The sequence below is a fragment of the Vigna umbellata genome, chromosome 7 (genome assembly GCF_029865625.1).
Source record: "Vigna umbellata cultivar VRB3 chromosome 7, Vumbellata_1.0, whole genome shotgun sequence".
In the NCBI taxonomy this organism is placed as follows: domain Eukaryota; kingdom Viridiplantae; phylum Streptophyta; class Magnoliopsida; order Fabales; family Fabaceae; genus Vigna; species Vigna umbellata.
The window spans coordinates 29,255,374-29,322,565 of NC_142171.1; the positions used below are offsets into that span (position 1 = coordinate 29,255,374).

A 67,192-nucleotide genomic window follows, 5' to 3' on the forward strand; every position below is an offset into this window, starting at 1 on the left:
TATTTCGTCACACTTGTTTTAAAGTCTTACTAAATGAAAAATTTATCTGAAACTATTCACATAATAGGTTATCTGAAACCAATTTATAAATTCACATGGAGAAATTTGAATGTATGTACAATAAATAAGGCATTGAAATATTTTTAAATCTGTAACAACCATTGCATAAAGTTGACCAAGACCTGGCAGATTTTATAACTTTATTTGGGGACTCATCAATTTAGTCTATTTGCCAATGCAGATAATTTTATTAAACAGAAAATAGTAAGACATTAAAAATGAAAAACTAAAAATAAATGTTATACACAATACAAATGATAGAATCAGATCTTAGAAAATATTCAGACATTACAAATGATAAATTAAAATTCTCAATATATTTTTATGCACGGTACAAAATAAAAGATTCTATAAAGATTATTTAGTTATTATCCTTATAGTTGTTATTTATTGATGATTATTTATGATATAAGAGAATTATGAAGCAAAGGGATGCCAATGAGAAACACCAGCTTCAAGAGGGGTTATGTGGATATTGTAATGAAGTTACTATGGTAGCTTACAAGGAAGTAATTATGAGTGGTGAAAACGGTAAGATAGTGTTCATACACAAAGTTGATTGGACTGATGTTATGGTTGTGAAAAAAGAAACGGTAATATGTAGTTTCTTGATCAAAGGGTTGTGTATGTCTCATTAAAATAAATTGGCAAAATTTTATGCTCGATAGCTTATAATATATATAACAATATATTTCTTTTGTTTCATTTTCTTTTATATCAATTACTGTTTCAATTTGATCGATCAAAGTAACATGTTATAAGAATATGAGAAGAAGAGAGTAAAAAGAAAGTTAATTGAGTCAATGAGCTAACCCGTTTAACTCACCAACCCATGGTAGGTCGGATTGGGTTTGAATTTTTCGGCTCTCGCTAATAAATGAGCCGGATTGAGTTGACTCACTAAGTGACCAACCCGTGGTGGGTCGGGTCAAGTCAGACCGCGTTACCCTAGCTCTACTTTTATATAATATGATATCCGAAATCAATTTATAACTTCATATGGAGGAATTCGAATGTATATAGACGGCATTACAGTACAATAAATAAGGAAATGAAATATTTTTAAATCTGTAACAACCATTGGATGAACTTGACCAAGACCTGGCAGATATTTTTTTTTATTTGGGACTCTTCAATTTATAGTCTATTTGCCAAAATAGACAATTATATAAAAAAGAGTTTTTTTCCCACTACTATGGGGAACAAATACAATCCCTATACACAATACAAAATCAGATCTAACAAATATATAGCAAGGGTATTTTTTTGTTGAAATTTAATCTCTTTATCAATATATATATATTTCGAAGATAACTATAATGCTATATCTATCTGTGGGTATGGAAAACTGTGTTATTTTTCAATTTCTTATTTGTCCTTTCTACATATGTTTTGTTTTCTATATGAATTGAAGCACGCATAAGTTTTTCTAGAAAAAACATTGGGTTGACTATGTAAACACATTTTAGATATATAATAGTATTTTTGACAATGTAAACACATTTTAGATATATGTTTAAATAGTGTTTTTTCTATAAAGATTAGTTATGATGTTTAATATGTGAGTAACACAAAGAGGCAGCAGTTTTTGTATGTTGATTTTTTATTTATTTAACTTAGGTGTTCTTTATGCAATAGAGGAAAAATATGTCTTTGAATAAATATATATATATATATATATATATATATATATATATATATATAGAGAGAGAGAGAGATAAGTTTTTTATCATCAAATATTAGTTTTTAGAAGAGGGAATCAAATCCATAATTTTGCTCATTACATTATATGCTCCAAGTCACGGAGGAGGGTGTCTGCAAAAGACACTCCGACCCTCAAGTCAGTGACCTCGTAATCTTGTAATCAAGATTAATTATCAGAGTTCAAAGTTCAGTTCAAAATTACCTGTTATAAATTATAATAAGCTTACCGTTAGGTTTGACTCATTAATCACCCATAAATGAGATTATTAATTGTCAATAAATGACAATTATTTTTTATCTCTCTCACTCCGACATTTTTTTTATCATCCTTATACTAGTCTCAAATGAAAAAAAAAAAAATCAGAAACACTTAATCTACCTTTTTCACTTGTCCAATTTGTTTATGTGAATTGTGAAGTTAAAGATTTTATTTACCATTACATTCTTTTGACTTAATTTTTAATTGGCTAAACTTGGTTTGATTTTGATCTTGGTTATTGATGATGGTATGCAAGTAGAGGGGGTTTGTAACACAACAAAATTCTAAAATTTAAAAACGAAATTTAATAATATTCAGAAGGAAAAATATATAATATAGCTCTCCAATAAAAATCAACATCAACAATTGTTTTGTTATTAAACTGGAAAACAAATGAAAAATAGAGCAAGAGCAACAAATTGCGGTGTCGCGGGAGGTGAGCAATGGTTGGGTTTTTTTTTTCTTTTTTCTTTTAGTTTTGAGAATGAAAATTATTAAAATACCCCTAACCTTATAACTTAGAATCTATGATGTATTAAGTATTTTTGTCTACTAAAACCCGGTACACATTGCTAAAATGTACCAACTGAAAAACATTAGAACTTTCAGTTTAGTCTATTTGCCAAAGTAGATAATTATTTATATAAAAAAGCGTTTTTTTTTTCAACTACTATGGAGAAGCCTTATACATAATACAAAATCATATCTAACAAACATATACACTAGTGCAGCGAAGGGCTTTTACCGCGGTTCATTTTCACTATACGTCGCGGTTCTTGAACCGCGGCATATTCAGCCGCGGTAGTAAGTCAGACACTTTATACCGCGGTTCGAACCGCGGTATATAGGCTGCGGAATATGCCGCGGTTGTCTAGGGAACCGCTGCCTAAACCCTAAAAAAAATTTAAAAAAAAAATTAAAAAATGCACTATATGCCGCGGTTGAACCGCGGCATATAGGCCGACGAATATGCCGCGGTTAGTGTCAAAACCGCGGCCATATGTCTCGTTTGTAAAAAAAAATGAAGCACTATATGCCGCGGTTGTGGTTAGAACCGCGGCATATTCCCCTGCAGTTTTTTAAAATTGCAGGTCTGTTTTTGTGATATCCATTACCACAAAAAAGACCTGCATATAAAAACATTTACAGAAATTCAATTTCAACATAACAAACACATGTTCAAATGTATTTCAACATCAAATAAAGTAGAGAGTCTAAGAAAATTCTATCTAATCAAATGCATTGTTTAAATCTAAATCTAAGAGCTATTGTATAATCTAACTATATACTTCGCAGCAGCGTTCCTAATGAATAGTAGTGACTTCTCAGGAACTGGTGTAGTAGTCTTGAATCTCTGCAAAAGACAATTCATTTTAATTAGTGTATATGAATTCAACATTTGTTAAAAAATCAAAATTTGTTAAAGTTAAATATTACCGTTTCCCAGCTTCTTGTGATGTGAGAACGAACAATATGGGTCATCCAATACATTACATAGTATCCACACTCATATGACCCATTTTGTCTGTTACACTACAATATATCATCACAGTTGATAATAGTTAGTGAATAACATTTGTTATAAAACAATTATAACAAAGTCAGACTTTAGCATATGTCAAACCTTGAGAGAAATCCAAGCAATCTTTCTACTCTTAGCAATTGATCTCCCGTCCATCATCATACTTGCTGGAATAGAACTGTATATAAAAAAATGTTTTAGCATTCAGTTATATAACAAAGAAAGTCCAAACATTGAGGTTCTTACCAATCAATTGCTTGTCTGAGTTGTGTGGGAGGAGGCCTGTGCAATGAGCAGAACCACAAAGCATAGTTGTCTTGCACAGACATAACAAGAAGTTGCCAATGGCGCCTGAAATTCATAATAACGTAACTATTAAATATTAAAATCACATATGGAACATTATTATGTTAACAAAGTTCACTTACCCGGATATATAAGGCAAAAAGTATATTTTCTTGCCCCTTCCAAAACTTCTTATCAGACTCATGTTGATATGGTCAAAATCATTTGATTCATGAATTTCTTGGGGATCAATGAATCCATAATCATCAGAACGCCCCAACTTATTAGCGACCCCAAACATATACCTGAAATCAAAAATTAACTTTGATATAAGGATACTTGATATATAAATCAATTTTATATATAAATAATTGGTCATAGACTTACATCGTCCATAGTTGAATAATTGAAATATTCAACTCTTGTGTTCCCGACGCAAGCTCACGGACATCTTGGCTATTAAGGTATATTGGGACCTCAGAGCCATGCCCAAATACATTAGCATCATACTGAACCTCCAAAGGCTTATCATCAAGGATGTCAGCAAGTAGATGCAATGAAGAAAGAGGGTCATCCTCAGATAGAGGAATCTTCTGTTGTTCCTGCGTCTGTTGTTACATGAAAAGATAAGATAAGTTTTGACATCAAAAACCTTTAAAATTGAGAAGTGTAAAGAAGAATTTCATACCGAGGGGTCAGAAACTGGTTTAACCAAAAATTTAGGCCAAGTGATAAACGACTTATATGCTTGTTCCACAGTGAAAATCTCTTCCGTGGACAGTGGAACCGAGGCATCTGGCATGATCATTTCATCCACTGAGACCTTCACCTCATCCTCTAATAGTTGCATACCATGACATACAGTCGCTGACCTAAACTCTGTTCCACGAGCTACCAGCACCATCTCATCTTCTTCTAAAATGTATAGCAGACATGGACTACCATCGTCCATGTCATCCTCTGGGATGGCTGATGCGGAACAACTTCCTTTGCCGCTTCTCCCTGTCAGAGTAAATGTTAGATTATACAAGAGATAGAAATAATTGCACATAAATGTTTATTAAGTTTACCTGTGGGAGGGGGAGGGACCACATGTTCCTCTATAGGAGACTGCATCGGGCGCATGCTCTGAAACTGCTCCTGGTAGAGCATCTGGAATTCAGCCCTCACCTCGGCCCTGATCTCCTGCATAAGGTCTTGTCGGACCTTTTTTGTGATCTCTTCTGTCATCCTTTGTGTATCGCTGTACGAATATGAAGGCTGACGAGAAGAGCTCCCAAAATAATCCGTAATGCCTACTCCAGGACCTGCAGCACGTACACGTCCAGGGTGCTCAGGTCGTCCAATTGCAGCAGCAAGAATATCCTGGCGACCCTCTGGAGTGAATTGGCCTTGGGAGCTCTGCTCAACCAAGGCGTCCTGTAACATTACAAAACACCATTATTCTTTAAATAGTTTAATGTAGTATGTATAATGACAATATTTATTATTTTAGGAACAGTGATAACTTACAATTTTTTCAGAAATCTCTCGTGCAGTGTCGGAAGAGTAGGTGCCCGATGGTCGCATACGGGCCAACTTCCATTTCTCATGTCTAGACGGTGGAGAAGGAGGCTGAGGAGGGCTACCACTCTGAGATGGTGGTATAGCATCTGCCTTTTGCTTGAGGATTTTCTCCTCAAGCTTCCTATACCCACCACGAGATAATAGGTGGGGGTTTTTGTTCTTAGCACTTGTTCCTTGTGCTTTGCTTCTAATTGCCTGTCACATACACATTAATTAATGAGTTCATATGATATATATTTGTTAATGAGGAATTGAATAATATGAACTACACTAACCTGCCATTCCTCTGACATCCGACTCTCTTTAAAAACCCGCCAAGTCTCCTCATCAATGGACTTATATGCATTACATGGAGTTTTATGTTTAAGGTGTCCAAAGATGTACCTTGATGTCAACTTGCTTTTAAAGTTTCTGAAATTTTCTGCAACAGTTGACAAACACTTATTTCTAAGTGTTGGGACATTTGGAATGTCAAATGTCATCTGAAAAAAACATAATAAAGTTGTATTAGTACAAAATTATCAATATAAACAAATTATAATTCAAATGCTATTAACTAACTTACCAATATATCTTGCCAAATAATGTTCCGATCACCCTCGGACACATGATCAAAAGATGGAATGAGAATGCTAATCTTATCACGTGCCACTACTCCAAGGTATGATCGGAAGTCATCTGCATAGGGGCCAGTTGCCACACCCGTGGTGACATTCACATTCACCGGAGTTCTTTCACCACTATTTTTCCTGATTAATAGTTGTTTCATCCTAGTGGGTCCTCTAGTGGATCTGGGTGGGGGAGCCTCATCCCCTGAAGAATGTGGATGATCAGCCATATATCTGTCAAAATAAATAACAACATTAAATTTTCTTTCAAGACTTATGTAATATCATATAAATTAACAAAACATGTAATAGTATCCAAATTGAAAATTCATACATAAAGATATGGATTCATCATATGTATATTCCCTCATCATGATCTGACCGAATTGCATGTACATCATCGTCAACTACAGATTGGTCATCCAACTTTGTTGTAGTTTGAAATGAATGGTTGTCAGCAATATCAATATTAATTAGATTGTCTTCGTTAACTTCAATTTGTTTTTTGCCTTGAAGAGCAACATACCAATGGTCAGACGAAGGATCTTTGACATAAAAAACTTGAGATGGTTGATGTACCATGATAAACGGTTCGTCTCGATAACCCACCTTGCGAAAATCAACCAGTGTCATACCCGAGTCATCTATTTTCACACCACTCTTATTGTCAAACCACTTACACTTGAACAATGGAACGGAAAACTTGGTGTAATCAACCTCCCATATCTCTTCTATTATACCATAATATCTCATTGATCCAAGTACAGGAGATTGATCTTTTGATGTGGAAAATTGAAGTGACTCAGCTTCTAAACTGACTCCACTATTTTGTACTGTGCTTTTATCATCCAAAGTCTTCGTATAGAATGTGCAATTATTGACTTCATAACCTGTACAACACACGACATCAAACTTCAAACCATTTGCAAGCCACAATAAAGTTTCAGAAGAATGTGGCTCTTTGTCAATTTCAGATTTGAACCAAGACATAAATGTTTTGTTATGCTCCATCAATTGCCATTTCTCTGATTGTCTTGGATTTTTATTCTTAACAATGGCTTTGTGTGCTTCCAAAAAAGGGATCACCTCATCTGTGTTGTTCAATATATAAAGATGCGCTTGCAACAATTCTTCGCGATCTTTTGTCACCACATTGACACCTCGGATGCTTTTACTTGTAGAAAATTTATTCAACCATGCTGTGCGAGGAACTCCTATTGGATTCGTTGATGTCATGTAATCTGAACAAAACTCGATACTTTCTTCAGCAATATACCTTTCAATCATCGAACCTTCAGGATGATATGGATTTTTAACGTACCCTTTCAAAATCTTCATATAACGCTCAATAGGATACATCCATCTTAAGTATACCGGTCCGCACAACTTGATTTCTCTAACCAAATGAACAAGTAAATGTACCATGATGTCAAAAAAAGATGGAGGGAAAAACATCTCTAGTTGACACAAGATGATAACAATCTCGCCTTGAAGTTCATCTAACTTTGTAGGATGGATGGCTTTACTACATATTGACGAGAAAAATGAACACAACCTGTTTATGGTGTGCCTAACATTTTTGGGCAAAATTCCACGAATAGCCACCGGTAACAACTGTTGCATTAAGACGTGACAATCGTGAGACTTCATGCCAACAAGCTTTAAGTCCTGCATTGACACTAAACTCTTCATATTTGAAGAGTATCCTTGTGGTACTTTGATACTCTTTAAACATACACAAAAACTTATCTTCTCTTGTCTAGACATTGTGTAACATGCAGGGGGCAAATAAGTACGTTTACCAATCTCCTTCGGTGCCAACTCTTCTCGGATATTCATGTCAACCAAATCCAAACGAGCATTCACTCCATCTTTTGTCTTTCCCTGAATGTTGAGTAATGTACCAATCAAGCTATCACACACATTCTTTTCTACATGCATCACATCTATGCAATGTCGAACATCTAACTTTGACCAATATGGAAGATCAAAGAATATTGATTTCTTCTTCCAAGGGGTCGTTACAGATGACTTCTTCGATGTTTTCCCAAATACATGATGTATTTTATTAACTTTTTGAAGAACTTCAAGGCCAGTAAGTGGATTTGGTGCTTCGTCCCTCTCTTGATCTCCATTGAATGCTTTTTTTAACCTTCGATATGGATGATTACGTTTTAGAAATCTCCGATGACGCAGATACACCGTCTTTCTTCCATGTTTCAATTGATGAGCTGCAGTGTTTTCTTCACATATAGGACACGCTTTATGACCCTTGACACTGTATCCTGACAAATTACCATAAGCAGGAAAGTCATTAATGGTGCAAAATAACATTGCACGCATCATAAAAGTCTCTGAAGCGAATGCATCAAATATTTCAACCCCGTCAACCCACAAAACCTTCAAGTCTTCAACTAGTGGGCTTAGATAAACATCTATGTCATTTCCAGGCTGCTTTGGACCAGATATCATCATAGATAACATCATGTACTTCCTCTTCATGCACAATGCAGGAGATAAGTTGTAAATTATCAATATAACTGGCCAACAACTGTGATTGGTACTCAGATTACCAAATGGGTTCATTCCATCAGTGGCTAAACCAAGCCTAAGATTTCTACACTCTTTACCAAATTCGGGGAATTGTCGATCAATATTTTTCCATTGCTTTGAATCAGCTGGATGACGAAGCAGCCCGTCAATTTTTCTCTCATCTGCATGCCATCTAAGATTTTTAGCATCTTTGGGATTCGCAAACAAACGCTTAAGTCTGGGCACTATTGGAAGGTACCAAACTACTTTCAAAGCAGATCCATTTTTTTCTATCTGACCATTATCTTCACTATTGTTTTTTGACTTGTATCGTGATAAGCCACATTTTGGACACTTTGTCAAAAATTCAAACTCTTTCCTATACAAAATGCAGTCATTGGGACAAGCATGTATCCTTTTATACTCCATACCCATTGGACAAAGAATTTTCTTCGCATCATAATTACGAGTGGGCAGTGTATTTCCATCTGGCAACATTTCATTCAACAACGTCAACAGTTCTGTAAAACTCTTATCAGTCCATCCATTGCTCGCCTTCAAATTCATGAGCCTTAACACCGCTGACAAACGTGTGAACTTAGTTGAACCGACATACAAAGGTGTTTCTGCATCAGTCGACATCGTCTCATACACATGAGCTTTGGCAAAATTTTCTGCTCCAACATCGCGGATCATGTCCTCCAATTTGTCTTCATCCGGTCGATCTTCTTCCATGGTGGAATCAGTAACATTTACACTTTGAGAGTCAGTGGGAAAATCCATTTCTTCGCCGTGCCAGATCCATGTTGTATAGCATCTTAGAAAACCATCACATATAAGATGTTCTCTAATTTGAGTTGCGTTCAACTTTCTCCCATTCAAACAGTTCACACAAGGACATCTAAACTTCACTTCATCATCAGTTCTCCCCTCATTACGTTGCGCAAATTGTATAAATTCCTCTACACCTCTCTCGTACTCAGCACTAATACGTGGTAAATTAATCCAATTTCGATCCATATTCCTAAATATTACATAAATAATATTTTAAGGTTTATAAATAATACAAGAACTACAACACACATTACCAAAACTATAGCAAAAACCATACATACATTACCAAAACTATAACAATTTCATGCATATCAAAATTAAAGCAAAAATTATACCAAAACTATAGAAACTTCATACATTACCAAAACTATAGCATTATGCAAAAATTAATGAAGAAATCACGTTAAAAATGCAAATGGACATAAATACCTGGAAGAGGAACGGCGGCGGAGAGGGTGAAAAACGCAACACAACGGCGGCGGAGAGGGTGAAAAACGCCAGGAAATCACGATTTTGAACGGCTAAAACTCGTTTTTATCGTCAAAAACGAATAATGACCGAACAATTTTGAGTTTAAACGGTTAAAAACGCAAAATCTGAGATGAAGGGTGGTTCGGAGGAAGAAGAAACGCGAAAACAGAGAGAACGCGCGAGGAAGACGATGCACTGTTCCAAGTTTTGTTTTTTAACTCTGAACGGGGGAATCTACCGCGGTTCACTACTTAACCGCGGTATAAAAGGGTTATATGCCGCGGTTTAACCCCCAACCGCGGCATATACTAATTTAAAAAATTATCAGAAATGGCATTTTTGAAATTATTTTCAAACTATATGCCGCGGTTCAGCGGGCAACCGCGGCATAAACCTCGAAATATTTCAAATAAACATTAAATTAATTTCATATAGGAGAATATGCCGCGGTTCCCCAGAGAACCGCGGCATATACCCCTGAAACGTGTTCAACACAACTGTCTCCCCAACTGCCTTTCACAGAATTCGAAAAGTTACAGGGGGTATATGCCGCGGTTCTCTGGGGAACCGCGGCATATACCCCCTGTAACTTCTGAAATTCTCTGACTGGCAGAGAAGTTGAGACGTTACAGGGGTATATGCCGCGGTTCCCCAGAGAACCGCGGCATATACCCCCTGTAACTTTTCGAATTCTCTGACCCAGTCAGCACCTGCAATAAATTGGCAGGGTATATGCCGCGGTTGTGCAGAGAACCGCGGCATATACTCTGTTATTTAATTTTTTATTCATACGTGGCGTCAAAGGCAATGGTTGACTGGGGTATATGCCGCGGTTCCCAGTAGAACCGCGGCATATAGGTTCGTTTTATTTACAAAACTGCCACCGCGCACCATTATGCTGCGGTTTTCGTTGAACCGTGGCATAATGTGCGCTGTAAAAACCCGATTTTTTACTAGTGATAATAAACGAAGGGTATATATATTTTTTTGTTATTAGAGAAGAGAGTTAAATCCATAATTTTTCTTATTTGCTCTTTCAAAAATTCTTTGAAATTAATGTTATATTTTCCAAATATTTAGATAAAGTTAAATTTTCAATCTCTCCCGCCTTTCTTACTAATTTTTATCACTAAATAACCTTATAGCTTCCATATTTTTATATCGAAGTACATTATATCATCAACTCATAAACATAAAATATGCACAATATTTTTCAATATTAGATCCCATAGTATATTATAAGATCTATACATTTAAACTAATTTGAAATCAAAATATTCCGATCCTATCCTATCGTGATCATCATGACATATCACTTTCAAGCATTCATCAAAACTGGTGCATAACACGCTGTTTCTTTCTCCACAGCCCGAATAGGTTTCAAAGAGAAGATTACCCTGCATTCATCAAAATGTTTGAAATTGTACATTTATTCAAACATTCACAATAACATTCAGAGAGACAAATATATCTATATACATTGTAATGAAAAAGACACACTCTATTGAATAAATGTACAAAATGTTTAAAATCTTATACATTTATTCAAACATTCACAATAATATTCACAATAGACAAATATACATTGTAATGAAAAAGACACACTCTTACAAATTGTTTGAAATCTTGTATATTTATTCAAACATTTACAATAACATTCACAAGATTTCAGACATGTTGTACATTTATTGTAGAATATATTTCATTATAATGTATACGGATATATTTGTCTCGTGTGAACCTTATTGTGCATTGTTTTATATATTCTTTCTGTTTTGAAGTGTAATCTTTCCATTGTTTCTGGTGGAAAAGTGCAGGGTAATTTCCTCTTTGAAACCTATTCGGGCTATGGAGAAGGAAATAGCGTGTTATGAACCACTTTTGATGAATGCTTGAAGGTGAAATATCATGATCAGAAAGGATAAAATAGGAATATTTTGATTTCAAATTATTTTAAATGTATAGATCTTATTATCTACTATGGGGACCTAATATTGAAAATATTGTACATATTTTATGTATATGAGTTGGAGCATATAATGTAATGAGAAAAATTATGGATTTGATTCCCTCTTCTAAAAACTAATATTTGATGATAAAAAACTTCAATCTCTCTCTCTCTCTCTCTCTCTCTCTCTCTCTCTCTATATATATATATATATATATATATATATATATATATATTTATATTATATATATATTTATTTATTTATTTATTTATTCAAAGACATATTTTTCCTCTATTGCATAAAGAACACCTAAGTTAAATAAATAAAAAATCAACATACAAAAACTGCTGCCTCTTTGTGTTACTCACATATTAAACATCATAACTAATCTTTATAGAAAAAAACACTATTTAAACATATATCTAAAATGTGTTTACATTGTCAAAAATACTATTATATATCTAAAATGTGTTTCCATAGTCAACCCAATGTTTTTTCTAGAAAAACTTATGCGTGCTTCAATTCATATAGAAAACAAAACATATGTAGAAAGGACAAATAAGAAATTGAAAAATAACACACACAGTTTTCCATACCCACAAATAGATATAGCATTCTAGTTATCTTCGAAATATATATACCAGTCTAGACTTTGATAAAGAGATTAAATTTCAACAAAAAAATACCCTTGCTATATATTTGTTAGATCTGATTTTGTATTGTGTATAGGGATTGTATTTGTTCCCCCATAGTAGTGGAAAAAAAAACTCTTTTTTATATAATTGTCTATTTTGGCAAATAGACTATAAATTGAAGAGTCCCAAATAAAAAAAAATATCTGCGAGGTCTTGGTCAAGTTCATCCAATGGTTGTTACAGATTTAAAAATATTTCATTTCCTTATTTATTGTACTGTAATGCCGTCTATATACATTCGAATTCCTCCATATGAAGTTATAAATTGATTTCGGATATCATATTATATAAAAGTAGAGCTATCAAAACGGGTAACGCGGTCGGACCTGACCCGACCCACCACAGGTTGGTCACTTAGTGAGTCAACTCAATCCGATTCATTTATTAATGAACCGAAAAATTCAAAGCCGACCCGACCTACCACGGGTTGGTGGGTTAAACGGGTTAGTTCATTGACTAACTTAATTAACTTTCTTTTTACCCTCTTCTTCTCAGATTCTTATAACATTAACAAAAATATATAGCACAAGATAAAACTGTCATGCTTGTAGATAGGTCTAAAAACAAAATAAAACAAATGATATATTCATCAATTATCCAATCTATAATATTATCCACCTATTAAATTAGAGTCTTGAATGGATAAATTCATAGTAGTATACTCTCTTCAAGAGCATCTTCTTCTTTATCTCCATCTATAATATTATCCAATCTATAATCTTAGGGCTTTATTTATAGAGGGGAACTTTTGGAAAGACAGCAGTGCGCGAAAGGCTGTATTGTTAAATAAAGGTGGTGCATTTTGAATAATTAATTTAATTAATTTGATTTCAATAATAAATATAGGATTTGAATAATTAATTTAATTTAATTGAAAAAAATAGGTGGGTTGGTGAGCCAACCCAACCCACCACGGGTTCAACCCCTGTGAGTCGGGTTCTTAGTGAGCCCTAATTGAATTCTATATAAGAATTTTCTTCTCCAAGCTTTAGTTAATTCCCTTAGAAGATTCAGAGAACCCTAATCACGGTCTTTTTTCCAATTTTGGGTTCTCTTCCTTCACGGCCAAACCCAGTTTTGGGTTCTTCTCTTTCTTGTTCATTCTTTCTCTTGGACAAAACTCAATCCTGAGGCTCTTCGTCTCACACAAGAAACGGATTAGGGGAGCACAAACACCCACCTTCGTCTTCTCCTTTCTTTCTTTTCATTCAGAAACTTCTCCTTTCCCATATCATTTTTGGCCTTGCTTCGTTTCGCAAGCTGGAGGCTCTGTTTTCTCCTATCTCTTCCTTGGGTTCTACAAAAAAATCCCAAACCATTGCTCACCTCCCACGACACCGCAATTTGTTGCTCTTGTTCTATTTGTTCATTTGTTTTCCAGTTTAATAACAAAACAATTGATGACGATGATGTTGATGTTGTTGGTCAACTTTATGCAATGGTTGTTACATATTAAAAATATTTCAATGCCTTATTTATTGTACATACATTCAAATTTCTCCATGTGAATTTATAAATTGGTTTGAGATAACCTATTATGTGAATAGTTTCAGATAAATTTTTCATTTAGTAAGACTTTAAAACAAGTGTGACGAAATATTTTAAAATGTGCAACAACCATGGGATGAACTTGACCAAATTCTAAACCTTATTTAGTATCTCTTCAAAGGCCATTCAAGGTTGCATAAGACACTTAAATATGAAAAAACTAATATACGGAATAAGTGTTGTGCATGTTTAAAGTGAAATATTATTATCTTATTTTTTTTTAATACTATAGACAACAAAATAGACTAAATAAAAATAAGTCGTGCAGAAACAACAACCTGACCTTCTGAAAATAATGTATACGCGATGAGTACACACGGCACATAGATCGATTTAAGGAACAAAAAATTAAATTTGAGAGAACATGGTGACCAAGATAATATTGTTTATTACATACAGAAGTCAGAAGCAAAAGTTTTGTTGTGAAAAACGAAATATGATGTTATAACTAAGCTTGCTATCGTAGATATGAAGCAGGTGGCATAAGATCACAGACAGACAGCATAACAACCACCGTGTGAACGAAATGAAAAATGCTTTGTGAAATTTATGAGAGAAGTTGATGATTGAATATTTGATCATTGAGATAATCTTCTTTACTGTATAGTTGTAGGAGTGAACAGAATTTGATTTGATCTTTAAGTAATGACGTATATGCTGAGAGAAGGATAATGACGAATGAAGAAAAAATTATGAGTGACAAAACTGGCGAACTGAGACGGTGCATCCGATAATAATTATTAATTCTCTAATTGGCTCTATAAATAGCGTCAAGTGTAGGATATCCTTCATCCCATCCCTCAAACAAATCAAAGCAATTCAAGAAAACAAAGAGAACTAAGAACTCAGAATGTCTCTGAAACATATTTTTCGTGAATACATTATCGGTTCAAAGGATGTCCCACCCATTGAAGGTTTCCCAGTGGAAATCATCAACAAAAGAATCCCACAATTCCACTTCATTTTGGCCTTTGCCTCAGATGATTACGTTGAGGATGGAAGCGGAAAGAAACAAGGGAAGGGAAATTTCCGTGCAAATTGGAACGTGACAAAGTTCAGCGCTAGAAGTATCAAAGAACTAAAGGCAGATTACGAGGGTGTGAAGGTGGTAATAAGCCTTGGAGGTCGTGGCACCGATTTTCCATTCAATCCTAAAGACAAAGAAATATGGATTGATAATGCCAAGAAATCACTGAACGAGATAATATCAGTGCTCTACAAGTTTCATCATGAAACTGTGATCGATGGCATTGACATCAACTATGAGCACATCGAATCCAGTGAAGATGACTTTGCTTACTGCATAGGCAAAGTCATAGATTACCTCCAAACCACAATCAGTGGACTCGTGGTCTCCATTGCACCCTCAGAACCTGTCCTTTCCCACTACAAGCAGTTGTTCAAGGCTAATCCAAACCGTATTCACTGGGTCAACTACCAGTACTACGATCAGAAAGTCCCCAGCACACGCGAATTTGTCAACCTCCACAAAACCCTAATAGACACCTTCGGTGTTGACAAGCTCTTGGCAGGTTTCAGCACTGATCCAAACGACAATGGTAACATATCCCTTGAGATCTTCGTTGAGGGTGTCCTACAACTCATCGCATCTGGTTCACTTGCTGGAATTTTTGTTTCAGATGCTCAGTCCTCCCGCTTGATTGAGCCTCCCCTCTATGTTGAGAAAAAGGCACAAGAGATCCTCACTCGATCCGATTAGGTCTTCTCATCACCATACTATCACACTGTGCTCTTTGCTTTCCTTGTATTATATCTCATGGGGTCATTCTCACACGCTATGATTACTCATACATAGTCCATGTCCTACTAAATAAGACCCTTATTACCTTCTTCTGTGCTTTTTGTTTTTGTGTGCCTTCTGTATTCACTCCTTCTAAATAAAATTTCCGTCTCTCTCTTATCATAGTCTTGGTTTTCTGCTACATTACTACTTACCTTTGCCCTTCTTTCATGACTGTTTGCTCTTCCGTGATCCAATTATATCTTTTTTATATTATTCAGGATAAAAAAAAAAGAAGGAAACCAGAACAATTTCTATCTTGAGGGTTTGATAAGGTAGTTAAGAGTGTTTTGAACATTTACAACAACCTGAGCAAAGGATTTTGTTGTCCTAAAAGGAGTATATGAGAAACATCTAAAAATAATATATCTCAAAAATGGAACAAAGAGGAGTTTAGATATCTTTAGAATACAAAACACTTTTTTTTATCCACGAATGTTAGTTATCAATAGTTTCTTATTGGATGAATTGAACCTAAATATTACAAATCTAAGTTAAAGTTAAAAGATAAAATAAACAAAAATGTTAAGAGAGTGTAATCAACTTTAATATGAAAATATAGAAGTTACCAAATGAAAAATATTGTTGAAGGTGTATAAAGGGGATACCATATTGAAACGAACCTAACTTCAAAAATGAACAAGTTGGAGTGCATAAAGGAGACTGAAAGAGTGTCGAGTACATAATTCAGGTAAAACCACGAATGTTAGTTATCAATAGAAAGAAAGGGAGGGATTCAAAACATTTAATGTAGAGGACGAGACCGAGGAGGTATAGAAAGAAATCCTAGGATAAGAAGTCAAGGATAAAAGAAGAGAAAGAACAATAACCCACAAAATTAAGAAAACTTAAGAAAATAGAAACATGTATAATTATTCTATGTAAATAGAAAGAAATAATTAAATAATGTAGAATTTTCAATCCGAAAATGTATTAAAAGTATTATATAATATAAAAATAGAAAAGGTATAAAGAAAATATAAGTGATAAAAAAACATGTGCATCTATCCATCACGATCTGTAGAGATGAAAGTTGAATGAAATTTATGAGATTCCCTTCCACACTTATTACTCTTTATTTTCTTTCATCAACCTCTGAATTTTAGTACTCTGAATGTTAAATGCAGAATTAGATTTAATAGAGAGCTTCTTAAATGTGATCTGCATTTTATCTAAGCTATATCTTTTTCTTCTTCTTTTTTCCTAAAACAAACTCTTATATAACTACGCTTTTAACCTGTGCAGATGCAGATATCATGCACTTTGTGTATAAAAAAGGTACTGAAAAATTTATTGTTTGCTTATTTATGATGTAGGAATAACACAGTGTTGCAAATTCACATTGTTTTTGAACTAAAACTAAACAATATGATGCAATTTCCAACGATTGAGAAATGAGTTGAAGCTGGTAATTCGTACAGGTAATTCGAAATGTAGTTGAGTCCTTCGTCAATGTCCTTAGATATTTAAGCATCTCAACTCCAACTTTCGTTTGTTGAGAAAAATTATTAATTCCCAACTATAATAATAAATGATCTTAAAATTCTACCACGTACTTCTTCAGCTACCATCATTAAAGTGTGTTCTAGATTGCATGGCCTAGTGTACTTTGTTTGGCCAAAGATTCAACAACCTTAAATGTGAGATTCAAAAGTGTAATATATCAATTACGAAAATAATAATGACAACTAATAATAGATCTTACAGCGAGGAAAACAAGAAATAAACAATTAGAAAGAGGGAAGAAAATAATGGAAAAAGAGAACAAACAAACCAAATGTTATGATGGAAGTGATTGTTGGTAGTGTCTAATTTTGACCTAAAAAAATCATCGAAGAGAATGTGAATCGGGAAGAAGAGAAAGAGAGATATTGACATAGATTTGTTGGAATTAGTCGGATAATTGGAAAACAAAATCGGTTCTTGTTTTCCTTTATCCGTAACTTTAAAATACTTACATTTTATGGATTAAACAATATATAGAAAGTGAAAAACATAGTAATTGTATAAGTTTTAAAAATAAATATAGGCTTTAAAGTCTTAAAAAAAATTATTTCATCATTATATGAAACTAAATATTATGCGTTTGTCTGTCAATGCAAGTATATAAATCAATGTTAATTAATAGGTTGGACTTGCATTGAAACCAAATCTAATAATTAATTAATAACTTTTAAATTGACTTTTTATTAAAATAGTTTAGTATTTGTTAAACCATGTTTTTAATTACTTTAAAATTTATTATTTGTTTAATTATTTTTAAAAAGTTAACCTTTTTTCTCGTTAAAGTTTGTTTAATTGACTCTAATAATAACGCGTTTTTTAATTTATTCAATGTTATCATTTGGAAATTAATTTAATGTTTTTTCAATGTATATAGTAATTTTAACAAATTTATATTATTTAAATAATTATAGATAATATTTTTAAAAAATTTATTTATATTAGCTAATGCAGGTTTTAATGCTCACGGGTTTTATGAAAGGGAAATAAAAAAAATGGATTTTATTTACATTAAGTATAAGTGAATAAAATATGTAAGAATAATGGGTATAAATATTATTTGTTTGTAACGGGGGTCGTGCATTATTTGTATGTAAATATCAACATTAGTTATTAGTAGTTTGTTAGTAAAGAATTAAACTCACAACTTCTTTTATTGTTCTTTTTAAATTCTTTAAACTAATTTTATAATTTTTAAGTGTCAGTGATTAAGTTGAATCAATCAAATCTCACCTTTCTTTTTATTTTGTATTACTAAACTAACCTTAACTTCACTGGAGAATTAGCCACTTAGATATATTGGATGAGCAGGAGATTAGATAAAGTAAGTAAGAAGGAACAACAAGATTTACTTGCAAAACTGAAAAAAAAAAAGTAAGTTTTAGACATTGAAGTCTCAAATAAGTAATATTAATATTAGCCAAGCTTATACATTACTAAATTTAAAATTAATTTTAAATTAAAATTGACATTAATGCATTTTATTTAAAATTAGCTTTTAATTAAATAGACCTTAATTTTATTTATTTTAACTAATTTACTAATGTTGAATAAACTGAAATTAATAAAGTATTTTTATTTATTAAAAAAGTTAAAAAATAGTTAATATTGTTTTAGAATTGACTAAATCTATTTTATCAGTGTCTAACATTAAGTATATGCTACTAGGTTATCAACTTAACCAACTTACACAAACACAAATTAAATTTCAGATTAATTTTACATTTGTTAAACATTTTACACCATAGAGTTGATTTAGTTGATTCTAATAACATCGCCTTTTTGTCGGTATTATTGTTTTGAAAACTAATTTACAAATTTTTCAAATTATATAATAATTTATAATAAATTTATATCATTAAATACTTACAGACAAAGTTTTTTAAATTTTTGTTTATATTAGCTGGATGCAGGTCATAGGTTTTACGATATGTAAATACAGTTTTTTGAATTTTATTTGTTTAAGTGAGGTGGAAACCTCGTTTTATAATCTAATTTGTGAAGTTGAGGTAGAGTTAAATCCACTTTTTAATATATTTATATTAAATATGTGAATAAAATATGTCTTTAATTTTTATTTATGGTTAATTAGTACATGTAGGTGATTTTTTTTTTTTCTTTTTTCTGTGATAGCTTATGTTTATATCACCGTTTCCATATTGTTCCTAAACCTACTTTTCACCCTATAATAAACAAACAAACATTCTCCTTGTAACCCACTCTGAACGCAAATGTACATTAAGCTCTCCCAACAACATTGGTTTAGCTTATTTACAATACTGTGATTAATGAAAACATGTTTTCCTATTTTTGATTTCTACATAAAAGAGCAACTAACGGAGAATGAAAACAAAAACGTGTAGCAGTAGAACAGTTTAGGAAACAGAATATATGAAACAAGTTTGCTTATTTCTTTATTTTTAAATATCGGAAAATTGTTTTCAGAAATAGTAAAAACATCCACAACCTTAATCTTAATAACAATCTCGTTCCCTTTCGAATTTCCTTATTTATATTAGTCTTATATACCCTCACTGTTTTCCGTGTTCTCCTCCTATATGTCACTGTTTTTCTCTATGCTTGTTCTTCACGGGCATAGGACCTTCATTGATTTTCTTTCCTCAAGTTTACATTTCCTTTTACTTTGAGTTTGCCATGCTCTATGTTCTTATTAGAGCTTAAAAGTGGCTTCTCATTTTTCCAATGGCATGTACAAAACTCATCAAGTTGGTTTATCTCAAGTTCAACACTAGAAAACTTCACGGAAATGCCAACAGAATGACCTCAAATTGGAGAGATGTGATGAAGAGAGAGTTAAAAAGTGGAAAGCAAGAAGAAAGTCACCACCGAGTTTGCATATACCGTGTCCCATCTTGCTTGCGTCGGATCAAACCCAAAGCCTATGAACCCAAAAACATCTCCATCGGTCCCTATCACCATGGAGAACCCCACTTGAGAGACATGGAGGACCTGAAGACAAGATTCTATCGCCGCCTCTTCAACAATCATGCCAATGAAGCCAAACTAGACGAGGCTTTTAAGTTCCTTGATAAGGAAGAACTCCAAGTTCGAGGATTTTACAACGAACACATCAAATTCAGCAGAGATGAGTTCCTACAAATGGTGCTAGTTGATGGCTCTTTCATTGTTCAGCTCTTGAGGGAACTTTCAGCGTGTGAATTCCGAAAAGTCCCTCCATCTCTCAGCCCATGGATGTTGCCCATCATTCGTTGCGAGATGATAATGCTTGAAAACCAGCTTCCCATGTTTGTTTTGAGCAAGTTGTTCGAGTTAACTAGTGCTGATTCTGCTCCTTCGGGACCAAATATTACTCTCAAAGATGTCGCTCTTCGATTCTTTTATCCTTTGCTTCAGGTGGATTCGAATTATATACCGGATAGTAAGAAAGCTGGTGAGTTAAGCGAGCTTCACTTCCTCGATCTTCTTAGGTCAAGCATTATGCCAAATAATATACTAGAAAGTGGGAAAGCTGATGTCGGAAGAAAATCTAAACCTCACATGATTCATTCTGTAACGGAGCTGATAGAGGCTGGTGTGCAGATCAAAGCAGATGAGAGTAAAAATTTGCTTGACATAAGCTTTGGGAAAAAAATGGGTTTTTTAAAAAGAAAACTCACTATTCCCCCTTTGTACATCAATGACCACACATGCACTGTGTTTCGTAACATGCTTGCTTTTGAGAACTGTCACCAGGATTGTGACCGCATGGTGACAGCCTACTTGTTTTTCTTCAATGGACTCGTCAACTCTGCTGGTGATGTCTCTTTTCTTCGTTACAAAGGAGTGCTTCACCATTCTCTTGGCAACGACAACACCGTCTCTAAACTGATCAACAACATCACCAAAGAAATTGTTCTTGACAAACATAAGTGGTACTTGTACAAAGTGGTCAATGAAGCTAATGAGTACTCTGCTACATGCTATGCAAGAGTAAGAGCTTCCTTAGTGCATCACTATTTCACCAGCTGGGTGGTAATAGCCTCAACTCTTGGTTCGTTGTTGGTGCTTTACTTCACTTTCATTCAGATTGTGTTTTCATTTGGAAAATCGTCAAAAGCCTTTGAAAACAAAAGCTTTGGATCTGTCATTTACGATGCTTTCTGTGTGCCATATCTGTTGGATAAACTTAAATTAGTAGCATGGTTTTTATATAATTTCTTGTGAGTCTGCAGTGCTGCGGGTTTGCCGCATTCAGTTCGTTCTGTATTTCTTATGCACGGTTCAGGTTTATCTTTGTTCTGTTTACTTTGTTTTTATACTTGGTGCACCAGCTGCTAGCAGACTTTATTTTGTTGTGTTATGTTCTTATGCATTGAATAAACTTAAATTAGGATGTTTTTGTATTTTCATTGATTTTGTTTTGAGTTTTATTTTTGGATTTCGGTCAGTGGTTTTAGCTTTACAAATTTAGTTTTTGTTACTCTTGTTAATAGATGTAGTTCCTATTACTATTTTTATACTTGTACCATCAGGGTTCTTGCAACATTTATTAATAAAATACACATAATTACAGAATATAATCATATAGCGTGTGTCGAGTTTAACAAAGTGTCACCAGAGTTTTATGTCCTGAGTGTTTGAGTGAGAGAGAGAAAAAAAAGAGAAAGAGTGAACATTGTGCTCCAGTTCTTGAGAAAAAGAAGAAATATATAGCAAATCTAGTAAGTTATGTTTCCTACAAAAGAAAGTCATTTATGATATGATATTGGAGTAATAATTAAATATCCATGAAATTAATAAATTTTCCTACAAAGTAAGAAGGAGAAATACAAAAATAATAGAAAAGAAATATATTGAATAGAAGAAATTACAAACAGGTAATATTTATTATATTTAATCCTAAGAAAATTAATTACTCTTATACATTTTTAACACTAAAAAATAATTAATAAATGGCCTTTAGAGTGCGTCTTTACCTCTAAATATAATTTCTAAATTTGTAAAGTCTTTTAGTTAATGTTTTTCAGAAACCCACCACTGGATTGAGACTAAAATTTATACTTGACTTAGTGTTTGAAATAACCAGATAATTATTAATAACTAATTTTATTGATATAATCTTTTAATCTTACGCAATTTTCACTTATTTGTAAAATTATAAATCAAGGGATTATTTTTTCTAATTTGTTGAATAAAATTTTAATTATCTAATAAAAATTAAAATATTTATCTTTTCTAAAATTATTTAGTAGATCTTTAATTTTTTTAAAAGATAATAACAGAGATACCAATAAAACATAAAAGTAACAAAATTAAAAATATAATATATAATGTCAATTTTCAATTATCTTATTTTGAGTTGAAAATTGTAAGGTCCTGAAAATTATATGGGCTAGGGGGTCCTATTTCCTGAGGCAGTCAGGCCCAAAGGGTCAAAAGCACCATGACCTTAGAAGGGGTTCTTTTATTTTCCCAACTCTGAACCAATTTCCAGTTTTCCTTTCTCTCTCTAGACTCATCTCCATTTTCTTCTTCTTCTTGCTCTGACTTCTCTCTACCTTTCCACCACTTTCCACCGTTGAAATTTCAAATAGGTGGTGTTCTTTCGCTCACGGAGTTGAGAGCTTCCATTCTATCCGATTAGATTTTCATTTGGACGGGTAAGTCAAATTCTCCACTCTTCTTGATATTAGGGCATGCAACTTTACTGGTTGCATGGAGCTCATTTTGATTCTCTGTCTATTCTAGCTCTAAGAGCTGTTTTCCATCACCAATTAGGTGGTTGTAGGTCACTGTTTGGATTTTTGGCTGTGAAGGCACTGTTAGGGCACTATAGTTGGCTGTACTGCTAAACTTCAAGGTAAGGGGAGCTAGCTAATTATTCTTCTCTATGTTGTTGAAACGTATGATGTATATGTTTGATAAATTAGCCTTCTTGTTGTCTTACTGTTAAGTGTATTTTGATGGTGAGCATGTTGATTGGAATCTGTTAAATATATGAAAGTGTGTATCCATGGTGTATTGAACCTTGTTTGACTTGGATGAACATGTGTTGGTTGTACTGGTTTTCTGGATTGGAGTAAGAACTCCGGGAAATAGTTAAAATGGATGGTTATTGGATACATGTACTGTTTTAGGTTACTGTGAGGGAAGTGGAGTACCAAAATTGGGTAATTGGGGTCTAGAGTACTATAGGGCAGTTGGGATGACTTAGAAAAATAACTTGGGACTTGTTGAGAGTACTGTGTTGGTAGGATAGAAGAATCTTAAAAACCCGAGTTGGCACATCCCTGATCATAGAGAAGCCCTGGCCTGGTCCAGTCAGTTGTGACTAGTCATATGTGCTGGCGGCGAAGGTGAGACTGATGAGTTCAGACATCTAATTCTTCTCCGGTGACCAATTGGGCAGTTGGGATAGTTTAGCTGAGTCAATGGAACTGGTGAGGGGTCAGAGAACTGAGTAAGTCTTGAGATAATGGTTGAAATGAGATTGCGTCCATAAGTTGTGGGGATTGATGTTTTAAATGGTAAAACTGAATTTAATCACTTTAGATTAGTGCTGGGGAGGATTTGGATCATCTAGACAAGAACAATTACACTTAATAATCAAATTGGAGGTCTTAAAAGTTAGCCAAGAGTCCTAGAAATGGTAAGAATCAGTGTGAGTGAGTGATTATGCAGAATTCGCATTCTGGCAATTATGTAGTGTCGCTATACGAGTTGTCTCGCATAGCGAGACCTTGTATAGGGTGCTCACTGTCTTGGAAATTCGTTGTGCGAGCTGGTGCACCGTGCGAATTTCCAGGGGGTACTGCTCACTATTTATGGACTCGCCATGGCGAATCCTGTCGCTATGCGACTGGTGGTGGTCTGGGATCACTGCCCATTTAATTCGAAGGGCGAGTGAGGCGCATAGCGAGAACTTTGGGGAGGTTGGTCTCTGTTTGGGTCACCTGGGTGCGTTATGCGAGAGGTTGAAGTCTGATATGTGTTGCGACTTAATTCGCTATGCGAATTGAGGCGTGCGCTGTGCGAGAGTCTCCTGTCTCGCCTTGCGAGCAGGATGCGCTGTGCGAATTCTTCAGGTGCCAGCCTTTTCTTTTACTCTCTCTTGATTGATTCTAGTGTGTGAAGTGTTTGGCATGTATAAAATGATCTGATCATGTGATTTATGTGGGATGTGTATGGATTCACTGTGAGAATTGATGGTATCTGGATATTCATGTATGGGTTGAGTTTTAAAGTGGCAGTACGGTTCATGAACGTAATTCTATGGTCCTCAAGGAGAGGATACATGGTGGTGCCTGGTGGTGTGTAGAATGATTGCATGGTAGCTCAGTCTTGGGGGTTTTCCTGACGCTCCAAATGTCTTCATTCTCAAGTAGAGATGATTGATCCATGTGGTGAGGAGTAGCAGGAGGTCCTAGTCTTGGAGGCTTCCAGTATGCTCCAGGGCGCGGAACGGACTAACCTCGTGAGTGTGGTAGGGTGGAATCCATTGGCAACGGATTTGCAAAGCAGTAGAGGCCACCATGAGTGCATAACTCGCCATAGCTCGGTAATCATTCTGGTCCGGACGAGTCGGTCTATAAAACAATGAGTCTTGTGATGTCGATGTATCATGTTTGAGTGGCTTTTACATGTCGTGTGTGATTGAATAACATGATTTTTATAACTAGCTCACTCTTGCTTGTTTGTGTTGCTTGTGTATGTTTCTTCTTGCGATGATCATCCATTTAGATGAGAGCAGATGGCGAGGAGGTTCCTTTGAAGACAGCTCTGGAAGTTGAGGACAATGTTGCTGCCTAGTCTCCTAGGATGCCCTTAGTTGATCTTATATTCTAGGATACTATTTCCCATTCCAGCTTATTTTATATCTTTTGGAGTTTCAGTTTATATTCTGAAGCTACTTAGAGGATGACTGTAATCCTATTTACTCTCACTGCTTTCCTATATTATGCATGTGGACGTCTTTATTATATATGTTTTCTATATAATTAGGATGTCACAAAAATCCTTTCTTTAAACATCAAAAACTCCATGAACAACCACAAAACATCATCGTAAATAAACTCATTATTGCGAATTTTAGTACCATCTATCACCAATTACAACTACGAAAACCAAGTTTTTACATTTTATCTTTTACATTTTAGTACAATCCAATTTTTAATACAGTATTCGTCAAAGGATTAATAGTGTCAAATCTAAACGGTTGATCACAAACAATGGAAAAAATTTAGTTTCGACAATTGATTATGGGGAAGAGAACATCTTATATATGTTTCAAAATGAAAACCAAATAAAAACATCATGTTTACATGTTTTTGTAGTCATTCTGGTAATATGCTTCTATTTACAAAAATGAAACACAAACAAATAAACTTTTGAACCTTTTCAATTTAAAAGTCTTTTACCAATAATATATATTATTCAAACTAATATTATTTATTACATTTAAACATATTCAAATTATTAAAAAATTATTTCTTTTTGTAACTATTGTTATTAATTAAATACATTAATAATTATAAACGTCTTTTGAAAAAAAAATATTAACATTAGATTATAAATATTTCGTGGGCGGGTACATAAACTAGTAAACTAATTAATATATATATATATATATATATTATATATATATATATATATATATATATATATATATAATATAAACTGATAAAAAAATCAAGTTACATATGTACAACTTTTCTATTTAATTAAGATAGTTTTTAAAAATTGAACCAAACTAGAGGTGGTAACACTTCCCTTCTAATAATAATAATAAGTTATTGAATGTGTATTTTGCTCAATTTTTAATTTATAGGATATTTTTTTAGAAATAGTTTATAACAAATGTAGTGATACTTTATAGTAAAAATATTTAAATTGTATAACAATTTTAAAAAATAAAAAGAAAATAATAAATATATGCAATTCAAAAAAATAACACATAATTTTAAAAGGTTAAATATATTTTTTATTCCTTAATTAAAATTGAAAATAGTCCATTTTTAAAATGTTGATTGTAGTTTCTCAATTTTAGAAATATTTTAATTTAGTCTTTTTTTTCCTAAATTTTATCAGATTTATTTGACATTTTAAAGACATTTCATGATAACATTTAAGTTGTTTACACAGTTTGACATATTTTTACTTCAATGTTAATTGATAAACATATTTGAAACATCAAATAAACTTAACAAAATTCGATTAAAAGAATTAATTCATACAATTATAAAGATAAGAGACTAAATTGATTTAAAGTTTCGAAAATGACTTAAAATTAAATTTAACTGAAAGTTAAAAAGACTAAAAATATATTAACTTAATTTTAAATTTTATATTCTTATTTTTATTCTATCTTCTTATAAACAATAAACCTATACTTACAATTTTTTTCATATATATTTTTATATTATATTATGTAGAATATATATATATATATATATATAATTATAATTATAATAACTTTCCTAATTTAAGTCAAAATTATTTAATATTAATTAAAAAATATTTTTTGATTTTAAGATGTTAAATATATATTTAGTTTCTTTAATGTCCACATTTTAAATAAATTGATTAGTGTTTGTAAATGTGACAAATAATATTATCAGTTATGTGATGACATAAATACACACATGTTAGCATATAACATTATAATAAATCCTTAACAATAATAATAAAAAATTAAATTTCACGTAATTTAAGAGTAAATCTATATTTAACTCTTAAAAAAATATATTTTTTCTAAATAAAATGATTCGCACGATAACTGATAATGGGTAGTCTATAACTAATATTGTGACGTGAAAATTAAGAGAAGCGACGCATGCAAGCTGACGTAAAAGGGTACTCTCTTCTTTTCATAAGTCATTTGTGGTCCCAATGGTTCTTGTTTCCTAATCAGAACCAAACAACCTTATCCTCTGAACATGCTCCACCCAGTTCTTGAATTCAATTATTTCTCCTTGATCCAGGAGTGAAAAGATCAAGAATTCAAAATATGAAAAATATATATTAAACTTTTCCGCAGTATTAAAAGAGACTTGCAAAATATATATATAACCCGATTATATTTTAAATATCATTAATTCATAAATATTTAATATTGTCAAATGAATTGGAATTCGTGATCTATGGATATGAGTTAAATTGAGTTGAAATTACTTTTTGAAATATTGATATGCAATTTGAATTTAGTATTTTTTTTAGACTTGTTATTTTACAATTATATTGAAATGAATGGCATGAAATAGTTAAATAACATCAAAGATCTATAAATTTATATTTAATAACTTAATTTTTATGTAGAAACAAATTTAATTGTTATAAAGCCATTAGAATTTTTGTTAACAAGATGTCGATATCTTTATATTTATTTATATTTAAATTAGAAAAAAATTGTTATTTTTTAATAGAAAAAAAATTATAATTAAATAAACTAATAAATCATTTCGTTTAATCTATTCTATGATGAGTCAAACCAATTTATATCTTTTATGTAAATTAACTCAAGTAACCAATTTATAATAGAATAAACCGGATTAAGTTGGTTTCCTGTGTTGATAACACTATAAATATTAATCAATTATACCATTATATTTAAAGTATGTGTATGAATTTTTTTTCCAACACTTACATTTTATCAAATGCACTTAAATCAGTGTCAGAAAATTCAGAATTTAAATAAGAGAGAATCCGATTATGTATGTAAATCCTATTGTAATATATACATATATAAAATGTTTATAATTTTTATTTATTCATTAAGAATATTTTATTAATATAGGTTTCATATTATAATAAACAAAATTAAAAGAATTTAACTTTTGATATTTTGTGAAAACATTTTAATTTTTTATTTTAATATACTTTTTAATAACATTTTTTAATTTTAAATTTATTTTAGTTCTTATTTGTATTTCTAAAATAATTTATCATATTAAATTATTTTATAAATTTTATTTTAAGACATTAATCAATCACTTAAAAAAATTAACTCAAATTCATTATAATCTCTCAATTAAAAGAATTTCACTTTCCAACTTATTTCTTATGTTCTGTTATTATCCACCCCCACCTGAAACACAAAAGTTATGAAAAAACAAGTATAACATAAGTTCGTTTCAAAAATTGTGGAATAAGTTGAAATTTGTAAAAGGCAAAACAGAAGTATATAATGAATTGAAATCTGAAATTTCACATTATACCAGCATATCTCATTCTGACTTTTAGACAGATCAAGACGAAAATTTAAATAACATTTCAGGCAACACTATAATAAAGTAAGTTATATTACAGACCAAATCTAATTTATTTAAACAAAAGTTTTAGCTGAAAAAAGAAACTAAATAAGCTTTGAAGTGGTTGAAACATGCTATGCATTTATACAACTTTTTGTTTTTTAAATTATATATAAGAGATAAAATGTGTGGCCTAAGAAATTAATGCATAGTTTGCGGAAGAGTTTGAATTAATGATAAGCAGAAATGTGAAAAGGGTGTAATATATTAATATATTTAGGTTTTTGTCTGCTGTGTGATATTCATGGACGGCCGACACTGGCAAAGCATGATGGATGATTGGCCCACATAAAGCATCATGATAACAACTCCTGAATATTGTTATCTTTTGAGTCTTTCTGAAATGTCACTCATAAATTAATGGTTTTCACCAAACACAGCAATCTGGTTTTGAAACCGTGAAGAATGTAAAGATAAACAGTGGTGTCTCTCTTTCCTTAAACGCATCTTAGTTCGGTCTGTTCGAAAACTGATTCAGGTAAAATCTCATATTCTTTTCTCTAATTCTTGCTTAATACATCTCTATCTTCTGATTGTTTTAGGGTTCATCACTCCCCTTCCCCCTTTCTGAAACCCTAATTTACCCGGAACTGCTTCTTCTCAGGTATCTTTTCTTCTCATTCAATCTATAACATTTTAATGTAGTTTATGTTTTAAAGGGATAGAGTAGTTTATCTTAGATTTTAGTGTACACTGGTTTTCAACTTTAACCAGTATAAGGGAAGATTGTAGAGACTTGATATCTATGGAATAACTGAATGATTACCGATAGGTTTTGCTTTTGAGGTTTGTACAGCGAAGACTTCTGGTTCTGTTGGGTCAACGTTCAAAACTTTGAAGGAAAAAGATGATAATCACTTGACTCGCAGAATATTATATTAATACTTTCAAAATATTTTCTCCTATTTAAAAAAAAAAAACTTGCATACGTAATATAAAATAATATCTTCATACTGTTTCTAAAAGATAAAATAAATTGAGAAAACTTTAAAAAAATTGTAGGAGTACAATTATATATTATATGGTGTTTCAGGTGTGGATTTACTGGGTGGCATCAGGTAAGTAACTTTTGATATTTTAACTAAAATTAATTATTTTCTTAAATGGCACAGTGATTAAAAAAAGTATGTTCGTGTCGTATGTTTTTTAGTTATTTGAAGGATTATTATAAAATAAAAAATGATTATTATAAATAAATAAAACAAAGTAACTGTTAAGCAGTAATTGTTTTAAAATTGAGTTATTTATTAAAATGATGAAAGAGAAGCGCGATAATGACTCCTCACCAACACCTCTCGAATATCTCCATTTCAAGCTCCTTCTACCGATTCTTCTACTTTCACATGTTATTTATTTGCGGACCCTGCTAGTAAAAGTAAAACTAAAAGTGTTAATCATGTTCCCAAAACCCATTGACAAGTCAAATAAGTACTTATTTTATTATTTATTTAAGTTAATATTTATTAAATCATGCAATGTTATAAACTTGGGTATTTTTTCCTAGTGAATAAAAGTTATAAATTATTTTTAATTAAAAAAATTATATTTAAAGACAATAAATCTCTTAATTTATGGTTTTCTCTCTTATTCTTTTTATATAAATTTTTCATCAGACCTACTATTTTTATCCACATTTATTTTTTTCACTCATACACATTTCTTTTGTTTATAAATATCTATTTCATTCTTTCATCAACAATCATCTTCTTGTTTAAATTTATCCATTTCATTTACTCTTATCTCATTTATTTACACTCATTTATTTATTTTTATATATTACTCTTGTTGAAGATGACAAGAATGAAAAATTTTGTTAATTAACATATATGCTGTATTTAATAGAGATTCTAATTCACGTATTAATTATAATTTTTTATTTATAACAAAGACTAATTTAAATATTAATAATTTTAATTTATAAATTGGTATTTAAATTTATCATTATTTTTTTTGTCTAAAATTGATTCCTATTTAATAATTTGGTTGTAATAAGAAAATCTTATTTAGAAAGTGAAAATAAAAAACAAGAAATAAATAGTTATATTTTTGTTTCTCTTTTCATTTGAGAAAATAAGTTAACTTTTTCCTTACTTTTTGTTCTTCCTTTCCGAAACTGATATATCTTGAAGAAGACACCCTATAATGCTTCCTCATACGTATAAAGATTTGATTTTTGTTTTACAGAAACATGGACACCGTACATGCGAACCCAGCAGCGTCATCACCACAAACACACATAGTTCAGATTCCTTCAGCTGATCAACTTCCACACCCTTCTCGTCACATACTTGAAGATAGAAGTACTCACTCTTCCTCCTATATTTCTGTTCTTGTATAATATATATTAAATAATACGAAGGGAGTATGAAAGAGGGTGATTGTCAAATGCAAAATCAATAATGCAGATGAACATACAACCTTTTTATATATGTAAATAAACTAATGGTTTCTTCAACTGAAGAAAATTTGGCATTGCAATTTCTTCAGGGGAATACTTTCAGAAATGTGTACCCCTTTATAAGCTAGCACTGAGAGGTGATTGGAATGAAGCCAAGCGCATGATAGATGAAGATACTAGTCTCTTAAACGCTGCCATAACAAAGGAATGGGGTACACTGCTTCATGTTGTGGCAGGAACAAACCATGTTCACTTTGTGAATCAATTGCTTAAATTACTTAACCCACTTGATCTGGAACTGCGAAATTTCAATGGAAACACAGCCTTTTGCTATGCTGCTGCATCTGGAAACATGGAAATTGCTGCTACCATGATCAAGAAGAATGAAGGCCTACCCAAAATCAGGGGCGGAGCAGAAGCCACTCCTCTTTACATGGCTGTCTTGCAGGGAAAAGGTGAAATGGCAAGGCATCTCTACCCTCTCAGTACCAACATTTTACAGGAAGATGACTTCACCATGCTGTTCTTCCTCTGCATAAAAACTGAATTATATGGTGAGTTCATTTTCCTTAGTTCTTCCTTCATTCATCAAATGGTTTCTCAAGTGAAATGAGATTTTGTAGACTGAGAAAAAACCCTTTGATACTGTAACTTCAAACCTTTGAGTCTTCGTTCTTATATGAACTCCAGTTTTTCAAAGTTTTCACAGACACTTTGATCCACTTACCATAGCTAGCAAATTTGGAAAATTTTGCAGATATTGCTTTGCAAATTGTACAAAAACACTCAAGGCTGGCATTGGAGAGGGATGAGAACAACGACACAGGCTTGCATCTCTTGGCTCGAAAGACTTGTGGTTTTAGTGTTCGTGGTCAATGGTATCTTCCAAACCAGATCTTGAACTCTAGTAAGTTCTTACAATCACTGCTCACCTACTTCGAAAACTAGAATATTGGGTTCATTTTCATTTTTGTTTTCGTTTTCTCATATCTAAAACAGTTTTCAAATTAGAATTATCAATCAAGATTTCTTTCAACGTATTTTCAAAAACTTATATTCAAAATTAATGACTAAAACTACTTTTAAAAACTATCTTAAACGCATGTTTTAATCATTATAATGACAGTCATTACGAGAAACAGGCATGAAGGCAACTCCATTCGTCCAACTTGTTGAGTGTCTTTGGAGAATGCTTTTCGACCAAGATTACGAGGAAACAGAGTTGAGGACTTTCATAAGTCATCCATCACAAATAACATTTGACGCTGCACAAGTTGGAAATTTTGAATTTTTAGATACACTTATGAGGTCTTACCCTGATTTATTATGGGAAGTGGATCAAAAAAACCGAACCATAATTCACATTGCTGTGCTTCACCGCCATTCAACAATCTATAGTCTAATACACGGACTTGGCTCCATCAAAGATTTCATAGCAACTTTTGAGGACGACGAAGGAAACAACATCTTGCATTATGCTGCTATGTTGTCACCTCCGGACAAACTCAGCTCAATTTCTGGAGCAGCTCTTCAAATGACACATGAATTATTATGGTTCCAGGTAAAACGAAAAAAACACTATTATATATCTGTCATACAACTCTCACAATAGTTGTGTCTGTCATACAATCATGATCTACTTTCAGGACTGAAAACACTACTGTATATCATATAGTACGACATTATATTAGTAAAAAATAACATTATACTTTGATATGGCAGGAGGTGAAGAAAATAATGCTGCTGTTAAATATAGAGAAGAAAAATGGTGAAGGAAAAACTCCTCGTGAAATATTTGCTGGGAAGCATAAAGAACTATTGACAAAGGCAGAATCATGGACAAAGAGCACAGCCGTTAATTGCATGCTTGTATCTGCACTCATAACCACAGGAGTTTTCACTGCTACATTATGGTACCTGGTGGCAACAATAAAAAGACAGCAAATCCCAACTATTTGCAGGAACAAGCATTCCTCGTATTTTCGTTATCAGTTGCATGTGCACTGATATCAGCATCAGCCTCCATACTGATGTTCCTGTCCATCCTCGTTTCAAGTTATGCAGAGGATGAATGTTTCAATTCCCTCCCTTACAAGTTACTCTTTGGTATGGCCACACAGATCATCTCCATCACAACCATGATGATATCGTTCAGTGCTGCTTTTTACATAACATTTTCTCATGGTTTAACGCGGGTTCCGTTTTCTATTTTCGTGCTCTCGTTTCTGCCAATACCCTTGTTCAAACCGCTATGGTCAGATATTATTTATTCTTCTTATCTTTGTATGTCTCTATTTTGGTATAGAAAATAAATCCTTGGCTAGCTGAGGACTTTAGTCCAGAGATAAAGTCAAATTATAATATATAAATGAGGTGTAAATTTTATTTTTTAAGTGAATTTTATGGGATTGAGTTTTAATTTACCTTCTTAATATGATATTAAGGTAGGCTTAAAACCCACGTTTAAGTTTTTAGTTGTCTTACCTTGTTGTCGTGAATTATTTTTTAAACAACAATTGATATTATAAAGCTGAGGATTTCAAACCTCTGTATAATTCTTTTAAAAAATAAATTTATTTTTTATAGTTTTTTTAATAAATTTTGAGTAGGGCGATCAAGAACCGGTGAAGGTAGTTTAGAATACAGGGAAGCGTATCCTTTTATGTATCTTACTTTTGATTAATTCTGTTGAATATGATCTATGGGAAATATTTAGGAGAAAAATATTTATTCCAATAGTTTTAGATGTGTCTGGTAGAAAATTTCTACCTCAGTCAACTCTTCCGTTTCTAAATATGTTTTCGCTTATCTGTTTTCAATTTTTTCAAATGATTGTTATCCACATATATTTCCACACTTTTTTCTTTGCTCCCTAGTTCTAGAATAGTGAAATGTTGAAAACTTTGATAAGTCGTGTTGTGTACTATAATGCCTTAATTCATAAATTACAAATATTCCATATACAGCCCATAACCTTATAACTAAAGAACATATGTTAATAGTTTATCACTTAATCCACAGATAAATTCATCCTCATAATCGAGATAGAAAAATATATAAAGTAAAGGTCCGTGTGTTATAAATTATGTACAAACATTTTGTTCGATCTAACTGTTAATAAAATAGAAAATAGAGTTTTATTGTGATAATACAAAACGATAAAAACAAGTGATATGTATATTTTTTCAAAATTGTGAAAGTTATTTATTTTATTACAGATCTCTAATTATTCATTACAATGATCAGATTGAGTAAATATGTCTTATAGACTATGTGTAAAAATCTCAGTTTCATCCATCGGTTAAAAATAAAAATAAGATAAGATTTTACCAAGATGATACATTCAATATTTAAGATTTCATTCCACTAAATCATAAGAATTAGTCAAAACAAGTTTTACGATTGTAGTTTTTATTAAAATAACTCGTAACTTCAAATAATTGAAATATTGTACGATATAAATAAATGAGATCAAACTATATAGCAAGAATTTTACAACGTATATCCAATAAACCTAAAAACGTAATGAGTGTGAAAAAGTTGAAGCTTAATGAAAAACAGAGTGAACCCATTTGTCATTCACTTTAGGGACATGCCAAGGTGGATACAACGTCATCTTCACTTCACTTTAGGGACATGCGAAGGTTGAAACTTCCCTCAATTACAGATTCTCCTATGTTCCTCTCTCGTGGAAGCAACCTCTTCAAATTATTTCACATTTTACTTTATGTTCTGCTACATATTTTAGTCTCAACAGTATATTCATTTTTTAAATTTTATTTTATTATTTTCGATATTTTAATTTGATTTAATGTAGTGATTACATATTATTTTCGATATATTAATGAGAATGATATTATATATGAACAGTAAATACTACATATTACTATAATAACACTATTATTATAAATTTAACATAATATATTAACTCCTTTTTTTGTACAAAAGAAACATTAAAGTAAAAATAAAATTATTGATATAGTTAGCTAAAATTTTATTCTTTATAGATATACCTATTACCATGAAAGAGATGAGGATAAGTAAAAATATATATACTCATTGAATATAAGATGGAAATGGAGATTGCTTTAAAGATATAATGAGATAATCAAACAGGTCTCAGCCTCTTGCTTTAAACATATATCTAGTCTCCATTAAATTTAAATTTTGACCACGTAGAATAGTTATTTCCTTTAACAACCTAACTTCCATTACCACATTTCATTAGCGTTTATGTTTTCCATAATATTTTATATATTCTAACTATATATAATATTTCTAACAATATAATAAATATATATATATATATATATATATATATTAATATTCAAGAAATAAAAGTACAAACATTTTAATATTTAACATTATATTTCTTTTGTAGTGAGTTTTACTATTTTATAAAAGTTAATTAATTAATATGAACATAATAAGAAAGCAAGTACGATACAAATACATATATAGTCAATGAAGATGGAAGTAAATTTTTATACTCATTAAATATAGAAGTGAAAATGAAGATATATAGACGAACTTTTAATTAAAAATGAGAATGAAATAATGAAATTTATTTCCTTAATCCGGTTCTTTTCCTATGTGGAAGGAAACGCCAAAAAAAGAAGAGATAAATAAAGTGATAATTGAGACTCTTTAAATAAAAGATAAGAGATTGAAAGCTAAAGAGAAGTTAAAAAATGCAAGTGATTTGATTGATCGTAGAATAAAAAATATGTTAATGGTAAGATTTAGAAAATGATCAAAGTGGCTCTGAGAAAATTAGGTGTGAGGGGACAACAGAGGAAAGTGTCCATTATCACGCTGACTTTTTCTTTGTATATGTGGCCTTATTCATCTCCTACCTCATAATTTCCTTTGTCCCTTTCTTATTATTTACAATTAAAGGTGAGAAGTTGAGTGAACTAATGAGAAAAGCTTAAAAAAGAAAGTTATATTTCAAGATAGGGACGTTGAAAAAGAAATGTTGAGGTTATTAAAAAGATAATGAAGATTGACTTTGTAACTTTTCTAAAAACAAGTTTGGGGTTTAGAGCTACATTTGATGAGTATTCAGGATTTAGCACTAACTTTAAATATTACTGTACAAAAATTTGATGAATATTCAGGATTTAGCACTAACTCAAATATTACTATACAAAGATTTGATGGTAATGAAGATCTTAAAATATGAAAGGAAGATTCAGTAGGTTATTGAGCCAAAGGAGTTAGAGAATCATATTAATTAACTCTTTCAATGAGACACTTGTAGACAAAGGGAGGTTGCAAATTTGATCTTTATCCGCAAGCTTGTGGATATTATTTTGACTTCAAAACATGGAGACTCGAGAACAGGAGGTAAATATAGTGAATGTTTATGGTGGACAAATTTAAAAAGCTGTGTGAACGTTTTTCATTGTAATGCAGAAAAACTTTTTACTTATGAAGAATGTGAAAATAGTTTTTGAGGTTTTTTTCCTATAACTGATGTAAAGTTGTTGATGTTTTTGTTTTTCTGTGGGTTTTCGTTTAGCAATGAAAATCTTGGTTATAACTCTTGTGTAGATAGGTTATAATAGTCTAATCATTTCTTACAATGACTTTTTACTGTGATACCCAAAATTTCAGTGCTACAAATACGTATATTTACTTTTAATTACTATTAACATACGAAAACAAAACTCTTCATTTATCAAATTTATCTAAATTTCACATTTTAGTGCTACAAATACATATATTTTATTTTTAATCACAATTCACATAAAAATAAAATAAAACTCATCATTTATTAAACTTATTTAAATTTCACATATGACATAAACCACTCTATTTACATGTCTATTTGACACACATATACATTCATTTAATGTGTACGAACAATTCGTCTAATACATCTCTTATCAGAGAATGGATAGAATTGTCTAATATGTATTAATAGACTTGTTTAATTAGTATGTGGATAGACTCACCTAATGCGTATTCTTATACTCATCTAATTAATGCATGAAATTACTTGTTTAATTAGTGCATAGATATACTCTTTTAATATATATTGCTTATAAACTCATCTAATTAGTGTATAAACAGATTTGTTTAATGTATATTGCAAGATTTATTTAATCAATGAATGAACATAATCATCTAATTTATGTATAAAAAAGTTTGTCTAATGTATATTGTTAGACTTGTCTAATCAATATATGAATGACTTGTCTAATGTGTATTGTTAGACTGGTTTGATCAATTCATCTACAACTCGTCTAATCAAAATATTCTTAAACTCCTCTAATCAAGATATAGAATTACTCTTCTAATATATTTTTGTTATACTATTCTAACAAATATATTTACATACTCGTTTAATGTGCATTATTTTATTCGTATAATATTTTTTGCAATACTTGTTTGATAAGTATAGAAAAATAAAACAAATTGATAAAAGAAATAAAATAACTTTCATGTATGTGACATAAAAATGAATATAAATAAAAAATGAAAAATGTCAAATGACTAAAAAAACTAATTTTTAAAACACTTGTTAACAAAATATTTTTTTTAAATAAAAATTTTAGTATATTTTTTTTTATATTATATAATTAATTTTTATTGAGTAATGTAAATATTGTGAAGTTTGATATTTTCCCACATATCTATGCTATTGAAAGATATTTTAAACTTGTAACGACAGGGCTTTCGGTTCTTGTATAAGTTTATTTATTTTTCTTTATAACTGCAAAAAAATATGTATTTCTATACAGCTAATGTTCGAGACAAAAGCTAAATTCAAGTACGTGTTTGGTTTCCTGAGGAAAATTAAAATTGTATTTCCTTATGGACGGCTAAAAACAAAACATTCTTTAAAATAGAAAGTCATCACATTCATAAAAATAAGAACATGTTTAAGTGGAAAATATTAAACTAAATTCCTGACTACTTTAACCTAATAAAGAAACAAACAAAATATTAAAGATTCCCCTTCAAAAACTTGCACCAAGCATATTCTGTTTCAAAAAGTCCTTGTGAGAAGGTGGCATGAGAGAGCAAGAGCACGCTCACTTCACTCGTAGACTCCAAATAGACTTGAAGTTGGAAGGATTGAGTATTTTTAACTTAAAATAGTGTTTAAACTTATACAGGGAATCTTAAAAAATTCGTATTCATGGATATTTGCGTTTAAAATTTACATAAAATAGTTGGTATTTGTAAATATTTATTGTTTGCTGATAATATATATTTTAATATTCATTTATAAATGAAATATTATATTTTTTGTATTAAAAAATATTTATTATATAAAAAATAAAAATAAAAGTTTAATTTATATTTTTATTAAGTGAAATTTAATTAAAATTAAAATTAATTTATATTTATTATGTTAAATTTAGTTACTACTAAATTAAATTTTTATATTATATTATATAGGTTTTTTAATTTTATTTCAAAAATTTTTAAAATATATATTTTTAAATATTTATAGATATTTACGCGTACTCACTACAATTAAAATATTTAAGAATATATTTTAAACGATTATTTGACCAAAAACAAAACAATTAACAAATACTTTTTTTTTTATAAATCAGATAGTAGATAAACACGTATCATGATGTGTTAATCATGGTTAGTTTCTATATATAGTGTAAATTTTACATGGTGTACAATTGTAAAATATATATGCTTTAAATAAACATAAAATGACAAGATGAACAAGCAAATCAAGTTTATTTTTAGGAGCTTAAATCGATTTTCAAGTCATCACTATTTACTTACTTATTTTACAGTTGTTATTTTTAAATTATCAGGAACTATTGGTTGTGGGTTAAATGGAACCGATTATATAACTAAATATTTTGTTACATGAACAAAATGATTTTTAGTTTTTAATTACATCCACAATACTTCATTTAAACTCATAATATATAATAAAATATAAATAAAATTATTTCATTCACATAAATGCATGATCACCGTCAGCACATGGTTTAAATTGTATGCAGTCAATCCAAAGATGTTGAACATGTTGGAATATATGTTCCTCCAATGTTTTTTTTATTGTTTTTTTAACATTCAATTAATTTATCTTATTTTACATTATCTATATATATCACCTCTGGATTCCTCTAAAGACTTTGGATTTTTTTCACTGAAAGAAGTCTTTACTCCATTCAACACGCTCATATAAATTCTCTTTCACATTATTTTTTTAACAATATTCAAATACATTTCAATATTATTAATAAATACATCAGGATAAACGTTGATATTTTCCCTACAAAATAATAAAATATACATTGTTATTATATCAGAAAAATTTTAAATACCCTAAAGTATCTTCAACACAAAAAAGAAAATTACTTTGAGAGAGAATTAAAATCAATGAAACAACTATATATTAATTAACTTAGGAAAACAATTATATATAAGTGGTGCAACACAAAAGGACAACAACATGTAGAGTTGGAGAGATGGTTGTATTGCACGTTATTCAGGAAAAGTGGAAGAACAATGCAGCACGTTTGTAGGGAAAAAAGAGTTTTATCAACAGATGAAGCTCAATATTCATCTCCAAACAAATATGACAAAAACATAAACTTTACCACCCATGAAATTAAAAATAATGGAAAAATAAATTATGCCACCAAATTGTCATGATGTCAAGTCCAACTTCAATTGTTAATTTGTTCATAATTCTAAATAAGCCAAGATAATAACCACATAATAGAAAATTTCACTCAAATTTCAACATTGAATCTAAGAAAGATATTTAACTATCCTATATAATATATATATAATTCTTTGTTACTAATAAATCAAATTGTGTAATTATTTATAAAATATTCATACATAGCAACTAAAATTATAAGGTCCCTGCAATTTTTTTTTAATTTTGGTTGATATATATCCATTTCAAAAATTTGGTATATAAATTGAATAAAATAGTTATTTAAATTTCCTTTGCTAATTTCTGTAATTATTTTATATTTCTCTAAATTTAATTTTATTCTTTTCCAAACGCTAACTTATTCATGAACATAATGAGAGTTTTGATTATATGTATTGAAAACTTTTGAAAATTATTTGGGGATCCAAAGTGTGCTTGTTAACAGTAGAATTAGAAAAAGTTGTTTGAGATAGTATTATAAGTGTTACTTCATTCGACCACTATGTTAAACAAAGAATTAGTGGCGATGATAAGATTTTGTAATCAAACAAATAAAATATATGGAACGATTGAGTGGACCGTCTCCATCTATGAACAAAATCTTTACTTTTTAACCTTCTATATCATGGCTCTCCCATGCTCTCTCCATCAACTAGCTTCCACCACTTTAATTCCAAATTTTCTTTTTTATTTTTGTCAATACATATACCTTTTTTTACATTTATTTGATATTATTTTTTTAAAAAAAAATAAAAAAATTAATTTTCTTATAATAATTTTATCCTTATTTTTATAATGTGTCAAATAAATATAAATATATTGTCACTTTATCATTACTCAATTTTACTTTTAACGTTTTCATTGAAAAAGAATGCTGACAATAATGCATTAAGATTATAACATATTGCTACACAACTAATGAATCAACATCACTTTGCATTTAACATAAACATCTAACTTTACAAAGTGAGAACTCAACTCCATAAAATCGGTTTACAAGGTGAAATTTGCACTCCATTTATATATTATAATTTGACCTTATCTCTAGTTGATGTTAGACTTCCAATAAACTCAATTCAAAAACTTTAAAAAATCTTTATATTACTTATGACCGATACCAACTCTTAAATCAATATGATCGAAATTTAACCCATAAATGTTTAGATTGATATAAGTCTTTGACTAAATTCAACAAAAATAAGATTTAGAAATAAACTATAATCAAACATTATCCAATTAATATGTGGTGACAATACCAAAACTAAATTTGTTTGAATGATTTTTCCATAAAAAAAATATAAAAATAACATAAAATATGGTTTTAGGTAACCTAAAATTAGTTTATAGAAATTAAAAATGAAAATTATGTTTAATGTCTCTTGGATCAAAGATGGACTACATACATTCAACCAAAACTAAGTGATTGGAAATAAATGCACGCTGGCTTTCAATAATTGTCTGGTTGACTCGTCTCATAACTAAGAAAGAAGGCAGCGAGCTTTGCTTTTCTTTTTGACATTCATTCCACCCTAGTTGCCTAGCAATTTCTCAATACACAAATATGCTTCATATTTTCATATTAATTTTGTCTAATATATATATAATTAAAAGATCAATTTCCATGTTGTAGTTGCTGATAAAAAAGTTCCTTGTAGTTGGTTTGACCTCTAACATACCATAGAATGTTATATAGCTTAATATGTTATATATATATATATAATATTCAATTAGATTAATTTTTGTGAAAATACACAAAATGTTAAACAAAAAACATTTTTTGACTCGAGACTCGACTTTCTATCAAAACTGTCGTCAAAAATTAAAATATCATATATCATGTCAGTTTCTACTAAAACCATCTTTATAAGTCTTTTAAAAAAAAAACTATGAAGTGGTTTTGAGAAACTGATGGGCTTTTTATGCAAGAAGCAAAACTGGTGGTGCAATACAGTGCAACAACTCTGACAAACAATGTTGTGTGAGTGCTTTAGGCAAATAAATGACAACGGATTGCGCTGGCTGGCGCGCAGACTGCACAGGGGACTGCGAACTATACAATATAGCTCTTGAACGAAGACAAACAATATAATATAGGCGTTGTGTGCGTTCAAGAAAGAGAACAGAAAAAAGGAAAGAAAACTTGATGCACATGAGAAAAAGGTGAAAATTTTATGAAGAAAGGTCTTTTAACAATTTCTTGAAGACGGTTCATAAAGAAATTGTTGTCATATGTGTCCAAAGTTATTTTTACCATGATTATATAAATAATCGTTGTTAATTAAAAAGCTTTCAATATTTATATTTTTTTCATAGTTGTTTTTCTTTTTTACAATGGTTCTTTTATGTTTGTCGTGCAATGTTAAAAGCAATTTATTTACTAATGATGGTATGTTGACGAGTATAGTGTGTTGTTCTTTTGATGATAATTTCACATTTAATTGATGGCTACACTCTCCTTTGTCCATTCTTTTTGTTTGATTAAATGTAGATCATGAATCAGTCTTTTAAAAGTATTGAACAAACTAGCATTAATTTTTTTTATTTCTTTATTAACGTATAATCGAATATATTAATTAATAATTGATACTCGCAAATTGAACTAAAATTGATTTTCATTTGGTTCATAGTTAATGGATTATTTTACATAATAATCGATTCTTACCAAAGGTTTGTTTTCAATGTTTCACAATTACTCGATTAGTCATATTGATCAAATTTAGTTTCATGAATTTTTCAAATGAACAACTATCCAAAGAAATTGTATTATGCAATATGAAAAATTGCACTTTAGAATATAAATGATATTGTTTTTAATAATAATTAATTTTACAAGTTGAAAATTTTACAATTATAATTAAAAGTAATTAATTATCTTAGTAACCATTTTGGTTTTCAAATTTCTTTTAAAAGGCAAGCATTCGAATGTTTTAAGAATTACTATATTCAAATAAGGTTTTAGTTGTAACATTTTAAATAAATATAATTACTCAATATCATCTATTGATATTGAAAGTGTTGTAGGTTTTCTATTGCAATTATTTTGAGGAATATTGTTACTGAGTTTTCCTTGATTTTGTATTATTCTTTCTTGTATAGACCAATGTGGTGTTTTTATAGGTATTTGAGTATTTTCAATATATATTTTTTTATGTGTTTCTTCTTGGAAGGCTTTTCTCTCTTCATCAAAGTTTTAAGAACAATTCTTTTAATAACAAGATGTGTGTTTTTTTTTAACAAATTCACTCCCTTAGTATTTTATCCGTAGAAGTTGTATACAATTTCCAATTGATTAACTAAACTGTGGTTAATCATGGTGTATTTGAAAGTCTTAAACAAGTTACGATGGATGAAATTGTCAATGTTTGTGGAGCTTTTAACGATTACTTTTAGCTAAATTGTTGTGAAAAATTTCCCCAATTGTGACAGTAGAGTAATAGTGGCAGAGGCAGTTCTACATGCAATGAACGATGTGCGACGGTTTGAAACGTGACGGTAGTGGCGTTAACGAAGTTTCCAAACTTGGAAACAACAAAAAGTTATAGAAGCAGAGGGAGAAGAATAAGGAAAAATCCAAATTTCTATAAGGGAATGTAGTGAAATCGGTGACTTTCCAAATAGTTATAAATATATTATTATTATTGCTATTATAATTATAATTATAAAATTAAATTAAATTAAATGAGTTTTTTAGTTATCTTCATAGTCATCTCTTTCAATTAATATAATTATAAAATTATACAATTGTTTTGACTAACAATATTTTTTAATTAATATAAATATTTTTGGAGTCTTTTTTCATCTATGTTGGTCTTCATTTATATCACACTCATCTCTTTTATCAATTATATATATTTTTTTCCCTACTTTTTCGTTTATATTTTATTTTATTGAAGATAGAAGTCTTATACAATATTTTTCTGAATGACGTTAATGCAGTTTTATTTTTAAATTTATTCAATTTAATATTAACTTAATTAACACGAATTTGTTTTAATTAAAAGTTAATTTAAAAATTAGCGGTGAATTATAATCGGCTTAATCAATATTATTTAGATAGTTTTCAAAAGTTAACGCTATAGCATCTTGAATTTCATAGTCTCAGTACATTCGACTCAAATGTAACGCTATTGAATTTAGTATATATGTTACTTGTTAACATCGATTTGACACTAATATATATATATATATATATATATATATATATATATATATATATATATATATATATATATATATATATATATATATATATATATTATTATTTGTCCTACGTTTACACAATAGTATTTTTTAATATGTAATTGCGCTTAGAACGGCTTGTCTTGTCTCTTTTCGACAGCAATGAACAAAGGATAAAAAAGGAATGAACTCAGTTTCGTGAAAATTTCCAGTTTCTTACTATAAAAACTGTTTCTCAGTTCTGCTTATTCCACTGCCCTTCTTCTTGTGATAAGTGTAAGCTTGCTTCTCTGTCCCATTTTCTTTCTTCTTTCATCTTCTCCCTTTTAATTTGCATGCTTGATTCAATTGTATTGTACTATATATAGAAATTTATTTGCTTCATTAGGGTTCTTCTATTAATCATCTCTACTATTTTGCTTGTTGTAATCAATTATATGTATGCTTACTCTGACGGAAAAAGTTTAAAGATCTCTCTCCTGCAAACGCATGCTCATAACATTACCTAGGTAACTTATACAGATTTCATACAACAACATAGGGTAAACAAATCTTATTTATGTTTTATTTTTTGTCAATACATTCTTCTCTTAGTTTCTCTACAAACACTTTCATTCTGTTTCTTGTTTTGTAGTATTCAACACAGTTTCCTTATGTTCCTCTCTATCTGTATTCTGAAAGATTTTGTTGCTGACAATATCATTTGTTCATCTTTGTGGCTGGCATGTGAAGCAGAAAAAGGTTGTGTGAGAATCTTGGAAAAATCAGGTATCAAACAACTACAAATGAAAATTTTAGATGCGCATATGATTAATAACACATGATAAAAAAACACAAAAACAAGAACATATATTTCTTTTCCATGAAATTAAGAATGCTATCTGTCACGTAGCTGCTTTGATGAGATGGGGAACAAACGCGTTTTCTAATCCACTTTTGAAAAAAAGTGTCTATTCATAGTTACTTTTATATATATGGCATTTTAACGACCAAAATTAGTATGTGGAATCTTGTGTCGTCCACGTAGTTACCTCATTGTTTGTTTTGTCATGGAGTGTTGCATGGGTAAGACCTAAAGTGCATGATAAGAAATACGTATAAAAATAGGGAGAAATTATAATTAGGTAATCTAAGATCACTTGTTACAATTTATTTTCAGTTTTTAAATCTAACTTTTACTTGTTTTCATGTTTTATTTATTTTTAAAATATAATATTTAAAAAAAATACTTTTTATAAATGAGTTTTAGTGATGTTTCTCGTAAAATTGTTTATGAAGAAGGTGACTAACCTTTTTAAATTTATTTACTTTTTACTATAGTTAAGATATCGTATTCTTTAATGTGAATAATTGACAACTATTAATGTGTAAATAAAAGAATGAAATATTTAGAATGTCTCAACCTATAATACCAATCTATAAATAATCTTTCATCATAAAATAGATTATACTCATCTGTCGTATTTTCAGAAAAATAAACTCTTTCTGTTGTAAATTTAGTTATACATATGGATGGGTGTCATATAATGCTAGTAAATTGAGAAAGCAATATAAATGAGGTAATTAATTCATTCTGAATACTGTAAGTTTACAGATAAAAATAGTAATTTTTTCTTAATTTTGTTCATTTGAATGAATTTGAGAGAAATTAATTGAATGAATTTAAAAGGATTTGAAAATAAATTTTTATTGTTTATTTGATTAAATTTTGAAAATAAGTGAGTATGAATTTAAAAATAAAATTTGAAAAAATTAATTTAAAATTTAATTGATATGACAAATTAAAAAAAATTACTTTCAAATTTATTATAGTTATTTTCAAAATCTACTCAAATAAACAAAAATAAATTTATCTTTAAATTCTTTGATATTCATTCAATCATTTTCTCCTAAATTCATTTAAATAATCAAGTGATTAGTCTCATAAAAAAACAGAAGTTTATCTGTCAATAAGAAATAAGAGAAAGAAAGAAAAGGCAAAACAGAACAAAAAAAGTAGTGTGAAGAACAGGAAACTAAGGGAAAAGTCAACAACACTGGACGGCGCCTTGAAAAATTGTCTGCGTCATCAATTGCACAACAATATCAGTGTTTTCATGATATCTCAAACTTTCATAATTGAAGTTGATTCTGTGATGATTTAATTTAGATTTTTTAATACTTTATCATTTGTTAGTGTTTGTATTACAGTGTGGTGAAATCTTTTACTTTACTTTTTAAGAAAAATAATCTGAAATATTAGAATTGAGAAAACTTAAAAATAAAAAATTACTTGTAGCAGCTACATTTAGAAATAAAATAATTATTTATTATATTAACTAGATATTATATTATAAATTAAAATTATTAATATTTTAAATAGTCGTTATAATTAATAAAAAAATATATTTAATTTGTAAATTGGAGTTTAATCTCTAAATATTAATTATCAAAGGTTTAATTACATATTACTATATATTGATTTTAAGTTAGTCACTAATTTAAAAAAACGACTATCGAATTTTTTTTCCCGAAAAGAAAAAACTTATCCAAACTAATTAGGTCAGTTTTAAGGTTTACAGCCTTTAGTTTATCGTTTTGTAATTCTGTGTTTTGGTTTAAATTCGTCAGAAACTAGGATCTTTCCAAAATTAATTAGTTTCTTTATCAACTTTCTTCAATCTAAACTCTAAAATTTTACCTATTTTTATTTTTCTTATTTTAAAATCTTTACAAGTTGAATCAATTAAAAATAAAAAAAGGATTCATATATATAAAAAGAAGTAAATTAATATTTAATATACATTTAGAAAGTGAGTAAAAATGATAAGTTTATAAGTTATATGATGTGATATGAAAAAATAAAAATAGAAAAAACAAATATATAATAAATATAGATAAAATGAAGATTTGCATACATCATTTCGCTTAAAAATAATAAAATCCACATTGTTTGGATCCTAATCTCACATTCTTTGCATCCTAATCTCACATTTTTCAACCTCTTTTAATTTTCATTATTTTTTTTTATATATTTTAACTTAACAATTAACTTACTTAATATTTAAATTTAATTATAAACTCTCAGGTATTATGATGAAAAAAAAAAGGTTTTCCAATAGAAAGAAAAAAGTAATAGTTGAGGAATCTGACTTTTAAGCAAGTGTGCTTTATTGATCAAGAAAGTAGGAAGAAAAAAATAAAAAATAAACCAAAATAAAGAACAAAACTTATAAATAAATATATAGTTTATTTTTAAATTTAATTTCATATGTGTATTATAGTTTATAGTTTTATTTAAAATATAGTTATTTAAATTATACTACATTTTATTTAAATTTAGAAATATTTATATAATGATGTACACCTTGGTCCCTTTTAGTAAATTTGCCGCCTTCGAAGTTATTAATTAACATTACTTTCTTTTTAAAATAGTTTCAATTTTCCTTGCCGTTTATTTTATGTTCTTTTGAAGAAATTAAACTATTTATTCCTAAAGTATAAATTACTGACTCATCCATTTAAAAAAAAAAATCCCTTATTACATTTTAACTGATACACATAGGCAGCAGGTGAGTTATTTTCCATGTTAATTTATTGTTTACCGTTGCTTAATTAGGTTAGGGTTTCTTTTTTGTAATCTTTGTTTCTTTCAAAGGTGTGGTTATTTGATTCTCCCAAGTTTATATTTTTCCTTCCATTACACTTTTTAACTTTCACTTGCTTAAATTATCATATTTAAGTAATTTATAGTTAAATGAGCGTGATTGATAAACCAAATAGAAGCATATAAAGTATATATTGGAGCTTGAACATAAGATATTTAATTAAGAAACCATAATTCAACACTGCACTTAAAATTACTTAATTAACGAAAAGGATAAATAAATCTATGGCACAAGATCTTCTAGCTAGTATAAAGGTCTTCAACTAATTTTTTATTTTACAGTGAAATGGCTATGACAGTTGGAATTACAACAAATCCAGAAGAACTACAGATAGTGATTCATAGAGTTGCTTCAGTTCAATGCAGAAGTCCATCATCTGATCTATTACAGAATACAAGTACTTTCTAATCTCCCTCTCTTAAGATAATGGTCAACAACATATTGGTGTTTGTTTAATTGTTTTAGATAGTGACTTTGCTAAACATTTCTCGTACTCTCTGTTTTCCTTAATTCCACCCATATTTGCGTGCCATTAAAATAAATTCATTCATATTAAAAAGACTGTTATAATTAATCCAAATAGTAGAAAAGAATTCAATATTTTTAAAGTAGCTCAATTTAATAATACATGACTATCATATGAGTGCAAACTACACTAAATAAATAAATTCATCATACGATTAGAAAACATAAGGTAAATAATAGAAGAGGAAAAATTGGCAAATTTTCAAAACTAAGGTAGTTTATCCCTAATTTATAGAAATGGAGTAATTGATTTTTTTTTTTTTACAGTAGAGTAAGTTGTTATAAGTCTTGATCACTTCTTAATTGAGAAGTCATCAACCCTAACCATTTTAGTTTAAATTAAAAATCTCACGAGTTCTAACAATTTTTGTTCGACGAATTTATAAAGAAATAGTTCATAGCAACTTGTCTCATAGCAACATTGAGAAGTCGTCACAGGATTCATGACGATTTATTTTAAATATGTAAAAAAAATCAATTATTCCATTACGCGTGTAAATACTTCAATTTTGAAAATTTGCCCAAAAGCTTTCTTTAAGCTTTTTCTGTAAGTAGAACTTATAATAGACAATGCGTGCAAAGGTCATGAATTTATTGTCTACTTCATCAATATTTTTTCAAAAAGTTGATAAGTATGAATTAAAAATAAAAAGGTCATGCATCTAACATAGTTTCCTGTAGGGGATTATGTGAACAAATGTGCTCCCATTTACAACCTTGCAATTAAAGGTGACTGGAAAGAAGCAAGAGCTATGTTAATGGAAGATAGCAGGTTGGCAACTGCTGCCATCTCACAAGGATGGGCCACACTGCTTCACGTAGCAGCAGAAGCAAATCACTTGCATTTCGTAGAGGAGCTGGTGAAACAACTACACCCAGATGACTTGGAACTGCAAGACTTCAAAGGCAACACAGCTTTCTGCTTTGCTGCAGCAGTTGGCAATGTCAAAATTGCAGAAGCAATGGCCCGAAGAAATAGCAGTTTGCCAACTATAAGAGGTGGAGAAGGACTCACCCCACTTCACATGGCTGCTTTACAGGGAAAATGTGAAATGGCATGGTATCTCTACCCTTTTACAGTTCATAACTTCCATGCTCAAGATTGGGATTTGCTGTTCTTTCTTTGTATCAACACTTCCATTTATGGTACGCATGTGCATATATATTTCTCCCTCCCCTCCTCTTCCTTTCTTTAATTTCTTCAAAACCCTTGGAAATTTTGCAGATTTAGCTTTAAAGATGTTACAAGATAATCCGCTATTAGCACTCGCTCGGAATGAGAACAAGGAAACAGGGTTGCATGTTTTGGCACGAAAATCTTCTGCTTTTAGTTGTGAAGGTAGAAGGTATCCAAATCAGTTCATTAACTCACGTAAGTCTTTGTAATCACTGTTGTTCAAAACCTCATAAACATATCCATATACCTGTTATCCGTTTGTACTTTTAACAAGGATCTTTGCAGGAAAAAATGGTTAATTTTTTAGTATATTTCTTCATATTCTAGATATAGTTATTACTGGTTTATCATAATATAGTTAACCGACATGTGAAATTATTTGTGATAGGTAAGAATCCAAGTTTGGCTCACCAACTTGTAAGGTGTCTTTGGGATACTCTTGTTTCTCTTGATTGCACAGAGATACAATTGATACGAGTCATAAACGAGCCGTCTCAAGTGATATTCATTGCTGCTGAAGTGGGAAATTGTGAGATTATAGTTGAGTTGGCTAAATCTTACCCAGATCTCCCATGGGATGTTAATGACAAAAATCAAAGCATCTTTCACATTGCAGTTTTGTATCGCCATGCAGCCATATTTAATCTCATACATGAAATAAGATCGATCAGGAATTTTGTGGTAACATATGAGGATGCAGATCAAAACAATTTACTGCATTGTGCTGCAAAATTAGCACCACCAAACCAACTTAACTTGGTGTCTGGAGCAGCTTTTCAGATGATGCGCGAGTTACGGTGGTTCGAGGTATTCCAAAGCTCATGCATGTTGCTCAATCTTCTGTTTATTTCCTCTTCATCTATACATTTTCATCATTAAGTAAACATAAACCGTTTGTGAGCATAAAATTTAGTTCACAAATTGTCAAATTCATACCAAACAAACATCAAAAGTATACAAACAAATTTCGAACACTGAAATTTCATGTATAATAATTCATGGTCCAATCTGTTCTTGCCTCTCGACGTGTCTATCATACTGATTCATATAGGCTCTGACAAGATTTCATATAGTAGAACATCACATAGGTTTGATATTACAGGAGGTGAAGAAGGTCATGCCACTTTGTTTCATAGAGAAGAGAAATTCCAATGGTAAAACTCCTCGAGAACTTTTCACAGAGGAGCATGCAGAGTTACTGACAAAAGCAGAATCTTGGATGAAGAGCGTGGCAAACTCTTGCATGATAGTTTCAACACTTATTGCTACAGTAGTGTTCACGGCAGCATTCAGCATTCCACGTGGTGATGATAAAAGTGGAAACCCCAACTGCAATGCTATCGTCTTCATAATATTTGCAATCTCAGATGCAACTTCACTGATCTCATCCTCAATCTCAATTCTTATTTTCTTGTCCATACTTACCATAGCTCGGTATGCAGAGGATGACTTCCTCATGTCACTGCCAATGAAGCTGATATGTGGATTGGTTACACTGTTTATCTCCATAGCAAGCATGATGGTGACATTTAGCAGTGCTTTCTTCATAACATATGCTCATGGCCTAAAATGGGTGCCGATCTTCATTTCTGTACTTGCACTTGCACCAATCACATTATTCACATTTCTTCATTTTCCCTTATGGTCAGACATTGTTTACTCAGCCTATTTCTCTAGGTCTATATTTCGCCCAAATAAGCACGTTCTGTACTAGGAAATCTTAGGCCCTTAATCATGATTTTTGTATGTATTTTAAGTACTTATTATCCCTTGCAATGTTATCCTCGCAAATTTCACTTTCGAGTGCGTGTTTCTATTAATTGTTAACTAAAAAACTATCATATTTTTTTATTTCACAATCCTTTTCCCTCATAAGAAAATGTTATTTATTACATATATAATTTTGAAAATTCTTCAGTTATAGTTTGAATTTCTTTAAGAAAGGCGACAATAACATTGAATTATGATTTTAGTTTTTAAAATTTTGACTAAATTTGGCTTATATCCTTAAAATTAAAAATAAAACTCAAATTTGGAATAACAATAATACTATTTTAATAGTTTAAATTGATTATTTAAGAAAAAACAATTTAAAAAATAATATTTAAATTTTAAAAATGGTTAATCAGAAGCTAAATACATTTTAAAAATTTTCAAAACTAATAATTTTTTTTAAATTTCGAGAAACAAAATTGAATTTATACCATAGGAAAAACAAAACTATATAGAAAGTGCTGAATTTAGGAAAAGGGTAATTCTAGAAGTCAATATTCTACTCTTGTAGCATGACGACGTCGTATCATACTGTTGAAGATATTCGTAATTCAGCTGTGCTGGTAGAGTGAAATATTTCACCATTTCTTTCCTTCTCTTTCTTCCAATTTTCCCCTTTTCCTGTACAAACAGAGATTGTTGTTTCTGAAGATTGAAGAACCTCGATCATTCGTTTTGACAATTGACCATTCCAACAGGACCTAGATTTTCTTCGTTTTCATCTCAGTAGAAACTAAACAGGTCAATTAACCTCTTATTTCCCATTTGTTTCTTTCTGTGTATCGCAGAATATGAATGCTTCTTGTTTCAAAGTTTTTATGATTTGAGTTTTAGGTTTTCGCTGCTTCCCTTTCATTCTTCAATCTTCGTTATTACAGTTTACCAGTAAAATTAAAATTAAACTTGCAAAATGGATACTTGTGAGTGTACAAAACACTTCTATGTGATTTTTTGGTTCACGGTATGCGAAATGATGGTGCTTCTGATATAAGTGCTTCTGCCATAGTATTTGGGAAAAGCTAATATTTATGATGGTGAAAGAAGGAGCAAGAACCTTCATCTCTGTTTTGTTTGTATAAATGTTGGATGCATTTATCGGATGTGTTAGATTGCGTATATAATAATACGTACATCTCTTGTGTAATAATGCAGGTGATCTTAGCGAATATGGAATGTGTGGTTCAGGGAATCATAGAGACACAGGTGAGTTTATGTTTTATTTGAATTATTCATTGGAACTGGCTTTTTCTTTGAAGAATGGGGAGGTATTGTGGAATTAAATTTATCTGGGTTAGCCATGGTCTCTTGATGTGGGTTATCATATTTCATTTACAATGCTAATCTTCATTGTCGGCGTGTTACTTGCATTTAGTGTTTAAATTCTCCTATAGAAGTAAGGAAAAGGGTTGAGTGGCCACCTTAATGGTGCCATCCTCAAGTAAAAAATAAAAAGTTAAGAAACAAATTTAGCTTGTTTCTGGGAATGTGAAATTTGTGAAATTCATTGTGTAAAATTCTGCAAATTCATTGTGTACACTTCTGGATGACTTAAAATATGAGTTAAAGGTTTAACTGCAAAGTTCCACTTGTATCTTTACTGTTACCCACTTTTTTTTTTTTTTTAATATTCAGTGAAGCTTAGTTTTGCACATATGTAGTTATGCATTTCTATCATGTTTTGTTTTGATAAAGGGTTAATCAATTAAAAAATGAAACTTCTTTTAAGTTGACATATGAGAATTTAAAGTATATAACCAATTGTTCGATTATCTGAATATGTCAAAGTAATATGCAAATAGAATCAAATTTCAATTACTCATAAAAAGATTATATTTACATTTGCTTGCCATTGGCCAAAGTGTTTGATTATTTCATATCAGTATTCAAATGCAACTCTAATAATTGAATGTAATAAGCTTATTATTCAAGAATAAAGGCTTAACGTACATAAATAGACCACTGTTCTCACAAAGTTTTCAAAGATTAGAATTCCAAACTGATCTTTTTCACTTCTACTAAAATATTCAAAACAATTCTGATATCTGTTTAAAATTATATGTTGACACCTGGTATTCTCATTGTCTTTCTCTTTGTTACACAAATCTATTTTTTCCTGTGAATGATTCATTTTTTTGTTTGTTACTCGTTTGGGCTTTCTCTGAAATAACTTGATCCACTTGGTGTGAATCTTGAGTATGTATGATGGTATATTATCCTACTTTTTTTTAATTATTTATTAGAATCTACGCATGAAAGACAAATTGTCCCATGGAAAGCATTCTAATTGTATGTGTTTTTGTTCATCTTAATTGGTAGAAATAATCACTCGTTTTTGTCAGTTTCCTCAGACAACTTGGGAAAAACAAGTGACTGTTTGTCAAACATGAACACACTTTTGCACTTATGGAAGGCAGTAGAATCACATTATTTCTTGAACAGAAATAATGGGACATTTTTTTTCTCTATATCCGTAATTGTTCTCTTAGATAATCAAGATATGTTCTGTTAGTAATAGATTTTTTCAGAAGGAAACATTCATGTGGAAAGGCTGTGTATGACAACCTTGACTTCTAATATTTTATTATCCTTCACAGCATGTTGAGGCTTTAGAGATTCTTCTTCAAGGACTATGTGGTGTTCAGAGAGAACGATTGAGGATACATGAAATATGTCTCAAGAGTGGTCCACATCTGGGTTAGTGTTTTTTTTCAATAATATGATATTTTTTGGCCAACAATTTTTTTTTTTTTATGATTGTTATGAAAGTGTTTTTATTCCTAAGAGGGGAAGAATATCCTGGGAAAACTAGCACAGAATAACTTGCATTAGAAGACAGGGAAATGTATGTCCTTACAAGAAAGGCTTCAGTTGCTATTTGTCTAAGAAGCAAGCCCCTGAGAAGCTAAAAGTGCATATGAGATGAACGGTATTGAGAAGAAGGAGAATAAGGAAAGCCCCTGAGAAGAGTGCATATGAGATGAACCCTACTGATAATAGAGAGACAATTGTATTCGTAACAGCAACATAATAGCATCATCCTTCACCCAACTCCACCAAAACGGAAAAAAGGCACTTCTTATCCAGAACCTCACCCAATTTACTCCCTCCTAAGCCTTCTCCAAATGATTTTGAAAATTTATTTCAAATTATGAAGAAATACCCTGAATTGTTTGAAAGCCTGCAATGAGTAATCCGGCATACCAGATATGATTAGCTGTTGGCCATTGTAAAATTGAAGGAATTTGTAATTTTGTTTAGTGTTGTCTGTACAACCACGTAAAGTGTAATCTCTATTAAATGTTTGTTTCAGTATACGCACTGACAATTTCATTTAAAAAGCTTTTGTTTTACTCTGTATTTTATCTTCATGAATAGAGATGAAATATTTTCAAATTCTTTTATGATTCCCTCATCATTTTTGTGTACTTTTGAATTATTTTGTGCATGTATCCTCAACATTTTATGTTTTCCTATTAATCATGATTTAATGAGCTTTGTTTCTAGGCAGTGTACCCTCAGAGCTTCGGCTCCTATGTGACCTAGAGCAAGCTGAACCTTCGTGGTAAACCATTCATCTTTACTTTCAAAACTTTGTTGGATTTTTTTTTTCATAATCAAATACCCATTAAATATGTGATTGATTGATGCCTTGTTCAGGACGGTTAGACATATAGGTGGTGCAATGAGGGGTGCAGGTGCAGAGCAAATTTCTGTTCTGGTTAGGTCAATGGTGGAAAGTAAAACAAGCAAAAATGTTCTTCGTTTGTTTTATACACTGGGGTACAAATTAGATCATGAGCTGCTGAGGGTGGGATTTTCCTTCAATTTCTACAGGGGCGCACAAATCACTGTAACAGTTTCGTCAATCAATAAAATGCTGAAGTTACATGCAACTGACGAGGCGGTGCCAGTAACACCTGGTATACAAATGGTCGAAGTAACAGCACCTGCAGCTGCTGAAACCTACACTGAAGTTGCTGCTGCTGTGTCATCCTTTTGTGAATACCTTGCACCGTAAGAATCTCTATTCTAAATTGCACATTTTTCTATACCAATTGCAAATCTTTTACACTCCAAGAGGCTGGAGCTGCTAGTAACTAGCATATTTACTGCTTTGTTAATTTAAATAACTTTTCATGCTGGGTTGATATCTCTCGGTCATGATTTTCTAAGGTCTTAACATCATATTAGAATTAGTTAACGATTATCAATTCAAGTGGTTTTGCAACCTTGAGTGTCTGCAGAAAAATACCATACATTTCTTATCTTCCTTCACATAGATCATTGATATTTGTAACTTTTTGGTGTGAATTTCGCAGGCTTCTCCATCTGTCCAAACCAGGCATTTCAACCGGTGTTGTACCTACTGCTGCTGCAGCTGCTGCATCTCTAATGTCGGATGGTGGGGGCACAACATTGTAATAATACTGTACAACGTTTATAAACACACTTTATGTACATCACTTTACTTAATTTTTTCAAAGAGACCGTAAAATTTTCACTTCACAAGAACATAAAACAACTGCTAAAATCAATTAGTTTACTGTTCGTGAAATATGGCCATGTTTCTCTATTTATTTTCGAAATTTCTTTCCTGAACTTTGGTATCTTTAATTCAAAATGAATAAAAGGCTACAAAAACAAATAAAAAATAACAAGGATTGATATAGGAACCAAGACCGGAGAAAGAAAAGTTTATAGGTCTAATTTAGGTCTAATTATAAGAAAAAATGTAACTATTTGATCTATTTAGGTCTAAACGGTATCAAACCATTGGCAGGTTCTTTCTGCATCTATCGGTTGTGGAAACATTTTTCCAAAATAGGAGCGGTGAATTAATTTAGCGCATATAGATTTTTTTTTTTACACAAGTGAGTGGATGCAGTTTTGGAATTTTTTAAGTCTGAAAATTTTCCAAAATGGATGCAGTTTATTTATTTGAATAGAAAACATATATTTAAAAAATATTAAATTTATTTTATCAATTTTTTAATTATTTATTTTATTATAATAGTAAAATACATTTTTAAATATTTAAATATTATATATTAATTGTCAATTTAAAAATATATTATAAAATTAATTTAAAATTTTATTGATTAAACTAATTTTTTTTCTTCCAAGATAATTATTATATTAAAATAACTTATTTTATAAAATATTAAATTTAAATTATTTTAGTATTATTTTTTTTTCTGTTACTATATTATAATAGAAAAATATAACTATTTTATTATATTTATCCATAAATAATCAATTATCTGTTTGAATATAATCCATCATGTTTAATTTTTCAATTATTAGTGAATGATTCTTCCACACTATGTAATGTAAACCCTGAGTGGGTTTAACTTATTGCGAAGGGATTATTGCATGCAAATTCTCTTCAATAATTATTGGAAGGAATATTGTAGACAAATTTTAATTCTGAGAAAGTTATTAAAATTAAAATACTACAAAATCATATTTTCAAAAAATATTAAGAATTAGTTTGCCCTCTTCAAACCGTATAAAATAAAGAAAGCCCAGAAAATTGTCATCTGTAGCGTCATTCACAGCATAGAAAATTTTAGGAAAGAAAATTTTCTATGCTGTCATCAATGTATCACACATGAAATAAGGAAACAAAAAATATCACTTAAAAATAAGCAATTTGAGATATTACCTAATCAGTATAAAACTGTAGGATAAAAGAAAGAAAAATATATTCATCATACAGCAACTTTATTTGACCTGAAAGTATTTGATTCTAAACTGTTTTTGAAATTTTGGTATAGAAGTTCAACCACTCTCATTCATTGGTGAATGTTTTATGTAATCTAATTCATATAAAAATTGCACGTGCTCTTGCTTTTTCAGTGAAAGCACCATTGTCGGCTTTTAACAAGCTTGACGAAATTTCGAAGAACTTTAATTCTGAAACCAAGCTTCGAAGAAGGTTTATAGTTTATTAGAACGATGCTTCGAGAAGCATTGAAAGTTGAGAACGAAGTTTCGAAGAATATTAGTTGTGAAAAAGTTTCGAAGAAGGTGGTCACAAAATTTAGTTAACGATTAGATGTTGGAAATCTTTCATCTGAGTTCATCCTGCTTATATCAAACAAATAAAATATTTATCCATCATAATTAGAATAGTTTTTTTCAGATTTAAAATAAAATTTCATAAACTATAATTTTATATAACCGAAATTTATAAATATAATTTATGATTTTGTGATATTAAACTATTCTAATTTTGTATTGCTAACAAAGATAATTTAAGGATCTCATCTCTTTGATAAGAGTGTTGTTATGATATATTTAAAAACTCCACGTGAATTAGAAGTTATAAGTCACAAGTAGTCACTAGTGTCGAAAAAACTTTAGACGTATGTTATTTTGAGTTTTTAACGTCTGATCTCTGTCCGACGTCTATATGGGTGACGTTAATCAGACGTCGAACTCTTTAGGTCAGACAACTCTATAGTCGTCCGATCCATACAGGTCAAACATTTCTGAGGTTGCTCCTGACTCATGGTGATTCGAGTTTACAACTTTATATTTTAATTGAAGAGAATGTATTGTACATTTTTTTATTAGATGGTTTTAAAAGCGTAGTGGAGGGAACTTAAGGAGTGCAAAACGCAAGAAATCGCCGTCGAAGAACGCCGCCCAAGGACACGAGAATAACTTCACCAAAACCCAACGAAAACGCATTGAGTGTGTGTAACGTCTGTCTCGCACTCGCGGTGTTTTAATGCCGACATTTAGACGTCGGTTCCCCAATAACAGACCTCTAAAGTGCTTTAGAAGTCGGAGTGACGGGATCAGATGTTTAAATAGAGTCAAAAAGTGACTTTAAATTCTTGGGCTGCGCATTTAGACGTTGGTTCCCCCAATAATAATAACAGATGTCTAAAGTGCTTTAGAAGTCGGAGTGGCGGGATCAGACATCTAAATGGAGTCAAAAAATGACTTTTTAAATTTCTGGGTTGTGTATTTAGACGTTGGTTCCCCCAATAACAGACGTCTAAAGTGTTTTAGAAGTCGGAGTGACGGGATCAGACGTCTAAATGGAGTCAAAAAGTGACTTTTTAAATTTCTGGGTTGTGTATTTAGACGTCGGTTCCCCCAATAACAGACGTCTAAAGTGTTTTAGAAGTCGGAGTGGCCGGATCAGACGTCTAAATGGAGTCAAAAAGTGACTTTTTAAATTTTTGGGTTATGTATTTAGACGTCGATTTCCCCAATAACAGACGTCTAAAGTGTTTTAGAAGTCGGAGTGACGGGATCAGACGTCTAAATGGAGTCAAAAAGTGACTTTTTAAATTTCTGGGTTGTGTATTTAGACGTCGGTTCCCCCAATAACAGACGTCTAAAGTGTTTTAAAAGTCAGTTCCCCCATAACAGACGTCTAAATAGAATAAAAAATTATTTCTTTTTAACTTTTTCGTTTAGTTTTGACGTCTATTCGGGGGAGCCGACATATATGAGTATTTAGACGTCGGGCCCCTCCATAGTTGACGTCTAAATAATTGTTTTATTTACGAAAAAAACCATCGGTCATTTTTTACGTTAGATATTCGAGGGTCAGACGTCTAAAGGGTGACGTTAAAAGTTTTTTTTGTACTAGTAAGTATATATACATTCTTCTTCCTTAACTTCTTGATATGTCTCACAAAGACAAATTTATGATAAAGTTAGTCTTATAATATCATCCTAATGAACTTGAATGTTGAAACAATAACTTTTATATCACAATAATAAGATTATATAATAAGTACTTTAAAGTATGTTTTTAAGTTGAATTGTGATTATTAATTTATTTAAGTTAAGAAAACTTTAAAGTAATAAAAAACATCAATTTTTAATTATAAAATAATTAAAATAACTGTAGAAAGTAATTAAATTAATTTAATAAAATATATGGTAAAGACTTCAACAGAAATTAAGTTTTATGTTTTAATTCAATGCAAAAACACCAAATAATACACTTCTAATTCTTATTTTATCATTGAGATTTTTCTAACAAGTCCTAATGTTGTAGGGATAAATCTAAATTGTAATAATAAAAAGGGTTAAATATGTTTTTAGTCCCTAAACTATTGGCTGTTTCTGGTTTTCGTCCCTCTTTCAAAGTAAGGTACAATTTGGTCCTCATTCTTTTCGAAACGTTCGTTTTAGTCCTCGGAATTTTGGTTTTAGTCCTCATTTGTTGCTAAATGAGGACCAAATTTTTAAACAGTGTTTAGTTTTCGAGGACTAAAACGAACGTTTCGAAAAGAATGAGGACCAAATTGTACCTTACTTTGAAAGAGGGACGAAAACCAGAAACGGCCAATAGTTTAGGGACTAAAAACATATTTAACCCTAATAAAAATTCTAATGTTTTAGCAAATTTTATTATAAGTTTGCATTAAGATCAAAATTTTGATGTTAAGAATGACTAATGATTAAAACTTCATGTCTAGAGTTTAATATATTAGTTATTCTATCCTAGTTTAAGTCATTGTGTCTAATAATCATATATCCATATATATATATATATATATAATCAATCAATTACTACACAGGTAGTAAGTAAGAATAGAATACAAGAATGATGGAAAAAAATATACTGAATATCAAAAATCACAAAAAGTTTACACACTTTAAGTTAAATATACTTTAAACTCATATACATTTTAAACTCTAAAAAATCACAAAAAGTTTACACACTCATATACATTTTAAACTCTAAAAAAAGAACAAAAATGAATATATCCAATCTCCATAATGTGCTTCTACATTCCTTCATTTTATGTCAAGTTAAACACCTTAAATCAGATTGAAAATTATAAGTTAGGTAGTTTACTATAAACAAATCCAAATTGAGTTGATTTGATTCTTTCATGTGACATTGAGAATAATATAAAACCTAAATTCTCAAAAAAACACTAATTAACTAATTATTTTAAAATTTAAAAGAATAGTCCATAAACAACTATCTCCATTAACATAACATATTAAATGTAAGCATGCTCCATGGTTTCTTGTCTCGTCCTCTAAGAATAAGAGTGTCGTTTTCTTCCTTTTCTAATCCCACATACTTTTCTTTTGTCTTACTAAAGGTATCTACACTGAATTCTAAACTCCATTCAAACTTCGCTAATATATATTACATACATTTATAACATATTTTGGAAGATATATTATATCACTTAAATATACAACATTTGAATCATTTTAACTTTTGCCTACAATTATAGTCTTTTCTGTAAATGAAACTACCTTTTTAATGTCTATATTAACTATGTATAAATAAATGACTGAAAGAAAAAAAGTAAATTTTATTAGAAAATAATATCAAATGGTATTTTCTAGTTATTGGAAACCTGAATCATATAAAATTATTTTAGTTTATTTAGTTTAAATTTCAAAGCTCAAACAAGTAAAGTTGTTAAATATATATACATATATAATTATTATTTACAATAACATTTTCATATTAAATATAGTAAAATTATCTCATATAAAATATACAGTAATTTATTAATAAAAACAATAAATTCCTAGTGAACTTTTGTCAGTGATTGGTACAATTCAACTTTCTTTTCTGTTCGTATTTTAATTTCTTGCTTTGTCATCATCACTGACCCACCACCACCATCTACATAATTTATTTACCATTGACTTGACTCACTCAGCAACCTCAAAAAGTTATAAGATTTTTGGTTCAGCTATCACTTGGACTGTTCTTGACCAACCAAAACTCCATTCTCTCTGTGCAGAACTTGGAACTCTGGAACCAAAACCAGTCACTGTTCAGAGCTACGAGGATAAGCAAATCTATTTTTTCTCAACCTTTCTAATTTAGGTAATCAAATCTTATTACGCTCTTTCTTAGATTTCGCCGAACCATATACCTCTCTTATTTTTATTAAATTTCAGACATCTAATGTTTTCTCTGTTGTTCAAACATATGCTCAAGATGCTGCTTATCTCAGTTTCCTACACAGTAACTTTTCTTGGATTTGGTTCACCTGGTTCTTCAATCTGGAAGAAAGGACATTATATGTAAAATTTGAACCTTGTTTATTCCGTCTGATATTTTAAATTTTATTTTCTTGAATAATATTCCAAAATAAGTGCCGACAGAATTTTTTTTTCTGAGTTTCCTTCATCTCACTCCACTGGTTGTCTTGCTGTACCCTTCAATTATTGTTTCTTTTTAAAATTTTAAAAAATTATTACAAATTAGTACAGTGATTGAATTTGGTTTATATTTGCAGAGGACGCGGAACAGGTGTGCAGAAACATGTGGCTCGCAGAACAACAATAATCAGACAGGAAAAGCTTCCCATTTTCAAATGATAAGTGTGTAAGTATATGAATATATTATTATCATATAAATAACATTTGCCAGGACTCACCAGTGCTTCAACATTTTTTTTAGTAAACACTAATTTAGGTTTTAAATTTTTTTATCTTATTAATTTCAAAAAAATTCAAAATAAAAAATTTACTTTTGCTTGACTTTTTCTTTCTACGTTCTCATGATTGCAATCTCATATTAAGATAGAAAAGAGAGTAAATGCATCACGTCATTCTGCTGACGCTGTACTCTCACATTGAAGGAAGAAGAAGAGAAGTTCGATTTGCGAACCTCATTTAGAATGTATGTCACCCTGTTTTAGAAAATTTGTTTTAAAAAATTATATTCTAGAAGGAATTTATTTATTTTAAAAAATTTGTTATGGAAATTTTATTCTGAAATATATTTTATATATTTTGAAAAGTTTATTTTGAAAATTTTGTTTAAAAAAATATCATATACTCTACAAATTCTAAAATACATTTCACGTTTCTTAAAATTTGTTCTAAAAATCTTATTTTAGAAATTTTATTTCAAAAGTTTTATTTAATTTTTTTTTATAAGTCCCGACAACTTTGTTCAGAAAGATAAAATAATCATTTTAAAATTTATGAAGACGCTAATAAGATTAAGGATAATGATACTTTGACAACATTTTAACACTGTTTACGTGTCATTCTGTGATAGGTCTATATTAGTGTTTATGATTATTATTATTGATTGTGGAATAATTTTGGACCAATCACAGAATGACACGTAGACAGTGTTAAAATGTTGTCAAAAAATGTTGTCAAAGTATCATTGTCCTAAGATTAATGGGAGTTTAGGAAAGAACAAGTCTTTTATTTGACTTTATTGTCTTTACTAATTAGGTTTGGTGGGCTGTGTTATATTCTTCCTTCTTGAGCCCCACCCCCTCCCAATAGAAAGAGATTATTGTAGCAAAAGAAAACTAGTTTTCATCATTATGGATATTTGTGTTTAACTGTTTTACCTATGAACTTTAACTTCATATGCTTTTTTGTTTTATATTTTAATTGGTATTTTCTATAGTTTAACCATGAAGTACAAATATATAAAATAGTAATACATTATTAGATTATTAAAATGAGTATTCTTTTGATGGTGTGAGAGTATATTTCTTGTTAGTCCTACTGTTACATCTCAGTCAAACTTTAAGTTGGAATTTTGTGTAGTAGTTGGACTTTATTTCTATAGGCACTCAAGAGTCACAAGGAGAACATATTTTTCTCTGTTTTGCATAAGCGCAGTTCACATTACTCCAATAGACGTTAAAAACTGAAAGATTGTGAGGCCATGGATATTGAAGTGCTTCACTAATTACTGAAAATGTATATTAATGTCACTTTATTGTAATTTGAATGTTCTGTTTGCAGAGAAATGGCCTTATCAAATTCAACATCTTTCCAACGACTGTTTCAAAGGGTTGCTTCAGCTCAGTTTAGGAGGCCTCTCCTTCATCTTGTGTCCTCTCGTAAGCTTTCTAGTGGACTTTTTTCTCCATGGTTGAACAAGCTGAATCATTGAAAAATCTGCTTCACTTTCATGATCATATACAATTTCTGCTGCTAATGTTACGGTCTCTGAAACAATGTTTAGTTCTCTATAAGTTTAAAAGTTACAGTACTTAATAAGTAATCATTAAGATAACTGATGCAATTACAAGCATTATATGTATCACTATTGACAGTTACTACTCTTAAGTTGAGAGTCTACTCTTATTTTGGCATCTTAAAACAAGTTTTCAAGTAGGGAGAAGATCTTAATTTCAGTTTTCAAGTAGGAAAAAGATAACCGGTGTTACATGTCATAGGTTCAATAGAAGGTACACTATGCAACACTGAAAATATCATGACTTCAGCAGGGGAAGAGGTATAGAACCTAAAATGCAAGTTCATTATGTAAAAGAACTCAATCATGATTCAAGACTACGTTCAGTTTCTCTTCTAGTCAACACTAATCCAGTTATTGACCTTTCTCTTTATATTTGAAGTTTCAATTACCTCTCAATCCTATGATTAGTTACTTATTACGGCCAGTCTAATAGTGTATTAAAATAGATTAGAATCTGAGTCAACGTGACTCATCATGGATTCGGAAGAGGTTGGTTAAAAAATAACTAAAACTAATTTTGAGTCTAGTTCACTAAGAACCGATTCACCTAAGTTGAACCTGTGTAAGCCAGGTTGGCTCACAAACTCATGTAATTATTACTTTGTGTTTCAATATTTTTCATTAACACTTTTTTTTACTGTTTTCTGGATGAGAATAAAGAAGAAGTGCTTCAAGAGAGAAAAATATTATAGATTGTATTTGGAATTTAATAATGATTTTGGATTGTATTGTATTTTTTTGATTTTGAACTGTGTCTGAAGTTTAACTTCATTTTGGACGAAAATTTATTTAAATTTGAATGAGAAAAAATTGGTTATTTTTTAATTGAAAAAGAAACTTATAATTAAGACCTTGTTCACTTGAATGGATTTCGGGAAGAGTAATTGAGGGAATTTGAGAGGATTTGAAAGTAAATTTTGTTGTTGTTTATTTGAGTGAATTTGGAGGTAAGTGATACTGAATTTGGAAGTAAAATTTGAAAGTAAAGTTTGTGAGAATTAGTGTAGGATTTGATTGACACAACAGATTAACAAAAATATTTACCTTCAAATCTTCTCAAATCCCCTCGATCATTCTTCTTTAAATCCAAATCCATTCAAGTGAACAAAACCTAAGTGAGTTAGTGACTCAATCTCCGAGTTTAATTTTTTTTATTTAGTAATAAATGAAACAAGTTAAGTTGACGTGACCAACCTATAATGAATTCGAACGTAATTATCTTTGAAGGGTACTAGATTCGGTTAATGAACATGTTTGAAGTCATAAGTTACAGTATTGTTGTAATCATTGTGAGTGCGCGCGCACATATATATATATATATATATATATATATATATATATATATATATATATATATATATAAATATTATCAGTAATTATATCACTTGAGTTGTTGCATCACTAGGATTAAACTAAACAGTATGCGATAAGATTGGATGAAATATTTAGACCCTAAAATAGAAAATTGAATTGACAGAAGAAGGCAGACAAAGGTACCTCACCCAATGTGTTCCCCTTCACAAAGCAGCACTAAGAGGTGACTGGAAAGAGGCGAAGAAAATATTAGATGAAGATTGGACGCTGCTGAATACTGCCATAACAAAAGGGTGGGCAACAGTGCTCCATGTTGCAGTGGGAGCAAACCATGAACGCTTCGTGGAGGAGCTCGTGAAAGTAATGTCCCGAGAAGATTTAGAATTGCAGGATGACAAGGGAAACACCGCATTCTGTTTCGCAACTGCTGTGGGGAACGTTAATATTGCTGAGATCATGCGCAGAAAAAATGAATCTTTGCCAACAATACGGGGTGGACTAGGTGTCACTCCTCTTCACTTGGCCGTTTTACAAGGAAGAAGGGAAATGGCTGAGTATTTGTTTCCTAAAACTAAAGAAATACTCTACGAAGATGATTGGGTTACACTCTTCCTCATTTGTATTGACTCCGGACTCTATGGTAAGCTTTTTGCATGCCTCTGTTAACATCTTTTCTATTTTACAAAATTTCATACTTGGTGGACTTTGAAAGATTTAAAACAAAGAAAGGAATCAAAGTTTGAAATGCACATCTTTCGTACTTGTTGCAGAACTGGCTCTGGAAATGCTAAAGGAGAAGGAATCGTTAGCTTTTGCTCGGGCTGAAAACGGTGAGACAGGTTTACACATTTTGGCTCGAAAACCTTCTAATAGCGGTTCCGGAAGTCTACTACAGTATCCAAAACAGCTCTTGCACAAGTGTGAGTGCTTATAATAATCACTTCTATCAGGAAAATCATTACATTGAGTTCTCTTTATTTTCAATTGTTGATTATCTTTTCATAGAATGTATTTTGCTGGTAGTAAGATTTGTTGTTGCTTTATTGAACGTGTCCCAAACCTACACTCAGAATTCATGCATGTTAATTGTGATGCATTAATATCAAATCCAACACTTTTATGCTGTAAAGGTTTTTTTTTTTTTTTTGTTACTAGAGTCAATTACCTTTTCAGGAGACAAGTAACTAATAACTAGCCATATATAATTGTGTGCCCTAGGCATCAAGCTGAAAGATCCTCCAGCACTCCAACTTACAAAACACTTGTGGAAAATATTTCTTCAGCTAGAGGATTCTGAGATGATGGAAGCAATACGAGAACCTTCACAAGTAACATTTCTTGCTGCAGAAGTTGGAAATTTCGAGTTTCTATCAGTGATTATGAGCACTTACCCCGATTTATTATGGGAGTTAAATACAATGGGTCGGAGTATAGTTCATGTTGCTGCCTTGCACCGACATGCAAGTATCTTCAATTTAGTACATGAATTAGGTCCAATCAAAGAATTTCTATTCACATTTGTGGATGATGAAGGTAGCACCTTACTCCATTGTGTTGCAGAAATAGCACGACCAGATCGACTTAATATAGTTTCTGGAGCAGCTTTTCAGATGATGTTAGAATTGACGTGGTTTGAGGTATGATGCATACTTTATATAAATACACGCTTTTATTTGTTTCTTCCTTTCCATGTTTTGATCACTTTATTTTTATATATAATGATAGAGTTATTATCCTTTTACATTTTTATTGGGGTGTTTGATTTCAGGATAATATTGCATTCTTAAAAATTATGTTCACATTATTAATATACGTAGGAATATTATTGTTATGAATATTTGGTAAATATTTTGTAATGTTAATAAAAGTATATTTATAAAAGCTTTTAATTATGAAAAGTAACTTTCACTCTGGTATAAATACAAGAGATACCCACTTTTTATTGTGAGAATAAGAAGTAAAGCAAACGTGATCGTTTTTCTAGTCTTCCAAAATATTTTTCAAAATTTATGGAAAACCCAATATCTTATATTGCTACCTAATTACAAAGAATTGTCTATGATAAATTATTTGCTTAATTTTAGCCATAACTAGAAAGTTATACAACAATAATTTCTTATTAGTTTATAGTGTAAAAACTTTATATTTATCAAATTATTGAAACAAACACAACCTTAATTTACACATAAATGACATTATATGTAGACCTTGATATAGTACATAATTATTTAATTTGTGAAACTAACCTAACTACATTTAATTTGGGCATTCTTAGTTCATTAAAATATACATAAATGACATTGTGTACAAACTCTTGATGTCATAGGAGGTGAAAAAGATCATGCAACCACTGTATATAGAGCTTCCGAACAATGAAGGCATTATTCCTCAAGACCTATTCACCAATAAACATGAAGATTTGTTGAAAAAGGGAGAGTCGTGGATGAAACGAACAGCAAGTTCTTGCATGGTGGTTTCGACTCTAATAGCTACAGGAGTGTTTTCTGCTGCCTTCAGCGTCCCAGGTGGTACCAAGGATGACACAGGATCTCCCAATTATTTGAAAAAACCTTTATTCACAGTGTTTGCATTCTCAGATGCATTGGCATTGATCTCTTCTTCCACCTCAACTCTGATTTTCTTGTCCATTCTAATCTCACGATATGCTGAACAAGACTTTCTCAGTTCTCTACCATTCAAGTTAATTTCTGGATTAGTGACTCTTTTTGTCTCCATAATCAGCATGATGGTAGCATTCAGCAGTGCTTTCTTCATAACCTATTACCATGGTTCAAAAGGGGTTCCTTTTTCCATTGCTGTACTTGCCTTTTTACCAATATGCTTATTTATATGCCTGCAGTTTCGTCTCTGGCATGACATAGTGTATTCACACTATATTTGTAATTCTCTGTTTAGACCTAGTAAACGCATGATTCAGTAGAAAGATTGAGCTT

At 30.5% G+C, this 67,192-nt stretch overlaps 5 protein-coding genes and 1 pseudogene across 12 annotated transcripts; all 6 read left to right on the forward strand.

Annotated features, from left to right (window-relative positions):
• Positions 1–14,842: 14,842 nt before the first annotated feature.
• On the forward strand, positions 14,843–15,959 carry LOC148195699 (chitinase 2-like). Its single transcript, XM_088095492.1, has one exon. The coding sequence runs from the start codon at positions 14,884–14,886 to the stop codon at positions 15,751–15,753; it is 870 nt and encodes a 289-aa protein (XP_087951618.1). The 5' UTR covers positions 14,843–14,883; the 3' UTR covers positions 15,754–15,959.
• Positions 15,960–20,040: 4,081 nt separating this feature from the next.
• Positions 20,041–21,522, forward strand: LOC148195700 (UPF0481 protein At3g47200-like). Its single transcript, XM_088093853.1, has one exon. It carries the CDS (start codon positions 20,041–20,043, stop codon positions 21,520–21,522), a length of 1,482 nt encoding a protein of 493 aa, XP_087949979.1.
• A 7,363-nt stretch (positions 21,523–28,885) lies between these two features.
• Positions 28,886–33,425, forward strand: LOC124830451 (uncharacterized; annotated as a pseudogene). Its single transcript, XR_015780709.1, has 6 exons — positions 28,886–29,208; positions 30,789–30,904; positions 31,092–31,556; positions 31,760–31,909; positions 32,145–32,563; positions 32,725–33,425. The product of XR_015780709.1 is annotated as an uncharacterized LOC124830451 (transcript).
• Positions 33,426–47,766: 14,341 nt separating this feature from the next.
• Positions 47,767–50,963, forward strand: LOC148195701 (uncharacterized). Of its 3 annotated transcripts, XM_088094151.1 has the most exons (5): positions 47,767–47,878; positions 48,688–49,152; positions 49,232–49,378; positions 49,572–49,990; positions 50,286–50,963. In XM_088094151.1, the coding sequence occupies exons 1-5, from the start codon at positions 47,767–47,769 to the stop codon at positions 50,895–50,897; spliced, it is 1,755 nt and encodes a 584-aa protein (XP_087950277.1). In that variant the 3' UTR covers positions 50,898–50,963. The 3 variants fall into 3 exon arrangements, with proteins under 3 accessions (XP_087950277.1, XP_087950278.1, XP_087950279.1); XM_088094152.1 differs by lacking the exon at positions 47,767–47,878 and having other exon boundaries at positions 48,696–49,168; positions 49,215–49,378; XM_088094153.1 differs by lacking the exon at positions 47,767–47,878 and having other exon boundaries at positions 48,699–49,152; positions 49,232–49,364; positions 49,585–49,990.
• A 551-nt stretch (positions 50,964–51,514) lies between these two features.
• Positions 51,515–55,457, forward strand: LOC148195702 (mediator of RNA polymerase II transcription subunit 18-like). 3 transcript variants are annotated; one of them, XM_088094156.1, is made up of 6 exons: positions 51,515–51,697; positions 52,109–52,159; positions 53,551–53,650; positions 54,465–54,518; positions 54,614–54,970; positions 55,276–55,457. In XM_088094156.1, exons 3-6 carry the CDS (start codon positions 53,625–53,627, stop codon positions 55,376–55,378), a joined length of 540 nt encoding a protein of 179 aa, XP_087950282.1. In that variant the 5' UTR covers positions 51,515–51,697; positions 52,109–52,159; positions 53,551–53,624; the 3' UTR covers positions 55,379–55,457. The 3 variants fall into 3 exon arrangements, with proteins under 3 accessions (XP_087950282.1, XP_087950281.1, XP_087950280.1); XM_088094155.1 differs by having other exon boundaries at positions 51,516–51,697; positions 54,461–54,518; XM_088094154.1 differs by lacking the exon at positions 51,515–51,697 and having other exon boundaries at positions 52,028–52,159; positions 54,461–54,518.
• A 5,174-nt stretch (positions 55,458–60,631) lies between these two features.
• Positions 60,632–67,182, forward strand: LOC124830453 (uncharacterized). 3 transcript variants are annotated; one of them, XM_047304168.2, is made up of 8 exons: positions 60,632–60,791; positions 60,906–60,991; positions 61,207–61,295; positions 62,687–62,784; positions 64,402–64,878; positions 65,009–65,158; positions 65,457–65,875; positions 66,565–67,182. In XM_047304168.2, the coding sequence occupies exons 3-8, from the start codon at positions 61,285–61,287 to the stop codon at positions 67,177–67,179; spliced, it is 1,770 nt and encodes a 589-aa protein (XP_047160124.1). In that variant the 5' UTR covers positions 60,632–60,791; positions 60,906–60,991; positions 61,207–61,284; the 3' UTR covers positions 67,180–67,182. The 3 variants fall into 3 exon arrangements, with proteins under 3 accessions (XP_047160124.1, XP_087950276.1, XP_087950275.1); XM_088094150.1 differs by having other exon boundaries at positions 64,405–64,878; XM_088094149.1 differs by lacking the exon at positions 60,906–60,991.
• The last annotated feature ends 10 nt before the right edge of the window (positions 67,183–67,192 follow it).

Excerpts from the sequence above, each read along its gene's own strand:
- LOC148195699 (XM_088095492.1), top strand. The coding sequence starts at position 14,884 with ATGTCTCTGAAACATATTTTTCGTGAATACATTATCGGTTCAAAGGAT.
- LOC148195700 (XM_088093853.1), top strand. The coding sequence starts at position 20,041 with ATGGCATGTACAAAACTCATCAAGTTGGTTTATCTCAAGTTCAACACT.
- LOC148195701 (XM_088094151.1), top strand. The coding sequence starts at position 47,767 with ATGGCTATGACAGTTGGAATTACAACAAATCCAGAAGAACTACAGATA. Across the intron at positions 49,153-49,231 it reads TATCAACACTTCCATTTATG|ATTTAGCTTTAAAGATGTTA; the intron begins GTACGCATGTGC and ends GAAATTTTGCAG. Across the intron at positions 49,379-49,571 it reads AAATCAGTTCATTAACTCAC|GTAAGAATCCAAGTTTGGCT; the intron begins GTAAGTCTTTGT and ends TATTTGTGATAG.
- LOC148195702 (XM_088094154.1), top strand. The coding sequence starts at position 52,043 with ATGCATTTATCGGATGTGTTAGATTGCGTATATAATAATACGTACATC. Across the intron at positions 54,519-54,613 it reads GAGCAAGCTGAACCTTCGTG|GACGGTTAGACATATAGGTG; the intron begins GTAAACCATTCA and ends TGCCTTGTTCAG. Across the intron at positions 54,971-55,275 it reads TTTTGTGAATACCTTGCACC|GCTTCTCCATCTGTCCAAAC; the intron begins GTAAGAATCTCT and ends TGAATTTCGCAG.
- LOC124830453 (XM_047304168.2), top strand. Across the intron at positions 64,879-65,008 it reads TATTGACTCCGGACTCTATG|AACTGGCTCTGGAAATGCTA; the intron begins GTAAGCTTTTTG and ends TACTTGTTGCAG. Across the intron at positions 65,876-66,564 it reads TAGAATTGACGTGGTTTGAG|GAGGTGAAAAAGATCATGCA; the intron begins GTATGATGCATA and ends TTGATGTCATAG.